General features: G+C 41.8%; 2 protein-coding genes and 1 non-coding gene across 3 annotated transcripts; all 3 read left to right on the forward strand.

Annotated features, from left to right (window-relative positions):
- The first annotated feature begins 1,171 nt into the window (after nucleotides 1–1,171).
- Nucleotides 1,172–20,410, forward strand: riok2 (RIO kinase 2 (yeast)). Its single transcript, XM_042334184.1, has 10 exons — nucleotides 1,172–1,330; nucleotides 6,260–6,398; nucleotides 6,658–6,774; nucleotides 10,704–10,879; nucleotides 12,702–12,790; nucleotides 13,883–14,074; nucleotides 14,875–14,967; nucleotides 15,495–15,983; nucleotides 16,713–16,809; nucleotides 19,245–20,410. The coding sequence occupies exons 1-10, from the start codon at nucleotides 1,265–1,267 to the stop codon at nucleotides 19,404–19,406; spliced, it is 1,620 nt and encodes a 539-aa protein (XP_042190118.1). The 5' UTR covers nucleotides 1,172–1,264; the 3' UTR covers nucleotides 19,407–20,410.
- Nucleotides 11,493–11,566, forward strand: trnam-cau. Its single transcript has one exon. It is a non-coding gene; the product is annotated as a tRNA-Met (tRNA).
- Nucleotides 20,411–32,596: 12,186 nt separating the features above from the next.
- On the forward strand, nucleotides 32,597–51,698 carry LOC103178392 (protein limb expression 1). Its single transcript, XM_007893107.2, has 6 exons — nucleotides 32,597–32,858; nucleotides 44,129–44,292; nucleotides 46,626–46,766; nucleotides 48,659–48,754; nucleotides 49,584–49,661; nucleotides 50,880–51,698. The coding sequence occupies exons 1-6, from the start codon at nucleotides 32,777–32,779 to the stop codon at nucleotides 51,180–51,182; spliced, it is 864 nt and encodes a 287-aa protein (XP_007891298.2). The 5' UTR covers nucleotides 32,597–32,776; the 3' UTR covers nucleotides 51,183–51,698.
- The last annotated feature ends 332 nt before the right edge of the window (nucleotides 51,699–52,030 follow it).

Genomic DNA, 52,030 nt, shown 5'->3' on the forward strand with positions numbered 1-52,030 from the left:
GACAGGGCTGGGCGGGCAGGGCAGGGCAAGGCTGGACGGGCAGGGCAAGGCTGGGCTGGACAGGGCAAGGCTGGACAGGGCTGGGCGGGCAGGGTAGGGCAAGGCTGGGCAGGGCTGGGCAAGGCTGGGCGTGGGCAGGGCAGGGCTGGCCTGGCAGTGCAGGGCAAGGCTGGGCGGGCAGGACTGGGCAGGGCAAGGCTGGCCTGGCAGGGCAAGGCTGGGCGGGCAGGACTGGGCAGGGCAAGGCTGGGCAGGGCAAGGCTGGGCGGGCAGGGCAAGGCTGCGCAGGCAGGACTGGGCAGGGCAAGGCTGGGCAGGGCAGGGCAAGGCTGGGCGGGCAGGGTAGGGCAAGGCTGGGCAGGGCAAGGCTGGGCGGGCAGGACTGGGCAGGGCAAGGCTGGGCGGGCAGGACTGGGCAGGGCAAGGCTGGGCTGGGCAGGCAGGGCAAGGCTGGGCGGGCAGGACTGGGCAGGGCAAGGCTGGGCTGGCAGTGCAGGGCAAGGCTGGGCGGGCAGGACTGGGCAGGGCAAGGCTGGGCAGGGCAGGGCAAGGCTGGGCGGGCAGGACTGGGCAGGGCAAGGCTGGGCTGGCAGTGCAGGGCAAGGCTGGGCGGGCAGGACTGGGCAGGGCAAGGCTGGGCGGGCAGGACTGGGCAGGGCAAGGCTGGGCGGGCAGGACTGGGCAGGGCAAGGCTGGGCGGGCAGGACTGGGCAGGGCAATGACCAGAGATTTGACGCACTTTGGTGTGTGTGTTCAAAATGCTTTGACGTCCTCATCCAACCGCCGAAAGAGAGGTACCGCGCAATACCCAGTGTTACACGTTTGTAGCCCAAAGTCCACCGAGTCCGAGCCCAAGTGTAGCCCAAAAGTGTGACGTTTTTGCCTACCAAGCGGGCGGCAGAGCGGCCTGGTCATGGTATTGTTTTTTTAGAAGAGGACGGCGAAGGGAGAGAAAAACACGTTTTAGCGTTGTTGAAAGAAAAACATAAAAAGGGGTGTCGCCCAAAGCCGTTTCTTTCTCGCGCAATGTTATCAACAGAAACGCGCCCAAAACGGGCGTGAACCCGCCCAATCTGACCACATGGGCGAGGGATGCGGAGGCGAGTGACGCGCACGCGCAGAATGGTGCAGTGTGGGGGGGGAGGAGCGTTGCCACGCGTGCGTAGTGACAGCGGGGACTGTGGGGGGGGGTACAGTCGCGTGAGCTGATCCGCGCGGGTTTGAACGGCCGGTGAGGTTCTGGGGACCAACGGCCGCCGGCGCCATGGGGAAGCTCAATGTGGTGATCCTGAGATACCTGACCAGAGAGGACTTCCGAGTGCTGACAGGGGTAGGTGTGTCTGCGGCCCGGGGGCCGGTCTCGCAGCCCTGCGGCCCGGGGGCCGGTCTCGCGGCCCTGCGGCCCGGGGGCCGGTCTCGCGGCCCTGCGGCCCGGGGGCCAGTCTCGCGGCCCTGCGGCCCGGGGCGTCTCGCGGCCCTGCGGCCCGGGGGCCGGTCTCGCGGCCCTGCGGCCCGGGGGCCAGTCTCGCGGCCCTGCGGCCCGGGGCCCACGCGTGTCCCACGCACTACAAACCGGCCAACTTAAAAGATAATTTCAGTTACACAAGCCTGACCCGAGGCCCAGTTTGAAGCAGATATTTTTTTAAAAAAAAACAGCTTTGCGAGCAAGGACTCTTCCCACTCAGCTCCCGTTGTCCCTGTAAGCCACAGCCCGGAGTCATTTGTAGGGTAGTCCGAGCTGGACAAGCAGTGGGAAAGCTTGCCAGGCCGTGATATCACTGGCAAGCTACAACAACAACAACAACAACAACACGATTACATGCCTACAGCGCTTTTCACGTCAGGAGGACATGCCAAGGCGCTGGACAGTCAGGACCCGAGCGGGGGGTCGGGATCAGGGAGGGGGGAAGGAGGTTGATCGAAAGCACGGTCGAAGAGGAGGGTCTTACGATGAGGCTTGAAGGAGGCAAGGGAGGGGGGGGCGAGGCGGAGGGACTGCGGGATGGAGTCCCAGAGGGTGGGGGCAGAGTGGCAGAAGTCGCCCCCGCCAATGGTGGGGTGGGCGACGTGAATCAGGCCGGAGCCCGCTGAGCGGAGGGAGCGGGCGGGATAATAATAACACTAATCCTTGCATTTGATGTAGTGCTTTACACGTCTTCTAGACGTCTTAAAGCGCTTCACAAAATATACTGCAAAGTGAATTTGTGGGCGAAATGCGGCAGCCAATTGGGCACAGCAGTGTCCCGCAAACAGTCGTGGATTGAAGTGATCAGTTTATTATTGTTTTATTTTCTTGAGGGATTATTATCAAGGCGTGTGGAGTAAGTAAACTTGCCCAAGGTTTCACCCTGCCGGGAATCAAACCCAGGTATCTCGCTTGTTAGGAGGACGCAGAGGTAGGGGGGAGTAAAGCCACGGCGGGTTTAGCAATGGGAAACAAACCCACATCATGATAATAATAATAAAAAATACATAATTTGGTCACTCAATCCACAACTGTTTGTGGGATACTGCTGTGCGAAATTGGCTGCCGCGTTTCGCCCACAAAATATACAGTCAATTCACTTTACAGTATATTTTGTGAATCCCTTTGAGACGTCTTGAAGACCTGATAAGGCACTGTATCAAATGTAAGTATTATTATTTTATGAATCAGATCAACAGCTAAACTGTAATGGTTTCTTGGGCCCAAATACATTCTAAATTTTATACGAATCATCTAACTTTTGATGCCGCTACCGCACTTACCAGCTGCATTGAATCACAGAAACAAAATCTTGACTTGGGCCAATAGAAAAGTGCCCAATATTGCACGGTAATTTGTGGCGGTTGATTGGTGCTATTGAGGTGCATTTTACTGCCAACCTACATTTTTTTCACTTTATTGATAAAAGCTAAAATTAGGAAATGACATAAAACTGGGTGGCCCATTTGGGGAGACGAGATACCATCGCAGGCCGGAAGGACCCAGAGATCCGCCAAAAGCAGACACTCAGGACTAGTGTCTTGACAGCGGTGCTACAGGAGCTCACTACCTCCTGCCTCTCAGTGCCCAGCAACTCAGAGAGAATTAGAGAGACACTCACAGACACAGAGAAAGACACACGCACTCAGAGACACACATTCTCAGAGAGTGAGAGAGACTCAGACACAGAAACGTACACACACACACACACAGAGGAGAGAGATACACATTCACAAAGAGACTCAAATACACACACGTATAGAAGAGACACAGACACACTCACAAACAGACACGCATACAGAGAAGAGGCACACACGGAGACAACAACAACAAATTACACTTGTATAGCACCCTTCACATCGGAAAAACGTCCCAGGGTGCTGGACAATTGGAATTTTGACCTGAGTTGGGGTCAGTAGGGTAGGGGGTGGGGATAGGAGGGTGGCCAAAGGCACGGTCGAAGAGGAAGGCCTACAGGCGGGACTAGAAGGAGGCAAGAGAGAGGGTTGAGGCGGAAGGATTGCGGTATAGAGTTCCAGAGTGTGGGGCAGAGATGCTTGACCCCCGACCGCCAATGGTGGAGCGGGAAGTGCGGGGGCCCTGAAGCAGGCCTGTGTACGTCAAGCAGACTGATATGGAGTTATGAGGTCGGAGAGCTAGGGGGGAGCAAGACCGTTGAGGGAATTGAACATAAGAATGAGAGTTTTGTACTCGATTCTCTGAGGAATGGGGATCCGGGCAAGAACGGAGGTTCCCGGAGTCTGATGTTGGAGAGGACACGAGCTGCAGAGTTCTGAATAATCTGCAGCTTGTGGAGGGAAGAATTGGGAGGTCCATTGAGCAGGCAGTTAGCGTAGTCAAGCTGGTACTACGAATATGGGGTTTGAAAGATAGCTGAGGATCAAAAAGAACACCAAGGTTTCGGATTGGCTCAGTGAGGTGAAGAGTGCAGCCCTGAATGGTGATAGTCTTAGCAGCTGAGGTGAGGAGGCGCTGCCAGGAGCCAAGCGGGAGGGCCTCTGTTTTGCCAACAATGAGCTGGAGGAAGTTGGCTCTCGTCCAGGACCTGATGTCAGACAGACAATTAGCGAGGACCTCAACGGTCCTGGAGTCGAGGGTGGAGACTGCAAGATAGAGTTGGGTGTCATCCACATACATGTGGAAATTGACCCCATGCCTGCGGATGACATCAATGAACAGGAGCATGTATAGAGTGAAGAGAAGGGGACCAAGGACAGAACCCTGAGGGATGCCACATGTGACAGTGTGGGGGCTAGAGGAGAAGCCGTTGGTGACCAAGAAGTGCAGACGGTGGGAAAGATAGGATTGGAACCAAGGAATAACAGAACCATTGAAATGGAGGTGAGAGGAAAGGCGGTGGAGAAGAATAGAGTTGTCAACAATATCGAAAGTGGTCGAGAGGGATGAGGAGACAAGAGACAGCCCTGGTCGGACAGAATGTCATTTGTCACTTTGACCGGGTCTGTCTGTGCTGCGAGCAGCATGAACCCCAGATTGGAAGGGTTAATGGAGGAAATGCTGGGAGAGGAAAGAGCAAAGCTGGGAAGCAACAATTCATTCCATGGCCTTTGATAGAAAAGGAAGGTTTGAAATGGGGTGGTAGTTGGAGAGCAGAGATGGGTCAAGGGAAGGTTTTTTGAGGGTCGGGGTGATGATGGCTGTCTATAGGGGGGTGGGTACGGTGCCAGTGGACAGGAAGACGTTAATGAGGTAGGGGGGCAAGGAGGTGGAGCTGGGAGGTGAGGAGAGGGGTAGGGATGGGGTCAAGGGACCAGGTGGTGGATTTCATACTGGAAATGACAGGTGAGCGGAGGGGGAGACAGGGTCAAAAGTGTGGAGGGAGGGGTGGGAAGTGGGGGGGGCGGTGTCGGTAGAGGGGGCAGAGCGGATCCCTTTGACTTTGGATTCGAGGAAGTCCATCATCTCACATTTGGCGTTGGAGGAGAGGATGGCAGAGGCATGGGAGGGTGGACGGAGGAATTGGTTTGTGGTATAACGGAGACACACTCACACAGAGACACAAATGCATACAGAGGAGACACACTCACAAACACATAGAGAGAGAGACAACCACAACAGCAGGGCCTCTGCGAGTGCAGTGAAGCTCATTTGCTGCTTGCGCCGCACTGCACATGAGAGTCTGGAACCGCTACGAACACAGGAAGAGCAAAGGAGGAAAGCAATAAATCAGTTGCAGGAGGTAGGCCAGAGGGGGAGGAATTCAGATGACTCCAGGGCAGCAGAGAGGGATTGCGGAGAGATTTGTTTTCCAGTGGCGGTAGGAGATGGAAGTGGGTTGAGCAGTGGTGGGGAGAGGGATTGAGGAGTTAAAGACGGATAGTCTGACTCATCAGCAGGACTTGGATCAGTAGACCAGTCACTGGGAGCAGAGAGTTTTCCAGCTCCTGTTAACCCTGCAGGTTAAAGCCCCAATGGGTAGTGTGGTTCTGGTTGGGAAAGCAGTGGTAAGCTACACAGGCTGTATTCTCCATGACAGATTAAGTGATGTTAGCTGGTGCATACCTCCAGGAACAGAGTGCAAATTTCAATGTTGGGTGGCATATGTGGAACTCTGCCTGGTTTGGATAGTCAGAATTGGGTTGATGGCTTTTTGCATGTGTCAGACATCCAGCTAACCAGAAAAACTACATGACAACTGTCGTTAGTGGATATTGAGCAGCAATATAAGAGATTTAAAATTGTTTACCATGGCACTGTTAGATAATTTTTTGAGGTTTTTGAAAGTAGGGAAGGAGTTAGCAAGGCTGAACCAGTCTGAAAGGTTTGCAACTAAGGATAGATCAAATAATAGATTCTGTATGTGTTGTAGTCAAACTCCAAATGGAAAACATTAATTTTGATCAAATAGAGAGCATAATATACCCTTAAAATTATGTGAAGAAAATATTTCTTCACTTGGTTTGTGAAAATGTGGAATTCACTGTCCCAGAATTAATTAGGTTGTTGAAAAGAGGTTTATGCATTCATTCATGCAAATGGATTTAAAAGTTCTAAATGTTATATGGAGCTGATTTATGAGCTTCATGACTTTTTCCTGTATTCTTGGGATGCAAAAAGTATTGATCCAGAATACATTGGAAACTAGGTCAATTTACAGCTTTTCTGTGGTTGTCTAATGAAGATTAAATGTAGTTAGTTTTTGATCACTAAAGTGACTTTTGTTAATCTTCTTGGTAGTTATGTTCCTATATTTTTAAATCTTGATTAAAATTTGCCATCTTCAATGTGTCTTTTTCACTTCCTAATCTCCAGGTTGAAATGGGAATGAAGAATCATGAAATTGTACCACCCAGCCTTATTGCTTCAATATCCAATCTTAAGCATGGTGGATGCAACAAAGTCCTACATGAATTGGTGAAACATAAGCTGTTAGCCTATGAACGAACAAAAAGTAAGTTTCAGATATGTGATCTGTTTTCATAAGAAAATAACACTTTTTTTGTACATGGGTCACATATACTAAGTTAGCATTTCATTAGAATGCAAATTGTAGACTATGTGCTTCAAACCCTTTTTATGACTAAGTGTTTAATAATAATGATCAATAGTTTGGATTCCTCAATAGAAGGTTGGCTAAAATAAAATAATTAAGCACATTTTGCTTTAAATCCTTATTATTTTGACTTATATAATGTGACTTCTTTTCAAAGCTGTCCAAGGTTATCGACTGACCTGTGCAGGATATGATTACCTAGCTCTGAAAACTCTTTCTTCTCGAAGCGTTATAAATTCTGTCGGAAACCAGATGGGGGTTGGCAAAGAATCTGGTAAGAAAACATCTTGCACAAGTGACACTTGATCATACAGGGAACTATTTTACACATGTTAGCCTTACAATTTTATTTTAAAAGTCACTAAATTGGGTGGGAGGGGAAGAGTTCCAACCTATTTTAATGTTTTTTGTACTTAAAAAGGTATAATAGACCATTAGTGCTCGGAAATGAAACATTTTCTTTTTGGGTATCTCGTCTCAGTACAAAGCACTCCCAAGACAGATCAGATTAGTACTGGTTAAGTAAGATATAACACAACAACAACTTGCATTTATATATAGCTCCTCATGCAGGCAGTACCAGACCTCATGACAGTGCCGGAGCACGGTGCCGAGCCAGGTGGAGTGGGGAGGTGGCCGCAGGCACGGTCAAAGAGGAAGGTCTGAAGAAGGGGAAGGAAGGGGTAAGGAGGAGGGATAGAGGAAGAGTGTTCCTGAGTTTCGGAGCGTACTGGCTGAAAGTGCGGCAACTGATAGTGGAATGGAGGGTGCGAGGGACGTACAGGAGGCCAGAGACAGTCGGTTGGAGGCAGCAGGTAGTGGGTTGGGGGGAAGCAAGTCGGAGAGGTAGGGAGATGCCAGAGCATGAGGGTATCTGAAAATGAGTGTCAGAATCTTGAAGTCGACCCATTTGGCGATGGAGCCAGTGGAGATTGGCTAGAACTGATGGGTGTTTAGTACGGGTGAGTATAAGAGCAGCGGAGTTTTGGATCAGGTTAAATACAAAGTAAAGTTTGCTATACTTAGCACTGTTAAATATGTATTAGTCCTAATTTCTAAAGAGCATCATTTTGTTCCAGTTTGATATTTTTATTTAATGGAAGAGCCATTACTATTTATTTAATGTAAGAGCCATTACTGGCCTCACTAGGAGATTGACAAGTTACTATAAAATTAAGGACCGTTTTGTGCTGTGGTCTCATATCCACTACAAACTGGAGACTGCAAAATTAGTTTTATTTAGAAGCCCTTTAACCAACAGAGACGCTGCATGTCATTGATTTTGTTTTAACTCGTAAAATTTGGGATAGCATTTTGAACTCTTGTGAGCTATAAAACAATAATAAATTGGTAACTTCAAAACCACGTCTGCCTCAAATCTGGCCTAACAGTCCACTGACAAATCTGTCTGGACCTCCTCAAAATCTACCGCTCCACTCTAGCCTTGGCCAAGTCGTCCCTCTACTCCAGGATAATCGTGGAGGCGAAGAACAACCCCAGGCTTCTGTTTTCTACCACATCCCGACTCCTCCATCCCCCCCGCCACCCCGCGCAGGTCATCCCCTCCAACCTTCACTGTGAGGAGATGCTGGATCTCCTTGAATCCAAAATCAAGGGAATCTGCTCCGCGGTCACTTCCCCTCCAACCTCCACCCACCCCCTCTCTCCCACACTCCGACTCCTACCCATCCTCCCCTACACACTTTCGTACCCGTTTCCCCACCCTCTGTCACCAAACTCATCCTATCCCTGAAACCCACCACCTGCTCCCTTGACCCCATCCCCACTCCACTCCTTCTCTCCCAGCTCCACCTCCTTGTCCCACATATCACAGACATCGTCAACCTGTCCCTCTCCTCTGGCTCTGTCCCCATTCCCTTAAAAACTGCCACCATCACTCCCACTTGAAAAAACCCTCCCTTCATGCGTCTCAGCTATCAAGCTACCGGCCCATCTCCAACCTCCCCTTCCTGTCCAAGGTCCTTGAAAGAGTTGTCGTCTCCCAGCTGCGCTCTTTCCTCTCCATTCATTATTCAAACCCTTTCAGTCGGGTTTCCGTGCTGCCCATAGCACAGAAACTGTCCTGGTCAAGGTCACCAATGACATCCTGACCATCTGCGACCAGGGCTCCCTCTGCCTCCTCGTCCTCCTCGACCTATCGGCAGCATTCGATACGGTCGACCACGCTATCCTCCTCCACCGCTTGTCCTCCCACCTCAACCTTCAAGGCCCTGTCCTTGAGTGGTTTAGGTCGTACCTCTCCACCGTCTTCACTTTGTTTCCACGAACGGCTTTTCCTCCAGCCCCCGCACTGTCTCGTGCGGTGTCCCTCAGGGCTCTGTCCTCGGTCCCCTCCTCTTCACCCTCTATATGCTCCCCCTGGTGACATCATCCGCAGACATGGGGTTAACTTCCACGGATGACCCCCAACTCTGCCTTTCCTCCTCTACCCTCAACTCCACGACCACCGATGTCCTGACAGCTGCCTGTCCGACATCGAGTCCTGGATGAGAGACAACTTTCTTCAGCTCAACGTGTGTAAAACTGAGGCCCTCCTGATTGGATCGCGTCAGCGCCTCCGCACCTCAGGCGCTGACACCATCAGCATCCAAGGCTGCACTCTCCACCTCTCAAAGCCAGTCAGGAACCTCGGCGTTCTGTTCGACCCTGAGCTGTCCTTTCTTCCTCATATCCGCACCACAACTGGCACCGCCTTCCATCACCTCCGGAACATCGCCAGACTACGGCACTACCTCACCCCTCACGCTGCTGAAACCCTGGTCCACGCCTTTATCACCTCAAGGCTGGACTATGGGAACTCTCTCCTCGCCGGCCTTCCCGCCACCTCCCTCCACAAGCTGCAGGTCATTCAGAACTCTGCAGCTCGTGTACTGTCCCGCACCAGGCTCCGGACCACATCACTCCCACCCTCGCTCGCCTCCACTGGCTCCCCATCCCCCAGAGGATCGAATTCAAGATCCTCATCCTCACCTACAAGGCCATTCACGGCCTCGCTCCCTCCTACCTCTCTGACCTACTTACCTGCCCGTACCCTCCGTTCCTCTGGCTCCGGTCTGCTCCACATCCCCCGCCCCAACCGCCCTACCATCGGTGGCCGGGCCTTCAGCCTCTCAGCCCCGAGGCTCTGGAACTCCATCCCCCAGTGCCTTCGCCGCTTCCTCCCTTTCCTCCTTCAAGGCCGGTCTCAAGACCTTTCTCTTTGACCGTGCCTTCAGCTCCCCTCTCGACGCTCTACCCCCTCCTCGCTCCCTCCCTTCCCTCACCCTGACCATTTCCCCCCTATTCGGGTCCTGACCCAACTGTACAGCGCCTTGGGATGTCCTCCCGACGTGAAAGGCGCTCTATAAATGGAATCTGTTGTTGTTGTTGTCTGTTTGTGGGACACTGCTGTGCGCAATTGGCTGCTGCATTTCGCCCACAAATATACAGTCTTCTAGACGTCCCAAATCGCTTCACAGAATATACTGTAAAGTGAATTGACTATATTTGTGGGAGATATGTGGCAGCCAATTGCTCACAGCAGTGTCCCACAAACAGTTGTGGATTGAGTGACCAAATTATTTTATTTTTTTCCTTGAGGGATTATTATCAGGCGTGTGGAGTAAGAAAACTTGCTCAAGGTTTCGCTCTGCCGGGCGAACCCAGGTCTCTCGCTTGCGAGGCGAGTGCTCTAACCACTGGACTCCACAATAGGAAGAATTGGGAAAATAAGATCACTGAGCCTGTCTTGACAATAACCTGATATGTTGTACAGTAAACCTCACATAAGTCGTATCGTTGGGGACCATACATTTAATATGACTTATGCGAAGTATGAATTATGTCAAACTTGCTTAGATTGTAAGCTCTTGGACTTGGGTATGACTTGGCGATTGTACGATTTATACAGGTTAGACTTGTGCTAGTTTTACTGTATCGTACTGTATTCTTGTTCTAATATGTGAATTATGAGTTGTACAACATTTGTTTAATTGTCTAGTATTGTCGAGGGTGGGATTGCCAGTCGTATTGATTGTATATTGAGAATCTAGTGATAACCAGGAACATTGGTAGAAGGGGCACTGAAAACTGGAAACAAATAGACTTCTGCAACCTTTAGTGCTCAGGCAGTGTACAGCTGAGGCCCACTGAAAATATAGAATGTGATCATTTACAAAAGTAACTATTCTATATTGATTACAGAAATTTACATAGTTGCAAGTGAAGATGAGGTACAGTATGCTTTGAAACTACATCGACTGGGACGTACTTCATTTCGGAACTTGAAGAACAAGCGTGACTACCACAAACACAGGCAAAAAATGTCATGGCTTTATCTCTCACGTCTTGCAGCAATGAAAGAATATGCCTACATGAAGGTATTTTACCCTTAAATGGTTTTAAATCTCATTCTCAAGTAAACTTAACTCTTTCTTAGCCAGTCTGATTCTTTGGAACACTGAATCTGCACTGGGGCTTGAAGTGAGTGGTGGCTGTTAAGAAGGATGAGATTCATGTTAGGTGTGGTAAAACCTTCTTGCTTGCCATTGTCCTCATTGCAACTAACCATAAAAGAACACTGCTTTATAATTATAAGACATTTATGAATATTCTGAATGGCATATAATAATTCTTGCATTTGATATAACACTTTTCATATAGGGAGTATATCTCAAAGCACTTCCCAGGATATCCTGTAAACTGCAGTGGCTGTATGTTTTATATGCGAACGCAACAAACAATGTGCACCCAACAATGTCCCACAAATAGCCATGAAATGAATGGCCAATTTTATATGCGGATTGTTGGCCAGAATCCTGGGAGAAACTCCCTTCTTTTTTTTAATAATATCGTGGGATCTTTAATGTCTAGCTGAACAGGTTCAATGTCTTATACAAAGGACAGCACCTCCAACAATGCAGTACACCCCCAGGACTGCACTGGACATTCAGTTGAGACTATATGAGTTCAAAGTCCTGAAATGGAGCTTGAAGCTCCTATAGCTTAGTGGTTAGAGCACTCGCCTCATAAGCAAGAGGACCTGGGTTTGATTCCCAGCAGGGCGAAATGTTGGGCAAGTTTCCTTACTCCACACGCCACTGTTCACCTAGCAGTAAGTAGTAACCCGGTTCTTAGTCATTTGGCAGATCGGTTTTCCAGGGATAATAATCCGTTCAAAAATAAATAAATAATTTGGTGACTCAATTCACGACTGTTTCTGGGACACTGCTGTGCGCAATTGGCTGCCGGGCTTTGCTTTGATACGTCTCAAAGACGTCAAATGCAAGGATTATTATTTTTAAAGGGTAGGACCCACAACCTTCTGACTCAGGCGAGAGTGCTCCTAACTGAGCTAGGAGATGCAAAATCTTAATCAGTATTATAACAGGACACAATAGCAGGATTGACTGACCATGAGTGATCGATTGTTCCAGTACTAGAAGAGAAAAACGGCCATTCAGTTCACTACCAATATCATTTAGTTTTCTGTGCCTATGCACAAAGTGGGAAGTATGTTGTTACTTGGAAGTTGGCCATTTTATTGCAGAAAGTGGCCTGTATATGAAAAGGGAGGTAGTCCACAAAGTAAATTCACACTTAGGTGAAGTGTTCTATAATGGGGCCACACTGTATTTATAAACAGTAATTTTTAAAAAAAATTAAATGACAATGGCAGAACATCTAAGGAACTTGCAACCATCTGCACAAGGTTTACTTTTGGAATCTTTTAAAAAAATACTCCTAGTGTTTCACTATAATTTAAGTTCTAGGTTATAGAATCAATAATGCCTTTTGACCTCTAAACACTGTTTTCATCTTCATACAGGATCAAAGTACCTTTATATCAAAATACATAACATCCAGCTAAAGAAAGAAAATGACCTAAAATAAAATTCATGTCCTTGCATTATATGTACTATACAATCACAGATTTTAAGGCAGATATTCATCCCAGGACCTTATGGACTTGTTGACTTTCACCATATGATTTGCTTGGTATCTGAATCCCTTGATTTTATTATTGACTTATCATACATTTAGATTTATCAAGATATTTATTCAGAAGTGTGTCTAAAAACAGCAAATATTTCGAAAGGAAATTGTTTAATCTGCAATAAAGGGTGATTTATGGCAGAATATTGTACTTCAGGAAAGTATTGATAAAATATATATTCTCAAACGATATTCTATCGTGTTAAGGCATTGTACGACCGAGGATTCCCTGTTCCCAAGCCAGTGGACTTCAACAGACATGCAGTAGTTATGGAGCTCATAAACGGCTTCCCCTTGTGAGTATCAACATTCTTTCTTTAGAGGAAACTAAGAACTTTGTGAAAGAATTCCTTTGAGAGGGAAGGAAGGTTAAATTGCCAGATGGGCATTGCCACTACAAAACAGAGCGAGTTCCACAATTGTCTCTTAAGAAAAAGTCTCTCTTTTAAATTATTAATGGTTAGTCCTTATTTATTCTCAAAGGCTATTTTGTGCAGTTCTCAAATTTTCATTTAAGACACTGAGTCATATACTGGGATGTTTGTACAGCTGGGTTCATGGAACCATTGTGCAGTTTTCAAAGGGTTTGTAAAGACCTTCACATCTGAACCCAAGAAAGTTGCTCAATGAGCATATTGCTTCATGTTTCTCAGCTGTTACACTGCTTTAAGTATGCTTACCAACCCACAGATTGCAAAGACTGACTAAAATCAGTGTTGATTTACAGCTGGAAGTTGTGGTTTTCCCTTTTTAATAATTATTTTTACTTATAATATATCAAAACAATGATTTGAACTTGTTAAAATACCAAGTTCAAATCATGGTTTTGATATATTATAATTTAACCTAACAAACTGCTTTGTTTGTTTTAAATATTAAGGTACAAGCTTGGAATAGCGCCTTTCATTTCTCACATGTATTAATGCAAGCATTTAATTTCATATACTCTTGTTTGTTATTTGCAATATCTCTTGTGTGAAGGCAAACTGTTAAACACATGTCCATATGGACAAACTATTCTCTAAAGCGTAAAGCACTAAATACTATTTATTCTGCTGAAGTAATTTGAAATCACTTGTAGCAATAAAGTAATTCTGAATGGGGAAAGATGCCTGTATTTCCCACTATGAAATTCCTTTGTAAGGATAGTTATCTGCAGCAGTATGAACTGATGTGCTCCACTTGTATTTCTATTGCAGCAGTTTTTTTAAAAAAAATAGCATTTCTAATACACGTATGCATTCAAATGATCTTTAATGCAGTTGTTTTGGGGGAAAAAAATCTTATAGCAAGAAACAGAAATTAAGAGAATGAGGAATTTCTTGTAAAGTCTATAGATGTGAAGAAGCCTGCAAATGTTTACATAGTTTCATTTTCTTTTTGGTTAGATGCCAAGTGCACCAACTTGACAATCCTGCAGCAACATACAGTGAGCTCATGGAGCTTATTGTGAAGCTTGCTAATCACGGTTTAATTCACGGTGACTTCAATGAATTCAATTTGATGTTGGATGATAAGGACCGTGTCACAATGATTGACTTCCCACAGATGGTATCTACATCTCACCTAAATGCTGAATGGTAAGTTTCACCAAAAGTGAAATTAGTAGTGTGTTTTTTTTACTGTTTAAGATAGAGCATTTTGTTTTCTTACAATCTTAGAACAGCGCCCATAATTTCTCAATCATATTAATGCAAGTTCAGTGGAATCGCTTTTGCCGGATGCCGGTTAAACCCAGATGTCATAAATTGAACAAAACACTCGGCCATGATTCATTTGTATTCCTACCTGTTTTAAATATGCCAGTTGATTTGGATGAAAATTCAGTTACTCTGGGCAAAATGGCGTACTGCTCGCCACTGAATGTATACTCACTCGGGTCTTCTGTGTGTCCAGCGGCTACATTCAGCCACAAGGGGCTCCTCGATGTAAATGGGAGGAATCAAATTACGATTGGCAGCTGACTCCAGCAATTCAAACGTGACTGGAGTTGGTCTGTCAATCAGTGAGGAGGGGGTGGAGCAGAATGAAGAGAGAACAGGAGGAGTCAAATCACGATTCATTGAGTTTAACTTTGACTCCCAGGTTAAAATGCTTGGTGTCCCGTTTGGTTAGTTACCATTACTTCAAATGAAACAGCATTATTACATATTATATGGTAGCGCCACAGCTCCTTTGCTGGGCAGGAATTGTATTACTGCTAACCTTGGACACCTCTTAATGATTAATCACTTGACACTTAACCTTTTATGTGTAGATGTATGTGTTCCTTTGAGTTCATAATCGGGGTGGGGTTGAATAAATTGAAATTATGTGTGGTTGTATTTCGTTGAGGATGTATACAATTATTGGTCTTTTTTTTATTTTTCTAATCTTGCAGGTATTTTGACAGAGACGTAAAATGTATCCGAGATTTTTTCATTAAACGCTTTCACTACGAGAGTGAACTTTTCCCAACATTCAAGGATGTCAGGTTAGTAGCACCTGAATAAATCAAACCTGTTTGCAATTAAATATTAAACATTTATGATATTTTTAACATGGAGCATTGTGTGTAGTATTATCTATTCTTTACAAGTTAGGGGCATATGTTCAAAATTCCAATTTGAGCTCACACCACTGATGCAGGTTTCCAGTATTCACACCCCTTTACTTAAAATATTTTGCAATGTCCTTTAAAAGTAAAACGTCAATGGGGCTACATCAAGAGTATCCGAGTTGTAGCTGCATTAAATTATATATAAATGTAATTGACAACTGGGTCTTGTATAATTTAGGGTTCCAAAGGCAGCCCTGTGTAATTTTATCTTTCACGCTCTTTTTGTTTTAGAGATGTGGGGTGGGCAGAGAGAGTACAGGAGCACTGCAGCTCAATGGGCCTGATTAAAAATTCCTTTGTGTGGTTTGTCTTTTCACAGTAGAAATACCAAATTTGTTTTCTTAAAGTTGAAGTTGAGTATGTTCCTTTGGTGTATGAATTATTTTTCACAACTTATACAGGAGAGAATCCACTCTGGATGTGGAGATAGAAGTTAGTGGTTACACCAAAGAACTACAGGAAGACGATGAATTGCTCCATTCTGCAGGTCCTGAAGAGGAATATGACGAAAGTGGACCTTCAGAAGAGGAATTGGATGGTGATGATCCTACATTTTCAAATAAAAATGCTGGGAAGCAAGATTTGCTTTCTGAAGATGATGCTGATTCTGCAGCAGAGTGTAGCATCACTAAAAAAATGAACGAGAAGCTCAATGAGAACAAGGAAATAGAAAATATTGATCTGAGTGAACTGAAAGAAAACATAGAGGAGATTGAAAGAAAGTGTGCTCAAGCAGTTAATGCTGTTGATGAACTCCCTGGAGAAGAAAAACTTAAATACAATACTCAGACAATGGATCAAGCAGGTCATCATGCTGAAGCAGCAGAAGATAATGAATGCCCAGACCTAGTTGAACTCTCCACTCAGAACAAGGATTTCAAACCTTTCAGGTATTCTACAATATTCAAGCTAACACATGTCTCGGCTCTTTTTAAACTGGTGGATTAGTAACCCTAATCCTTTCCTCCATCATCAACTGCTTCCTTTGCCAACCTTCCCATGCTCCTTTCATTGTGATATCGTGCCTTATAATAATATTCATAATAATAATCCCTGTATTTAATATAGAGCTTTTCGCATCTTCTAGACGTCTCAAAGCGCTTCACAGAATATGCTGTAAAGTGAATTGACCGTATAGTTGTGGCCAAAATGCAGCAGCCAATTGCGCACAGCAGTGTCCTACAAATAGTCGTGAATTGAAAATGACCAATTTATTATTGTTTTGGGTTTAGGAGGGATTATTATTAGGCGTGTGGAGTAAGGAAACTTGCCCAAGGTTTCGCCCTGCCTGGAATTGAACTCGCTTGCAAGGCGAGTGCTCTAACCACTGAGTTACAGGACTCCACTAATCTGTATAATATTGATACGGTTGATTTACTCAAAATTATAGCCATTATGTTAAAATGTCTCAAAAGCCCTTCACAGGGTTTACTATAGTGTAGTGAACTCGGCAGCCAATTTCACAGTGTTCCACAAAAGAAGTGGGATAACCAATTTTATAACCAATTTTATCTTGAGGATTGTTAGCCATGACAAAATAAAGGTAATTATTTTTGATGTTGCAATAAAAATAGTGTACTACTTTCTGCTGTACTATAAATCCTTTCTTTGTTGTGTAGGGATGAACTCAGCTTGATGCACATTAATGAGCATAGACAGAGGACTACAAGTTTGAGCTCTGTGGGCAGCATTGTGAGCACTTCAACCATCCCTCCTGTAAGTTGGTATTCAAAGATTTCTCAGACAATTTGTGTGGCTTTCTATATGATACAGATTAGTGGGACTAGAAGGCAACATTTCTGTTTTGAGTTTGGTTATGATTTGTTATAAATTGTTGTCAGATTTGTTTTCAAACATGTTGTATAATTTACTATTCTGCTCACATTTCTGGAAATTTTTGGAGTATATCTTAAAAATGTGTCTCTCTTTCTTCCCCCATCCCAAGAATGCTTCCTAAAAGCTTTTGTTAGTCACCTATTGTATATGTCCAGTTGTACCATTTCCCCAATACTCTTAACCTTTTATCCAGCTGGGTCGTGATGACTCGCTGCATAAGGATTTTACAGCCATGATCTCTTTAGAATATCCTGGGATACCAATTTTAATACTGCTATTTCTAGATGTTTTCTTGTAGATGATATTGTCATTAATTCACAGTATCTGATTGGAGAAAAGAGAAAGCAGTACTTTTTCAGACCTATGCCACACACAACAATGAAAATTTGTTTTTATCTTGATCCAGAAATAATGAGAGAGTGCCACCTTGTGGCAGATCCAGTGAATAATAACTCAAGCATAGAAATGGACAGGATCGGAAAACAGTATGGTGTCTTAGAGGACCAGTCCCAACGTATTAAAAGAATAATTTATCATATACCACTCTCTCATACTTAATTTAATTTTTTAGCGATTATAAATCTAATTCCTCTTGAATTTGCTGAGATAATCTGCCCTTGTTTTTTCACATATGTCTGAGCAATACATTGTCTGAGTAACAACATAATCAGCAAAATGTGTTTTTGTGGCATCGCTTTGATGGTCAAACTTGCAATGCATGTCATATGTTTTGGTCCACCTGATTTAAATATTTGAAGCCATCGGTTGTACTTTGGGTGCACCATGTAAAAAGTGTGGGCTTCTTATTCAAAATTTCTGTCATGTTTCATCTCTACCCACCATAAAATTTAAAGGACTGTTGTATCTGAAAATGCACATATATATAACAGATGCCTTGCATTTTATTAGCGGTTTATATCTTCTGTATACCTCTAGAGTTATGGCTGTCTGTGGTGTAGACTGTGTATGTGACTCCAGGGTACATTTTGTACTGGGGAAAAAAAATTAAGTGTGTTCACCAGAATGTGCATACTAATTTATAAACCTTATAATTTAGTGTGAGTGCTTCACAAGTAACATAGTCAAAATTCTGATGGTATGTGCATTGTACTGAAGGCTAGTTTTGATATCAATAATGTTCTACAAACTGCTTTAAATTTTAGCAAGCCTTTCATGTGTCATTATCTAGAAATCTGTAACCTGATCTCTTTGATCACTTCAAAATCCGTTATAGGTCATGGACAAAGTAGGCAGGTGTCAATGTTAAAAGCAAGGTCGGTGTCATGTGCAACAATAAAGTGTTCTCATCCTTCTAAATGGAAGACAGCCCATTGACAGAAATGTGAAACCAGTCATTATCATAAAGAAAATAAGGATTAAATGTACACTTTAACACCTTCCACTGTCTAGATTAATGATTCCCAGTTATACATAGCAGTTGAGGGCGTAGTTCATTGCATTTATCTGTTTTGGCTGCAGTTGATATCACTTTGAGTGCTGAAGTTAGAAATGGGTCCCAGTAAAGAAGTGTGCACACTTACTTTTAACACTCTATACTTAAATGTTAATTTGATCAGGTTATGATATGACCTGTGTCATTTGGCTGATTGGAAATTGTATGAAATGTGTCATTTTACTCAAATCTTTTCAAGTACATGTGTATCATCCTTTTAAAAAGCTTTATGAGGGGAGTTTGGGAGGAAATGTCTGCCACTACTTTTTTTTTAAATGCTACTACACTGCCTCTTTTTCTTTTTTCTAGTGAAGCCTAAACAGAGACAAAGCTCATTTGTCTCAGTGTAGCATTGTTGATTATTTCTAATATTTTCCGTGTTTAAAAAAGCTCATGAGCAGTTAATGGAAAGTCATAATGATTTTAGTTTTAAATTTCAATTGATATGGTTGATTTACTTAAAATTATAGCCATTAATTCCCTGTAAAATAGTAGGTTAAGTTAACAAAGTTCATGCTTTATAACTAGAGCAATTTGAATGGATGCATATCCGTATTCTCTTGGGTGGGCAAACATAAAAGAAACTGTTACAAATGCAGGTATGTAGAAAGTAGCTTTGAAGAACATAAATTGCAAGGAATGTTGCTATGCAATTGCAGAAAAATAAAGACAGGCCTCAAGAAAAGTGACTAACTCATGCCATTTTTACAAAACTGAACTACAGGATAGAATATTGAAACGTTTGTATTTATGCTTGATTAAAGATGAATACAGTTAATGTTTCTATATGTTACTTATGGTATAACCCATCACTGTTAATTTGCTTGAATTAGATTTCACTAAGTTTGGCTTTTTATTTTAGGAAGTGATTAAACAGAAGATTAAGCAACAAATGAGCAAACAGCAGAAAGCAGCCAACAGGCGACGTGTACAGAAGGGCGAAGCCAACATATATACTAAACAACGACGAGATAACATGCAAAATATCAAATGGAGTGTTGAAGCACAAAGTTTCTGGGGTTAGAAGGAAACTCTGGAAATCTGAAATCTAAGAAACTTAATTTTTAAAGAGCTGTAATGAAATTGTATTTTGGCAACATTTTGAAATGTGCATTTGAATTAATGGCTATTTGTATGCCAGACTGTTTATCTTCACCAATACATTTCTATATTTGGTCTAAACATTGCAAAACATTTTCTTAATTTGTCTGAAAACTTTTTTTGCTTCTTCTAAAGGAAAATAGTTTCTGAAGTTTTCTAGACATTATTTTCATCAGAGTAGAATCTATCCAGAAATAACTCTGCAGAATAAGCCAGTGATTGATCTGTCTTGGTTAGACCAGGATTAATGGTTAGTAACTGAAAGGCATGACCATTAACATGTGGATCATTCAGATCAAGGTTGCAAAACAAATTGCTTGGGATATGGAAAAAAATGCTAAAATAACAAAATTGTAATTATGGACTTGGAATAAAGAGAAGTATAGGCAACGGGTGAAAATATTCTTTTGGGATGGGGGGGCTAAATAAAACTCAGTTAGGTCAGTCCTTTTTAAGACAGGTGAGCCATTGCACTCGTCAGTCAAGTCATAGGACAATCAGAGGTGAGGATGCCCTGACCAGCAGCCCACTGGATTGGAAGTAGGCAGGTATCAACGTCAAGTTGGGAAGAGGGGCAAGATGGGGCCTGCGGATGCTGTGGGTTAGGGCTCCTCAGAGGACTGGGAATGGTCCTCCTTGGGGCTCAGCTTTCTCCCACCAACTCTTAAAGAGGTGATTTTGGAGGAGATGGGCTGAGCCCCCTCTAGCCTAGTCATCTGGCGCCGATGTAGAAAAGAGATTCCATTTAAGCACCGATAATCCCAGCAGTGCAAGTTTTACCAGCTTTCCTGTGGCACACCACAGTAATCTAAATACCATTCTTACTATAGGTTTACTGCAGGTGGCAATTTAATCAATGTTATTGGAGTCGGATCATGAGAAGAAATTCTTTAAAAAAAAATCAATAAAATTGTGTGAGGCAAGAAATATCACCTTCATTATTTGAAATTATATACATGCTATAAAAACTTTTTACTAACTTACACTTCCTCTTACAGTTTCCTACTCCTTTCACCTCAATCCTTTCACCTTGCCCCCTCTTTGCCCACTTTCAGATCACATCTGAAGACCTTCCTCTTCGACTGTGCTTAAGGTCAATCCCCCTCCCTGGTTCTGTGTCAAGCTCCATCAGTTTTAAGTGCGACAAGGCACTAACCCAGTGTGAAGGTGCTATATAAATCCTAGTTGTTTAAATGTACATTGAATAAAGCAAATTAATTTATTACATGCAATTTAATTCAAATTAGTGTTGTGACATTTATCGGTTTATTTAAGCAATGGCTTAAAAATAAGCCTATCTGAATTTAAAGACTTGGTTTATACTAAATCAAAGTGAATATTGTGTTGTAAAATCCTTAAATTAATATGGAAAAAGACATGCTGCGAGGGCCAGCACACCTACTCCCAGGAGGCTTTTCCATTCAGATATTTCTTCAATTAGGAGTGAACTGGAACTGAAATTTCAGATTTTAAAGCAACATTATATAATACAATTTACTTTTATATAGCACCTTTCACATTGGGAGGATGTCACAAAGTGCTTTATACTGCTAATTGTGCACGCGAAGCTGGGATTGAAGAGGGGAGAAATGACTGCTCAGTCAGTCAAAGACATATATCTATAAATTTTCCTGGATGGCAGAAATGAAGCTTGGGAGCAAGATTGATTCTCCACCCTTTCCACTGCTACATGTTGGAGGAAAACCCTAAAATAAAAGCCTATTCAAAAGATGCGGCAAAAATAAATTTTAAGAAACTCAGAAATCCGAGATTTATATGTCATTCTGACACAGTTCGTAGCTCTCTCACCTTTTGAGTCCAAACAATGTATGTTCAAGCCCCAAAGCAGGACATGGAATAAATATGGTTTATGCTGACAATGCATTGCAGTGCATTAATAATGCAGGAGTATCCTGCATTGTCAGAGGTGTTGTCCTTAAGATCAGATGTTAAACTGAGTTTGTGTCTACTTGTCCAAGTAGATTTAAAGATGCTATTACACTATTCAAAAAGAAAAGCGAGTTTTTCCTGGTATCCTGGCAAACAAATTCCCCAAATAAAATTAGTCACTCACTCCATGGTTAGTTTTGAGAGTTTGCACAAATTCGCCATTGAGTTTGCCCACAAAATACATATAGCCACGTCACTTTACAGTGAAGTGCTTTTGAGATGTGATGAGGTGCTATATCAAATGCAAGGGTTGTATTATTGTCTGTTAAAGATATTCTTCAGGTAACAATGTATAATAGTGTTCAGGCATTTTAAAAGGTTAGTCTCATAATTCCAGCAACGTAGCTGACAGCAACATGCTTCACTATCATTTGTTTGGCTTTGCTCCCGAAAGCCATTTGGAGAAGAAAGGATTCCTCTTTCCTAAAGTCAACATTGTATTAGAAGTATATACAACAGAGCATAAAAATAAATTGAACATCTCTGAGGCTATCTCATTGTGCCAATTCTAATGAATCTTTGTTTCTATGAAGTGTAATTATTTTGCAATATTTCATAAAGACACCAAAGTTCAACTAGCCATAGAGCTATTTAAAATGGGGATCTGTAAACTCTGTTCTATCCTGCAAGAGCCAATGCTTAAAATGACATATTGCTGCATTCTGATGCAGGAGAATAGTGGCAATAAATGTGCCTGCAACAGGCAAATTATCTGTACCAGACCACATCATTCAATGTTATCACTCAAGAAACTAAGGTCTTTTAAAGGTTGATGGAACAGTGTTTCCATTGAAGATGTGACATTTTACACAGAAACACACACACAAGAGACTGAAGGATGAGAAGAGGTGGGTTAATCATCAAAGGGGGGCAAGGTTTTTGGACCTAATGGGCTTTTTCTATTTGTATCACCCAATTAATTCTTAGAACTTTGCACTGAATGCTGAAGAGGTCAGTTCAGTTTGGTACAAATATAAATGCTGTGGTCTTAAAGATGAGCATGTCTTTGTACTAGGCTTCTCTAAGCATTTCATCCAGCAAAACCATAATGTAACATGGTGCTGCAGGATCTGGAAAGACAGGCCAGGTAATTTTAAATCTGTGGATTTAAAAATCTGTGGAAGAACTTGTAATTTTAGAGCATCTTATGTTAAAATATCTCAAAGGATTTCAAATTAATTACTGTCTAGCGTAGTGACTGTTTTTCACATTTGTGCCAGCAAGCAATCGAGACATGACCAATTAATCTAGCGGGGTTTCTAGCTGGAATACAAGGAGAAAAACGCTTTCTTTTTTAAAATTGGTCATATAATGTTTAACTTCTACTTGAATAGGCAGATGGGACCTAGGTTTAATATCTCATTTGAATGCCAATGTAATGTTTTCCTTCCTATTGCACTTGAGTGGCAATGGAATGGCAGACCCAATTTGTGGCTTGAGCCCACATGAAAAAATAGATTAAGGATTAAATTGAAAATCTAGAGAAGGAACAACATGTTTCCTAAATAACTTTTAAGGATTCCAACTTGATCAGTTGGCGACTGCCCAACCAGAGCTAGAGTACTGAGATCTATGTGATGACAGGTTCAAATGCACTGTCAGCCAACTTGATGACTTGTAACCAATTTTGAATAAAACCATTGTAATGAAGTTGGTGGGTATTCCCCATTGCAGCTATTAACTGGAACATTTTTCGCTCCATTGTTCCAAAGTTGACGGTTCTCATGATTGTTATTTCTTTAATCCTGGGCGATTTATCTGTGACTTTTATGTGTCAGGTCACAGACCATTGTCATTTATTCCTCAATGGGTAAAAGCTCTCCTTTCATAGGAAATAAATTAAAATGGAACTGAGTTGTTCAGTTATTTTTCAGCATGGTTAATTTTAAACCAAAGATTTCATTCAGCACTATGCATAACTCCCACTTGGCTAACAGGCTGACTGTAATCAGACCAGTAGCTTAGGTGGTGTGTGGCTAGGCCAGAGGGGGCTCCCTCCCTCCCATCTATCTACAGTTCACCTCTTTAAGGGCCCTCAGGCCAATCCTCTGAGCAGCCCAACCAAGTCATCCATTGGCCCCCCTCTTGCTCCTCTCCCAATATGTTCGTTGGGCCCATCTAACTCCGGTCCAGTGGGCTACTTGTCAGGGCGTCCTCATCTCCGATTAGTAGATGGACCTGACAGTCAAATCAACGGCTCACCAAGGGTGAATATTTTTACCTGCCGCCTGTGCTTGCTGATGAGAAAATTTATAGCTGCCAGTGGACTAAAGCTAGTAAAATTCTATTAACCGTAACTCACTACTAAATAGAATTTGCATAATGGTGCATGAAGCCAATAAAATATGACAACAGCAAAACCTGTTTGCTGTGTTCTCCCCACTGCTGTGCCAACTTATTGCTGACACAGATGTTCAGCAGTCTGCAGTGCTTGAAGGATTAGGACAGGGAAATCCATAATAGTGAAGTTTGCCCAGGGAATGCAATATTATTATACTATAATTCAGTTTTGGCATTCAGCAAGCCTTAGCTGGTTACTACTCTGAAGAGAATGGTGGTGCCCTGGCAATGTTACTATACCACTATTTCCCAAAGCTTAATAGACACTGTTCCTCAGTACAATCACTTCTATCTCTGATGGGGTGGTGGTCTCCCCATTAAATTGCATTTATGCAAGTTTCATTTTTCTATTAATTTACGTTGACTGGTTGACAAAATAAGATGACAAAGCTGGATAAAAAAGATGACAGAATAAAGGTGTAATGTTAAGCCTGCATAAATCATCAGTTAGGCCACCGGTGGAATATTGTTTTCAATTTTGGACAACCAGCTAAAGGCCATAGAGAAAGTGCAGAGGGATTCACAGGGATGTTCCCAAGGATGAGAGGTTTTACTTATGTAGAGGAATTGGGAGTATTTTGAACAGGTTGAGAGGAGACTTGAGAGAACTTTTTTTAAACTATGAGGGGTTTTGATAATGTTCCCAGAAAAAATATTTCCATTGTTTGCTGATTTGGTATTTACCTAAAGAACAAAGGCAGAGATGAGAATTTTTAAAAATATACAGAACATTGTTAGGACATGGAACGGTGCTTGAGGCAAAATTCACATGAGAATTTAAGGGAGATTTGGATAAATATTTGAAATAGAGATATATAAAATGCTATGGGTGAGGGTGGGGGGGTGGAGAAGAAGGAAATGGTACAAAGTAGAGAGCTTTATTCAAAATGCGCACCAGTGTCCCACAAGCAGCCATGAAGTGAATGATCAATTTTATTTGGGTGGATAATTACATAAGTATGTATCTTCATTTTTGATAATCCTTGTTATATTAAAATAAACTGATTTGCTATTGTTCTACACTGAACCCAACCTCCACGAGATGCATCTCTCTGTACAACATAGAGTGCCCAACCGCCTCTTACCCACAAAATACAGCCATTGAATTGACTTAACAACAACAACTTCCACTTATACAGGGTGAATCAGAAGTCCTTACTCATAAATTTTTTAGTTATTAATTATGTTTTTTTAAGACAACATTGGTAGAGAGTGTGCAGCTATCATAGGAGATGTCTTTCATCATGTTCGTGGAAGTTTTTGTCACCAGGTTGATCTGGGTAAACGTCTACATGGCATGTAGTTTGAACATCTCATGTTCATTATGGGAAAGCACATTTGATTTACACTGTGTTTACCACCATTCATGTAAGATAGAGTTTCAAAGCATAGGGTGCATTGAGGTGAATGAGGGAAAATTAAGGTTGGTGAACACATCAAAGAGATATATTTTTCAGAGATTTTTGAAAGCAGGTGAAAAGGAAATGAGATTTTAGAAGAGCGATCCTGAAGGTAGAACTGTAATGGAAGAAGGATCAGCCACCAATGATGGAAAGGAAGTAAGGACCGAGCAATGGATGAGAAATGGTGGAATCGAGGATACAGGCAGGAGAATAAGGTTTTCATCCTCCTATAGAGAAGAAAATCAGCTTGTGATAATAATAATCCTTGCATTTGATATGGCACCTTATCATGTCTTCGAGATATTTCAAAGCACTTCACAGAATACTGTTCACTATAAAGTGAATTGACTATATTTTGTGGGCAAAATGCAGCAGCCAATTGCACACTGCATTGTCCCACAAAGAGTTGTGGATTGGGTAACCAATTTATTTTAACATTTTTTGAAGGAATTATCATCTCCGGAAAAGCGATCCGCCAATCAACTAACAACCGGGTTCTTAATCACTGCTAAGTAAACAGAGGCGTGTGGAGTAAGGAAACTTGCCCGACGTTTCGCCCTGCCAAGAAATGAACCCAAGTCTCGCTTGCGAGGTGAGTGCTCTGATCACTGAGCTACAGGACTCCCAAGTCCTGCGTCACAGTCACTTGACCTGTGGTGGAAAGTGCATGAGTGGATTTCAGTCTGTTGTGATTCCCTGCCATCCCCTCTCCCTACCCGCTCCCAACACACAGACATGTTTGCACAATCTGTTGAAACTCACGCCTCCGGATTCCCATTTGAACAATGACCACTTTGACCACTGAGGCAATGTACCACCAGAGGGCGACAGGGGGCTGTGGAACTATATCCAATAAGAACCAATGACCTAAAGGTGGAGAAAATGGATGAAAAATATAACCCCACTCTCCCAATCTACCCCCTCTTGGTTGTTGGTCAATTGTGGGTCGCTTTCCGGGGTAATAATTCCTTAAAAAAAAAATTGGCCCCTTAATCCACCACTGTTTGTGGAACACTGCTGTGCACGATTGGCTGCCGTGTTTTGCCCACAAAATATACAGTCAATTAACTTTACAGTATATACTGGGAAGCGCTTTGAGACATCTCAACGATGTGATAAGGCACTATATCAAATGCAAGAATCATTATTATTATTTGATTGAGGTTGAACTTTTACCCGCTTGTTAATGTCTGACAGTAACTCACAAAAAATAGATAATATTTCATGCAAACCAGATTAGAGGATATACTTAGGGGGGAAAAAAGAGTAGGTGTTCTGGATGAATGTGTGTTTTATCTCAGAGAACCGTGTATATCGGGTTCCTTAGCTATACATTAAAATTAAAATGTAGTCATAAATTACTGCTTTAAAACAAAGTTTGTATTTCCTTTTGTTTATCAAAAGTAGCTACACAGTTTGAATTTGAAAGATTTGAAAAATTGGAATTGCTAACTATGATAGTCATTTGCAGTTATTGCCAGAATGGTTTGTTGCAATTTACAAAAGCCGACAGAATACAAAAAACTCACTGGAGAACAAAAAGGCCCAATGTCGTGCACACAATCATGATGTCTAGAGAATATATACCAACTGAGCAAAGGGATCAAATATATTTGAAGTGTTTCCCATTCAAAAATCCAATGGAAGATCTTTGTCCACTTTCTTCCTTCTCAAGCTATTTCGCCCACAAAATATACGGTCAATTCACTTTACAGTATTTAAGGGAAGTGCTTTGAGACGTCTCAAAGACATGATAAAGTGATATATCAAATGCAAGGATTCTCAGCCCAGACTTTAATATATTAATCTTTGAGGAAGTACTGTATGTTTGCTGGAACATTTATGGTATAGGCAAAGGCAACCAAAAACCTCAGATGAATTCTTAAAATACCCCATCACCAAGATTCCAGCCATATCTCATGTCATCAACAGGTCATGAATGAGTTTATGCAGTGACTGCTCTGGATGTACCAAATTTACATTTCAAGGCCAGTCTTTTAAACATGCTACACTTTTAACAGGATGTGTGCGTCAGGAAACTGAAAGATTGTGTCAAGAAAGTTCCTGATATCTCCCAACACTGTCTTACTTCATATCAAATCTTTGTGATTGATGAATAATATTTTTTAAGCTTTTGAACATTAGTTTGTACAAGATGATGATTGCTTATGATGTGATAGCTGCCCTGAGTTTATAAAGCATCTGATGACAAAATTTACAAGCTATTTGCCAATTTTATGTTTTATTGTAAATATTTTCAAAGAATTACTTACAACCAATTGCTGCCTTGAAATGTTTATTTAAATCTGTTCCAGTTCTAAGAAAATGCAGTGGGTTTTACACTAGGAGAGACATTAAAGCAGTTCATCTCGGAAAGCACTAATCTAACTGTAAGCGTTTGCATCACTGGCTTTAAATAAAGTACTTCAACGGGCTGTATATCCAGAAACTCCTGGGGCCTAATTTGCTATATTTTAACAGGATATTTTTAATGAGGAATCCCATTAGAATTCCTGTCAACCTATGGAAACTGACCCAGAATTAGATTGCTTTCTCCCGTGGGTTAGAGTGGTGTAGGCTTGGTTGCTGGAAGGATTTCTTATTTATACGACTCAGATTCCTTAGTAAGAAATCCCAATAAGCAATACTGCAAATTAAATTCTCCCCCCTCCGCTGCCCCCCAATAATTAAACATTGTATGTATTAAAGAAGTCTCAGTAAGCCTGCATATGCTCTTGAGACCCTGAGGACCTGGTTTACTGCAGTCCACTGCTGCTGGAGGATAAAAGACAAGTTACCTGACTATACATGTAATGTCTTTCAATGGGACATGATCCAGGTCTTTTAAATGCTGAGAGGCATGGACAATGTTAGCAGATGTAAGCAGATCATTCAACATGGACTGTGGGAGCAGACACCAAAGGTCATAAATGAAACATTAACAATCCTCCCACCGAATAACTGATAAATGGAGCAGTCTCCTAGTAAAAGTAATTATTGCCAGGTCAATTACTGCCTTTAGAACAGAGCTGGGTAAATATCTGGTTAGGATTGGGAGCAAAGACTCTTAAGAATAAGTATGGACAGAGGCGATTGAATTTTCACAACATTGAAGGAGAAGTTCGGATAAAGAAAGCCTTTAGTCTCTTTTGATCTCATGCGTCCAGAATATAAACCCTACTGTTTTTCTGTTATAGCATCAAGTTATTTATAAAATGCATCCAGTGTCCTAGACTCAACCGTCTTTCCTGGTAGCAAGTTCCAGCTGTTGATTTCTCTCCATCTAGTTAAATACTTCCTGATGTCTGTTCTAAAATCAACTTTCACAGCCCTGAACCTCTGCTCTCTTTTGCTGATGTCTTGGCATATCTCAAAGTATTAATCTGTGTTTACTTGTTCTGTCCCAATTACCATTTTATGTACAATCTCAGCAAACAAACTTTAACTCTCTTGAGCCTTTTATGTTAAGTTTTCTTAGAGATATTCAGCTGCTCTGACTCCTGCCAGAGATGCAGACCCCTTTGAATATTGATCTTGCAGAGATAGAATTCAATATCCGCCCACCCCGAGACCTCAGTACAATATCGCCCGAGACAATCCCCACGTTAAAACTCAGTATTCTCTTTTGCTGCTCTCCAGAATGTTAGATTAAAGCAGGTCTGGCACTTGAAATTTTCAAGATGGTACCAAATGTTAGTAAAATGTTTTGAAATGACCCATGTCAATACAGGTAAGTAAGGAGGGGAATACTGAACCTGGCAATGATTATCAAATGGTGACAAATTTGCAGAATCTTATAATTCATTTTAACCTTCTGACTCAGAGGTTCATAGTGCTACCAATTGAGCCAGGCCGCCACCTTATTCCATATCTTGTTAGATGGGCATGCATTATTAGCCACATAAGTAGCTGTGACAGTGCATAAAGTGTCATTTAATCTTAATTTGACTGGTACGTCAGTGATCTGTTCCACATATATATACTTCTGTACCGCTGTCAATGTATGTTTTCTCTACTGCTATTTGTAGGTGTGGGGAAGGAGTTTTTGAGGTGGGGGCAGTTTATTTGTAACCATCACCAAATACCTGGTGGTATAACCACATGTTTTCTTTAATAAGAGAAAAAACATGTATCCATCTTTCCAGGAGGTCTAGAGAAGTTCATGCACTGACTGAAAGCATCCTTAGCTTCATGAATACCTAACTGTTTAGGACTTTGAAAGTCAAAGCCAAGGTTATTCATGAAAAAAAACAGGCTCATAATGCTCATGGGGAAATACCAATAAAATGGTCCTTATTTGTCAGTCATTGTGGTGCTCTGCAGCAAATAAAACATTTAACTTGAGCAATAGGGCATGATCTTTTGAGAAAGAAAAGCTGTTTGCATTCCTGGAACACAAGTAATATATAGTATTTCTGATCTACAATACAGTTGATCCAATCATCTATTATTAAAACTGCAAACACACTGAATAATGTTTTTATTACATATTTAATTATTTGCAAGATATTGCATAAATAGCACAGAAAATGATCATGCTTTTAACACCATGAAGATCAAAGTGCATTTCTGAACATTTATAAAATCATACAAGACTACCATTGCTTTTAGCTTATTCAAGAACAACTTACACTTATACATTTCCTTTCATGGAGGATGAATGTCTCGATGTACAGGGTATTCACAAAGTCCTCAAACCCCCTTGTTACAAAACAGCGATATGAGACTATGGAGGAGTTGAAACAAGCTGTCAGAGATGTATTTCGCCTTGCCACTCATCACTCCATCATGTTACAGAAGATGTTGCACCAAACATGGCGATGCATCATTCTCTGCCATAAAAATGATGGTGCTCAAACCAATCCTCTGGATGTCAGGGTGTCTAAATACAGTTAAACACTTCCACTGAATATAATTAAGTACATTACTGTAGAAACATAGAAACAGAGTAAGCTATTCAGCTCCTCGAGCCTGTTTTGCCATTCTATAAGATCATGGCTGATCTGTACCTCACGTCCAGTTACCCACCCTTGCCCCATATAATAATCATAATAATAATAATCCTTGCATTTGATATAGCGCTTTTAACGTCTTCTCGACATCTCAAAGCGCTTCACAGAATATGCTGTAAAGTGAATTGATCGTATATTTGTGGGCGAAACGCAGTAGCCAATTGCGCACAGCAATGTCCCACAACAGTCGTGGATTGAAAATTACCAATTTATTATTGTTTTTGTTTTGGAGGGATTATTATTAGGCGTGTGGAGTAAGGAAACTTGCCCAAGGTTTTGCCCTGCCTGGAATTGAACCCAGGTGTCTCGCTTGCAAGGCGAGTCCTCTAACCACTGAGCTACAGGACTCCACAAAATTCCCATAATATCCATGTATCCCTTAATATCCTGACTTAATACTTTTAAATATAATTATCATCATTCTTCCACATGTTCACTTGTTGGTCAATCCACTATGTTAAGAAAATGGGCATAACAGGTCTTTGTGGATAACCTGTACTTCACAAAAGATGATATGGATCACTGGTTAGGGAGGAAAGGAAGAGAAATCTGAGAGTGTTAACCAAAGGCATGGCCAAATAGATGAGTTTATAAGATGGATATGAAGGCAGACGGAGATCGTGCAAGATGCAACCAGATCCAGGGAGCAGGAACATAGTGGCAGCTGAAGTCACTGAAGTGCTGGAAGAACAGATTCCATGCTATGATAAGGTGTTACTTTTGAAGTTTCCACATTTTTTGTAATATTAAAATCTGCCCATCCATTTATGAGAGAAACCACAGTACGTTTTGAAAAAAGCTATGGAATGTATTCAGCACTCAAGAGGTTAAATGCTATGAATGAATGTAGAAATTCTAGATCATCAGAAGGGTGAGTGCATTTCCTTATATAATAATCTATATAATAAGAATCTTTGCATCTGACATGGAGCCTTTCATGTTGGAAGGATATGTCTCAAAGTGTTTCACAGAATTTACTGTAAAGTGTAGTCACTGTATATTTGTAGGCAAACTTAGGAGCCAATTTGTGCACAATAATGTTCCCAAAGCAACCATAAAGTGAACAGTCACTTTTATCTGTAGTGTTGTTGACCAGGAATCAGGAGAAACTCCCTTCTCTTTTTAAACAGTGCCATGGGATCTTTAATGTCCACCTGAACAGACAGACAGGACTTCTCAGTCTAAAGTACAAACAACACCTCCAACAATGCAGTACTACCCCAGTGCTGCACTGAAGTTTCACCCTGGATTGTGAGCTCCAGACATAAGGCCTGAACCCACAACCTTCTGAGCCAGAGGCAAGAATGCTATCAACTGAACCAAGGCTGACACCTGATCTCACTTTGTACAGCTCAATTACATGGATAGAAAGTATTCAAAGAGATATTTATTTTGGACTCAGATCTAGCTTGCAACACTTAACCTAGACCTAACAACAGCTTACAATTACAGTATATTGTTTCTTGTAGGAAACATGTGGGAAAATGTCTTGAAGGACATTCCAGCTTTCAAGCAAGGTGGAAGACAATAATGCTTGTATTTGATATAGCGCTTTTCACATCTTCTAGACTTCTCAAAGCGCTTCACAGAATATATGTAAAGTGAATTGACTGTATATTTGTGGGCGAAATTCAGCAGCCAATTGCACACAGCAGTGTCCCACAGACAGTCGTGATTGAGTGACCAAATTATTATCGTTTTTTTGAGGGATTATTATCCCCGGAAAAGCGATCCGCCAATCGACTAACAACCGGGTTCCTACTTACTGTTAGGTAAACAGAGGCGTGTGGCATAAGGAAACTTATCAATCTTTTGCCCTGATGGGAGGGAGGTGGGAGTAAGGAACCCAAAAGGCTTCACATTGATCTGAAATTAAACTGAAATGTTGTCTCCACGTTGGAATGTCATTCAGATCAGCAGTCATTTTTCTGACAAGAAAACAGCTCGTCAAAGGAAGACTTTTTCTTTGGTAAAAGTAGAAGTATTCACAATCAAGTCATTAACTGATTGCCGAATAAAAAATTCCCTACACTTTTTTTTGTTGAAAAATAACAGAGATCAAACCAAATTTTATTCGTATTTACATGAAACCCTTTTCTTTTCCTCCCTCCAGCCACATAGAGTTCTGGGGCTAAGTTTCATGTTGGTGATAATAACCAGTCAGCTCCAAGGTGTTCACCTCCCACTCAGAACCGAACAGACATATAATCTGTGCTTCAAGACACAGAAATACCAATGTCTTTGACTGCTGGGTCAGGCAAAGAATCCCTCTCACATGATTAGGTGATTGTGGCCTGTCAGCGGGCTGGTGGGGTGGGGGGTGTCAAATAGGATGAAAAAGTAGAAATGAAGCCCGTCAGTGAGGCTTAGAGCTAATTAGCTCACCATACTACAAAGGTGGGCAGGCCAGGGATATAGACCCCAGGGAGCTTTTCAGACTACTCAATGTCTGATTGGCAGTTATATACAAGAAGCCTTAGTCGTCCACACTGCATCATTGGACTTCCACATCAGCTCAGTGCAGAACTGAATTCATTCAGGCATGAGGGAACTGCCTGTACATAATCTGGGGAAGACAAACACACAAGATGGATAATAGACTGGAGTCTCTGCAAGATTTAGTCTCCTTACTGTTGCCTGACAAAAACCCTGCATTCGTCTTTAAAGATTGTGAGTAAACTTTGCTGTACATTTGAAACAAAAAGATATGTAAAGCTTTTGCTCTATATTTATGAGTCAATAGCAGCTACTAAATCACTCTTGCAAGTTAGTATGTTCACATTGTACTTTATCAAGAAGATCTTGGTACAAATCATTGCAAATTTCAAGGGTAATAATATGCTGCATTTAACAGAGTAAACTCTAAATATATTGAATTGTATGATAGGAAAAACTGTGATTTTTTTTTGCTAAATCTTGCTATGTTACTTGTAGCATTTTAAAATGCATCAGCCTTTGCACAAAGAAATAATGCCCAAGCTTAGGACAACATTTCAAACTGTTCTATCAGAGTTTTTTTTCAAATAAATTGTATTGCACCTTGTGGGGGAGCATGCTTTAAGTTAAAAGGTATTGTAGTTGCACAAAGGCTATTATTCAAATTTTAGTTCAGACTTCAATTAGATTTCAAAATGAACTGCACAGTTTATGTTGAGGCTGAATTGCAAATGATTTATTATGAGAAATATATAAGCAAATATATACGGTGGAAAAAAAGATCATTATTGTTATTCATGCTTTGTAATAGGAGCTTTGCATTGCTCAAAGTTTGCAGTGTACTGCTCAAGCTGCATAAAAGTCATGCTAATAACAGTGATACAGCACATTGGATACATATTGAGTCAGAACTGAAGGCTAATAGATAAATTAAGTTTGTGGTATTTGACTGTGACTGATTCTTATATTGCACTCCACGAACTTCAAAACTGTAGCACTTGCAATTTACTGCTTGCTGACAGAACTTGCCTAACTGCAACTCCATTGAAAATTGGGATTATGAGTTGCAGATGATGCTAGAGTGTTCAATAGCACACCTTTAATAAACAAAGTTAGTTGAGCTTTGCCAACTCAGCTTTTTGTGTTCAAGTACACACTCACCATTGATCACCTCCATGCCTAAAGTCCACTGGATGAAAATAAAGTTGGAGACTGAAAGGCTAAAACACAGTCGATTATTCCATCTTTATTCTTTAAAAGAGAAACAAAGGGTTACAACAATTATGCCTTCTCTGCCTTTTGAAACTCCAGCTATATTAACATTTGCTGGATCTTACACATGAATGGAAGGATCTACTAACAGCTGTAATATCCAGCAGAGAAAGGTACAGCTCTGTGTCTGCTACATATTTTCCCATGTTACTTTGTTTGGTTGCTTGAAAAGATTTAAGATAACATACCCTGAATGTATTTTGCTAAAAAGACTATGATTTTGATTCAGGCCATTCCCAAATTGAGTGAAGATATTTGATAATCTCCTGGTACCTATTTAAATAAGTACCAAAGCTAAACTTTCAGTTAACCAAAAAAGAGGGTTAGAAAGGATTTAAAAGCATTCAATGGAAACATTTATTTGCCGCTTTGGTTTCCATTCTCTGCTTGGTCTCGAAATTATTCAGACAGAGATGTTTGTGCCAGAGGAATTATCTGCAGCAACAACCGATTTTTTAACTTTAGAAAAAATGGCGAGGTGGTTTCTTTTTTTAATGGTTCCTCATGATAACGTCAGATATATTCAACCAACTTCTGCTTGTTTACACAACTTTTTTTCAAGAATTAAAGTGCATGCTGATACTCCAGTTACAGTACTGACGGTGTGATGCATTGCCAGAGGTGGAGTCCCGTAGCTTATTGGTTAGAGCATTCGCCTCGCAAGCGAGAGACCTGGGTTCGATTCTAGGCAGGGCAAAGCCTTGGGCACTTACTCCATGTGCCTAATAATAATCCCTCAAGAAAAAACACAATAATAAATTTGTCACTTCAATCCACGACTGTTTGTGAAACACTGCTGTGCACAATTGACTGCTGCGTTTCGCCCACAAACATACAGTCAGTTCACTTTACAGTATATTGTGTGAAGCGTTTTGAGACGTCTGGAAGACGTGATAAGGTGCTATATCAAATGCAATGATTATTATTCATTATATTATTATCTTTTAGATTTTAAACAAAGGTCTCAAAGTACCTCTTCACGTGTTCATTAAGATCTCATAGACTCAAAGTTGGTCATTTAATTCATGTGTGTTTATGGGACATTGCTATATGCAAATTGGCTGCCGCATTTGCCTAAGGAATACACAGTCACTGTACTTTACAGTAAATCGTGATTATTGTTAGTCTTTCTTACTGAACATATAATTATACTTACTGATATATCTTGATGCCTTTCTAACCCTCCCATGAATCTACAGTGACTGCCTAGTTTTGTGAGAAAGTTCCAACTCTGGAATAAGCAGATTGATTTTTGTTCTTAAATTTTATTTTTTCACACTATCTATATATTTCATGTTGATTTATCCCAAAATCTATATTCCAATTTTTAGAATTTATTACTGCATTACTAATTTCCAAGAATTTTAACTGAACAATGCTTACTAACAGCTACACTCCAACTGGATCTACGGTATTTTGAATTGCTGATTGAATGACAAAGTTCCAGATAAGCAAAGGGGAATGTTGTTTGCATTTGATCTCTTGAGAGCTCTTAAACTCAGTGCAGTTCCACCAGCAAAAGAGCTACTGTCTCTTTGGAAAAATCACACATTATTAGAACAAAGACTTGGTGTATCTTTGAAAGTGACAACCATCTCCTTTTCTTTTGCTCTATAACTAATACCCAATGATTCTGCTGAGCAGTGTGACTTTTATCATTCACAGAACACTCAAGGGTTCAAATGTGGACCTGACAATGGGAAACATGTGCAGCGCCACATACTTATGTTTCCACAGATCAAGCTTCAAGCCTGATATTCATAAATATTGCTTCTTCCAACTGCCAAAGTCCAGTCTTTGATCTGACACGCTCTAACTGTTGCGCTTACTTCAGCACGCATTCTGAAAGTAATACTATATTGCAATGTAACATTTTTAATGTTAAGCTCCTTTTGTTCTCACAAAAGGTAAACTTCAGTACAAAGAAAATGTAACCTGAAGCAATGAGTGACAAACCAATGAGTAAGTTAGGCACCAATTTGAAAATGGAATTAGCTGTCTGTTTTGCATTATATAACGTTAATAATACTGTAAAAGAAGAAATGTTTTTCTGTTTCATACATTTATCTAATTTTACTCAATATCCAATATACAAAACCATTTGCTTACATGCTCAGTGTTTAAAATTGATTCATATTTTCCATTCGGCCCAACCTTGTCTATGATAGAATTTATATGCCACATGAGTCTGTTGATTTGATCTGATAAGGGTGCAAGATTGCAAACCCTTGACTGTCCAGCGTTTTAGGACGTCCTCCTGATGTGAAAGGTGCTAAATAGATATAATCTGTTGTTGTTGATATTCTATTGCCAAGCAACTCAGCTCAATTCTAAGAGAACCTGCTCCCCTGCCAGTTTTCTGGTGCCCAGAACTCAACACAGTACTCCAGCTGAGGCCTAACCAGTGTTTTAAAGGTTCATCATAACTTCCCAACTTTTGTATTCTATGCCCCTCTTTATAAAGTCTAGTATCCCGTATGCTTTTTTAACAGCTTTATCTACCTGTCCTGCCACCTTCAAAGATTTACTTATATGAACCCCCAGGTCTCTCTGTTCCTTCTCTCTCTTTAAGATTGTACCATCAGCTTATAGTACCTCTCCTCAGTCTTCCTCCCAACGTACATCACTTTGCATTTTTCCACATTAAACTTCATCTGCCACGTTTTGCCCATTTTACCAGTCTGTCTATGTCCATTTGCAGTCTGCTACTATCCTCCTCACTGTTTACTACTTTTCCTAGTTTAATATCTTCTGCAAATTTGGAAATTGTACTCCCTATACACAAGTCCAGGTCATTTATAGAGATCAAAAACAGCAGTGGTCCCAATACTGATCCCTGGGGGACACCACTGCACACTTCTCTTAGAAAAACAACCGTTCACCACTACTCTGTGCTTTCTGTCTCCCAGCCAGTCCTGTATCCATGTAGCCACTATCCCTTTAATACCGTGGGCTTCTATTTTGCTTACAAGTCTCTTATGTGGGACTTTATCAAATACCTTTTGAAAATCCATATAAACTACATCAACTGCACTACCTTCATCCACCCTCTCCGTTACTTTATCAAAAAACTCTATCAGGTTTGTTAGACATGATTTGCCTTTAACAAATCCATGTTGATATCCTTTATTAATCAATATTTTTCTAAGTGAAAATTTATTTTGTCCTGGATTATCATCTCTAGAAGTTTGCCCACTACTGACATTAGGCTGACTGGCCTGTAGTTCCTGCCCCTTTTTGTACAGGGAAGTAACATTTGCAATCCTCCAGTCCTCTGGCACCGCCCCGGTGTCCAAGGAGGTTTGAAAAATTGTGGCCTGAGCCTTCGCTATTTCCACCCTTACTTCCCTCAGTAACCTAGGATGCATCCTGTCCGGTGACTTATCTACCTTGAGAACTGACAAGTTTTTAGTACCTTCTCTTGGTTTATTCTTATCTTATACAATTTCTCTACTCTCTCCTCCTAAACTGTGGTATTGGGTGCATCCTTTTATTTTCTGACACAGATGAAAATTCTCATTCAGTACGCCAGCCCCCATATGAAGATTTCCTCTTTGGTCCCTAATTCGACCCACCCTACCTTTGACTAACATTTTATTCTTTATATGCTTATAAAATACCTTAGGATTCCCTTCTATGTTACCTACTAATCTTTTCTCATACAATCTCTTTGCCCCTCTTATTTTCTTTTTCAGTTCTTCTCTGTACTTTCTATAATCTATTTGATTATCTTCTGTATTTGGACCTGACATTTATCATAAGCCTCCTTTTCTGTTTTATTTTGATCCCAATATCCTTATTCATCCAGGGAGGTTTGGATGCCCTACCTTTCCCCTTTGTGGGAATGTATTTGTTCTGAACCCGAACTATCTCCTCCTTGAAGGCTTCCCATTGCTCGTTAGCTGTTTTACCTGCCAATCTTTCTTTCCAGTCCACCTTGGCAAGGTCGCTTTTTAATTCACTGAAATTAGCCCTCTTCCAGTTGAGTATCTTCACCTTTTATCGTTCCTTGTCCCTTTCCATAAGCACTCTAAACCTAATGATGTTGTGATCATTGTTGTCCAGATGCTCTCCTACTGAAACCTGCTCCACTTGCCCGACTTCATTCCCTAGAACTAGATCCAGCATTGCTTCCTTCCTCATTGGGCTGGAAACATATTGATCCAGAAAGTTATCCTGCACATATTTCAGGAATCCTTTCCCCTTCTTGCCCTTTACACTGTTATTTTTCAGATTTGCTTGTCTATCTCCTTCCCACTATTTGATGGACTACAGTAATCACCTGACAGAGTAACAGCTCTGTGCTCCTTAACCTTAACCCTCTAGCACATCGTCCCTTTCCAGGGCCGTAACCATGTCTTTAATCAATATTGCCAACCCCCCACTCCTTTTTTTCCTTCCCTATCCCTACTGAATACATTGTAGCCAGGAATATTCAGCTCCCATTCCTGCCCTTGTTTGAGCCAGGTCTCCATTATTGCCACTACATCATTACCCCATGTGGTAACTGTGGAGAGATTTTTTATCATAATATAATATTTTTGCATTTGATATCGTACAGTATCAGGTTGAAATGTCTCAAAGTGCATCACAGAATTTACTAACCAGTGAAAGTTACTGTGTATTTATATGGAAACGCGACAGCCAATTTGCGCACATCATCATCCCACAAACTGCCAATCAAGTGAATGACTAATTATATCTGATAGGAATTCTGTAAAATTGACACTAGATGTGCATCATTTTGGCCAAGGCACTGGGAGAATTTTCAAGCGCTTTGAGACATCCTCCTGATGTAAAAGAAGCTATACAAATGTAAATTGAATAAAGATTCCTGTTAAAATTCTGCTTGATTATTGAACACAGGAGATCCTCTTAGAATGGAGTTCCCATGGAAGAATTTTTCCATTTGCATGACTCATCTTTCTTATTAAGGAATGAAGAAATATGACATGCTAGGCCCCAATATTATTCGTAATTTGAGATGAGATTTATTGTAGCACAATGAATCCTGTGTGCTTCGTAACATCAATTCCTACCTGTGTATATTACTCTTGCTACACTGTAAACCTGAGGTGAGACTAAGCAGTTCTCTGGTATATAGAGGAAGGTTATGAAAATGCACTATACTCCAGATCCTCTGACACTGGTAATAAATTATTAGGAATCAAATTTATGTTGGTAGTTTTTGGAAATAATTGCTCCAAAATGTGAAGACATAAATAATGTTTGAATAGACTTGATCTTCAACACTGCTGTTTAAATGGCGAGTTTTTCCAATCATTAAACAGTCAACAAGCACCTTAACAGCTCTCTATTTTAAACTGTAGTACGTGATTATTATATATGCAAAAATTGATGTTGTGACAGATACCCTGGTTTGATTATAATCCTTGTTTTTATAATATATGTTTAATGTAATGTATCCCAAAGGCTTGCTCCTCGCTTTTCATTCCAGTGCAGTAAAGTTAAAATGCCTTTATAACTGTCTGTATATTTGGATAATAGAAATACTTTTGATAGATGCCGTGTTCATCTAGGTAAAGGATGCAAGTCCTGGGGTATAAAATGCTTTCACCATCAAGTTCTACTAGATCGGGTATAGCACTATCCTTTAGATGAAATGTTAGACCTGCCTGTCTGTTTAGATACACGTTTACACAGATACACAGATTCAATGCCAGAACTTGAGAAGGAAATTTCACCTAAAGACCTGGCCGACATTGAAATTGGTCATTCACTTAATTGCCGTTTATGGATCATTGCTGTGCCAAATTGCCCCATGTTTACCTACAAGCAACACAACAACAACAACAAGATTCCATTTATAAAGCGCCTTTCACGTCAGGAGGACGTCCCAAGGCGCTGCACAGTTGGGTCATGACCCGAGCAGGGGGGAAATGGTCAGGGTGAGGGGAGGGAAGGGAGGGAGCGAGGAGGGGGAAGAGAGTCGAGAGGGGAGCTGAAGGCTCGGTCAAAGAGAAAGGTTTTGAGACCGGCCTTGAAGGAGAAAAGGGAGGAGGCGGCGAAGGCACTGGGGGATAGAGTTCCAGAGCCTCGGGGCTGAGAGGCTGAAAGCCCGACCACCGATTGTAGGGCGATTGGGGCGGGGGACGTGGAGCAGACCGGAGCCAGAGGAACGGAGGTTACGGGCAGGTACCCTCACATTAAATTATTACACAGTCACATTAAATTATGTCCTGTGAAGCGCTATGATTCAGCCCCTTGATGTGAATTGTGTTCTATCAAATGTAATTATTTATTATTTATTTATTGAGAGTGGTAGAATATAAGATCTTCTAAAAGGTATTGCTGAAACGGTACTTATTCTCCAACGCTGAGCTGCTCCTTACTACACCAGCAGTAATTTTCCCACTTCCCACACCAGTCATCTTTTTGGCCTTTCTAAGCAATTTTGTGCCATGATTGTTAGCACTTCCGTGTCTAATAGGAGTGATGGGGGCTCGTGTGAGTAATAAACACTAGCGTGGACTAGTTAGGCAAAATAGGCTGTTTCTGTGCCTTTTGTGTTTTGAGTTGAGTTTGTTGATTCGGTCCATTAGAAACCGAATTGATGAACTGATTTCATGCAGGACACACACAACCAGCAGAAAAGGGAGTCTTTCATCCTGGGATGGATGTTAGCTTGAGTCCCAGAGGTTAAAATCCCTTAAAATCCTCCTCCTCTACCGGCCCCCTAAAACCTCTCCCACCTTCATCTCTGACATTTCAACACTCCTCACATCTCTTTGCCTCTCCTCTGATCGCCTCATCATCCTGGGCGACTTTAACCTACACTTCACCCCCTCCTGCTCCATCTCCACAGACTTCTCTTCCCTGCTCTCCTCACTCAACCTTTCCCTACACATAAACTCCCCCACTCACAGTCACGGCCACCCACTCGATTTGGTGATCACCCGGGGCCTCAGTGTCTCGGATGTCACTATTACCGACAAGGCCATCTCCGACCACTACTTCATCTCCTTCACCACCTCCACCCCCCTCCCCACCTCCACCAGACCCACCACCATCTTCTACCGCCCTTGGAAGAAGTTACCCCCACAATCCCTAACCGATGCCTTGGAGTCCTCTGAACTCCTCTCCCTCTGGCCTTCAACCCTCACCGACCCCTCTTCTCCTCTCTCCCTCCTCCACAATATCCTCTCCTCCACACTCGATACTCTTGCCCCCATCACTTCCCGCACTGTCTCCTACTCCCGCTCCTCCCCCTGGTACACCACCCACCTCCGCTCACTGAAATGCCAGGTGCGGGCTGCTGAGCGCACCTTTGTCAAATCCGGCTTAACGGTCCACCGACAAATCTGGCTGGACCTCCTCAAAATTTACCGCTCCACTCTAGCCTCGGCCAAGTCGTCCTTCTACTCCAGGATAATCCTGGAGGCGAAGAACAACCCCAGGCTACTGTTTTCCACCACATCCCGACTCCTCCGTCCCCCCCGCCACCCCGCGCAGGTCATCTCCTCCAACCTTCACTGCGAGGAGATGCTGGATTTCCTTGAATCCAAGATCAAGGGAATCCGCTCCGCGGTCACTTCCCCTCCAACTTCCACCCACCACCCACCCCTTCCCTCCCACACTCCGACTCCTACCCATCCTCCCCTACACACCTTCGTACCCGTTTCCCCACCCTCTGTCACTGAACTCATCCTATCCCTAAAACCAACCACCTGCTCCCTTGACCCCATCCCCACTCCACTCCTTATCTCCCAGCTCCATTTTCTTGCCCCACACATCACTGACATCATAAACCTGTCCCTCTCCTCTGGCTCTGTCCCCATTCCATTAAAAACTGCCATCATCACGCCCACCCTGAAAAAACCCTCCCTTGATGCGTCGCAGCTATCAAGCTACCGGCCCATCTCCAACCTCCCCTTTCTCTCCAAGGTCTTGGAAAGAGTTGTCGCCTCCCAACTGCGCTCTTTCCTCTCCACCCATTCTCTTTTTGAACCCCTTCAGTCAGGTTTCCGTGCTGCTCATAGCACAGAAACTGCCCTGGTCAAGGTCACCAATGATATCCTGACCATCTGTGACCAGGGCTCCCTCTGTCTCCTCGTCCTCCTCGACCTATCGGCAGCATTCGATACGGTCGACCACGCTATCCTACTCCACCGCTTGTCCTCCCACCTCAACCTTCAAGGCACTGTCCTTGAATGGTTTAGCTCTTACCTTTCCCACCGTCTTCACTTCGTCTCAACGAATGGCTTCTCCTCCACCCCCCGTACTGTCTCATGTGGTGTCCCTCAGGGCTCTGTCCTCGGTCCCCTCCTCTTCACCCTCTATATGCTCCCCCTCGGTGACATCATCCGCAAACATGGGGTTAACTTCCACATGTATGCGGATGACACCCAACTCTACCTTTCCTCCTCTACTCTCAACTCCACGACCACCGATGTCCTGACAGCCTGCCTGTCCGACATCGAGTCCTGGACGAGAGACAACTTTCTTCAGCTCAACGTGCGAAAAACCGAGGCCCTCCTGATTGGCTCACGTCAGCGCCTCCGCACCTCAGGCGCTGACACCATCAGCATCCAAGGCTGCACTCTCCACCTCTCAAAGCCAGTCAGGAACCTCGGCGTTTTGTTCGACCCTGAGCTGTCCTTTCTCCCTCACATCCGCACCACAACTGGCACCGCCTTCCATCACCTCCGGAATATCGCCAGATTACGGCACTACCTCACCCCTCACGCTGCTGAAACCCTGGTTCACGCCTTTGTCACCTCAAGGCTGGACTATGGGAACTCTCTCCTCGCCGGCCTTCCCGGCACCTCCCTCCACAAGCTGCAGGTCATTCAGAACTCTGCAGCTCGTGTACTGTCCCGCACCAGGCTTCGGGACCACATCACTCCCACCCTCGCTCGCCTCCACTGGCTCCCCATCCCCCAGAGGATTGATTTCAAGATCCTCATCCTCACCTACAAGGCCATTCACGGCCTTGCTCCCTCCTACCTCTCCAACCTACTATCCCCCTACCTACCTGCCCGTACCCTCCGTTCCTCTGGCTCCGGTCTGCTCCACGTCCCCCGCCCCAACCGCCCTACTATCGGTGGTCGGGCCTTCAGCCTCTCAGCCCCGAGGCTCTGGAACTCCATCCCCCAGTGCCTTCGCCTTGCTTCCTCCCTTTCCTCCTTCAAGGCCGGTCTCAAAACCTTTCTCTTTGACCGTGCCTTCAGCTCCCCTCTCGACTCTCTTCCTCCTCCTCGCTCCCTCCCTTCCCTCCCCTCACCCTGACCATTTCCCCCCTCCTCTCTCCCTCCCTTCCCTCCCCTCACCCTGACCATTTCCCCCCTGCTCGGGTCATGACCCAACTGTGCAGCGCCTTGGGACGTCCTCCTGACGTGAAAGGCGCTCTATAAATGGAATCTTGTTGTTGTTGTTGTTGTTAAAAGTCAATGTTCCAATCTATTGAGATCCCCAGGCCCCAGGATATACATTCTGCACAAACGTTGGAGCTGTGCAATTGGAAAATGAACCAATTGCCATTTTGAGCCATTCTGTGTGACAAATGGTGACACAAACCTTGCACTGGAATTAGATTTATCTACAAGGATATTCAATTACTTAACACCTGGAGTGGAGGTATATGGATGGGGTGGTAAGTTTTAAGAAGGAATGCGATTTTTGATGGCAAATGCTTTAGGCTGTGTGAAAAATAGAGAAATGCAGTGGTTATATTGTATTTGAAAATGGGACCAGCTAGATAAACTGCAATAACTTGACTGGTACAGTGCAACCTTATTCCTACATCTCCAAAAATTCACTGGTTAACTTGAGCCAACCTGCTACTGAAAACAACAGCAGGGTGCCACTTAGCAACAAATTAAAATTCAGGAATCAAGTCAGTCATGTTGAAATGTAATCATGGCCTTGGTTAAAACTAACACTAAGGTCATAAAATGTCTGCACCGCATTTAGTACCTGGATTTGCAGTCACTAAGCAACCAGTCCTGCAGGAACCTCTGTAAAATGTGATGATGTTAAAATTAATGAATAATCTACATTCAAATCAATGAATAACATATTTATTTCCTCCTGCTTGATGTAAGATATACCTGTATAAATGTTATGAGGACAATAGCTATGTAGGGAGAGTGAGCAGGAAAGTGGGATTACATTAGGTGATTGTGCAGAGGAGAATTGATGGTCCCATTTCTGCCCTATAGCAGTCTGTAATTTGCTGACTCTGAAGGTGTCTTTATATCATTTTCAAACAGTGAACATGGTGGAAACACTGCAGAAATTTTGGGAAAAGAAGAAGAGACAAGGAGCTGCCTTAAAGAATGGCAGTCTGGTAGTGTACGAGTGTGTGCCCTCAGCCAATGCTCCATATGTGTGTTACGTCACTCTGCCAGGAGGCAGCTGCTTTGGCAGCTTCCAGGTAATATACATTTGTTTTTCATTCAACCCTCCCTGCATCTTATAGCTTCACTCTTTGTATTTTAACAAGGCTCTTTCAGTTTTGGGATCAGCCTGGTTCTCGCAGTAATAAACAAAGCAAACAGGATGCTGGGCCACATTGCTAAATCAGTTTAGATGGATCCCCAGACATCATACCCAGGCTATACAGATTTCTGGTCTGGCTGCACCTAGAGTACTACACACAGTTTGGTCACGGTGATAGAAGGGGGCTGTCCAGATCCTAGAAGCACTGCAGAGGAGACCAACAAGGACGATCCCCACTGATAGAGGAATGAGCTACATGCAATAATTAAACAAGCTGGGGCACTTCAGTCTTGAAAGAAGTCATCTCAGAGAGGACCTATAGAGGTGTACAACATTTGAATGGAACTGATCTTTCAGTTTTGATATCTTCTTTATACTTTGAGACATTCATTAATGTGACAGCATTGTATAAATGCAAGTTGTTGTTGTAGATCTACCAAGCTCAATTTGCTTCTCTACTGTAATAGACCCTATTTACACTATGCTTAATACTGAGCTGCCACCTCAACTCTTATTAGTTCCTGATTACCCGACATTATTGGTTTATCATGATAATAAATATTACCATTCCTTGCCAGACCTTTAACTAACCAGACTCAGTTCCTGTGATGCAAATGTGAAAATGTCCATTGCTTCAGCAAAGCTGTTCTAGAATTGAACAAATCAAATGTTTCTTCCAGAAATACATAGACCCTGTTGCAAAAGTTACTGAAGAGGGGCTTAGTTGTGCAAAAGTTTAAAAAGAAATTCTATGGTGTTACTGAAACTCAGTTACTTACAGGAAAAATAATCTGATCAAATTTAAGATTCATAAAAACAATGGTGATTAAACATCTGGGTGAAAATTATGATGTTTCATAACAGATTCATTCTGATAGTTATTAGATTGAATCTATTCTCTGAGACACCGTCCGGCATGGAGGGCGCTATATAAATCCAAGTTGTTCTTGTTTTGAAATAAAGCAGTTCTCATCCGTATCAAAAGATGAATGCTATATGTTCGATTCCTTCGTAGTATTTCTTTCATGTTGCTCCTTACAACAGTGCAATTCATTGCTTTGTGACTTATTACAATACTGATGCTCTCTTCACACTGTTTTATTCACAAAGCATAACCTTTTCATCCCACATTCATATTGTTATGTTTTCAAAGAAAACTTACAGCCAATGTCACAGATGACTTGTCATCTTTCAATGAAGGCTTTTATCTCAGTTGTTTGAATTGAATTTCATCCACTGTGGAACAGTTTCAACCAAAAGACCATTTAGCATTGGTCTGAGTCCAAACAAAGCACTGTTTGTGTGTGTGTGAGAGAGAGACTTCATATCATTTTTTAGGGCAATTATTTCCTATATATTAAATCAATACTGTAGCTTATTTATATGGCTAAACATAGTTATTATAGTTTGGTGGAAAAATAAGTCACTAGTTAAAACAAAGCACGATCCGTAAAGGACATGAAGCATCCCAATGTTTTGATTTAAATCCTTATGACATGATTAGTCAGATGTGACTTTCACATGGATTATCATGAAGCACTGTAGTTGAAGCAATTTGTAATCTGATATCACTGCCCCCACTCATAGATTTACCTCCATGGTACCTGGATTGGCAGAGACCTGGTAACATGTAAGTAGTCAAAACAAGTAGCATGTTCGAAGATAACAACAACAACAAAATTACATTTGTAAAACACCTTTCAGAAGGACGTACCAAGGCGCAGAACAGTCAGGGATCAGGACCCGAGCATGGGGGCAGAGTTGGGATACGGGAGGGCAGAGGGGCAGAAGATATTCTCGTATTGTTCATCACTACACATTATAGTAATATCCTGTGAAGCACTTTAACTGCAAGGATTATTATTATTGGCTAGAATCTGAGAGCTGAACAAGTGGCTAACCATTTAGCCAGAGAGTGACATGAGGCACTGGGAGACGAGTTAAAATCAGGTCAGGGAAATAAATATCAGGCCTGAAATTCCCTCTAGTCTTACCCTGTAAGACCATTTTGCTTTAAAATTGAAGCCTTGTGGAAATGTTTTAAATTCAGTCTTAATTTAGAAGTCGGCTTCCCACAGTTCTCAAAACTGCTTCCAGATGAATACTTGGAATGTAATACGTTTTCGCATTCTACTCTATCTTAAATTTTAAAACAACCCAGTCTTACTCCTATTTCTAAATATAAGTCAGTCAGTATTTATATTCTTTTCTCAGTTTGTATATCTTCCTATTAGTTTTGTTAACTTCTGTTGCCATTCCCCGTTGCAGCATTGCTCAACAAAGGCAGAAGCCAGACGAGTGGCTGCCAGAGTCGCTCTGGTGAACTCTGTCTTCAACGAACAGCCCTGCCGTACCATCACAGTGGAATTCATCAGAAAGAGTGTTCAGGAAGCAATTGCCTCATTCAGCGTAAGTATCTATAAAACCATGTTGATACGGTGTCTGTATATTTTGGATTCATATCTGTTGTGTGAGTTGAGTGGAACCAGCATTTTTACTGTGCGGTCAGTTCTTGAATTTTACAACCGCAACAAATTACACATGTACATTTATACAGCTAGCACCATCGACAGCCCTGGTTTAATCACAGGATTATAAGATTAGTTTGGATGAAGAAGGCCTTGGCCCAACTGATCTCATAATTTCAGAATATCCACCCTACTGTCCTCCCATCACAGCATCAAGCTGTTTTTGTTATTTTAAATGCGTCCAGTGTTCTTCTTTTATTCTTGGAATAAAAAACATTTTGCAAGATGCTGATTACATTTGTAATTAGCAGGAAGATTAAAGGATAGAATCCGGGCTGAGTACTTCAGTCAAGCTGTCTAGTCTGCAATCTGCAAGCTGATGAAGTGCAATGTATTGTACATCCATGTCCTTGGTGTCTGGCATTCAGCCACAAAGGTTTATGTTGGAATTTCAGTTACTGTCTTGCTTACCTAACCTGACCTAGGGTCTGTGATTAAATCCAATGGTGATAAGCTTTGGTTGGATGTCTGGCGGAGTTGTTTTGAGTCCTTTCCTGGTCAAAAACAATGTGAAGGGAGATGTTTATTGTAAGATACGATGATGAAACTAAGCTGTTATCAGGTTGACTGCATTCCCAGGGACCTGGACCATTTGCTGAGACCAACAAACTCAGCACAGACCAGCAAACCACCAAACTCCTGGTCTGTAAACTGCAACACTGTCCATTACACTATCAGGGTTTTCAGAAATTCCCTTTATTCCTTAGCTTCATTTGAACCAGCTAAAACCGCATAGCTCACTATTGAGAGGACTGTGTAGCAAATACTCCAAATGGGACATAGATTTTCAAATACAGTAGATATCTGTAAGATTATATACATTGAAACAGGACGCATGAAACATCAACTGAGATTTGAAAACCAAAAAGGATTCTGAGGTGATTGTTGACTATTCACTGAAAGCATCTTGGGGAACTCCTCAAGGACATTTAGCTTTTTGGCAGTTGTGCTATCTCTGGGTCTCTTACTGAAAACCAAGTGGACTTGGCACCATCTAGAGCTGATTTAGTTCACTGGCCAACAAGAGTTACAATAATAAAAGCAAGCAGAAGGGAAGGATAAAGTATAATTTGTAAAAAGTGACTATTTTGATTTTTGTAAAGTAATTTAAAGTCAATGTAATAGCACTTAAAAGTATTCAGTAGAGGCAGCCCCAGTGTTGTGATGGGGGGTGGACCACATATTCCAGACTGATTGGCTGCACTGCTTCCCACTTCATAGAATCATAGAATTATACAGCACAGGAGGCCATCATGTCTGTGTCAGCTCTTTGAAAAGAGCTTCCAATTCAATCCTATTCCCCTGCTCTCTCCCCATACTCTGCAAACTTGTCCTCTCCAAATAATTATCTACGTCTCTCTTAAAAGTTGTTAAAAGTTGCCTTGGGATGTTCTCCTGACGTGTAAGATGCTATACAAATGTAATTTTGTTGTTGTTGTTATCGAATCAGCTTCAAACAACATTTCAGGCTATGCATTCAAGATCCGAACACTTGTTGGAAGTTTTTAGGGAAAGTGTAAGCCTCTCTCAGAACGGAAGATCATAAGATTAGTTTGGATGAAGAAGCTTTTCAGCCCATTCAATCTCATTCTTCCAGTACACCCCATCCCTCCATCATTGTATCTAGAACAAATACAAATTGTAAACTATGATTAGCTCTTTCAAAGTTTGATTCCTGCAATTTCGGGTATTATCCTTGTGAACAGCCCCCAGACCAAGTACACAAAGTAAAAGCCTTTTGTTTGTAACTCTACTTCTCCTCATTTGTATAAGGGCAGCGGGAATAAATCAGATGACCCTGGGACAAGCATTGCGGCCTATCAGTATATGCTGGAGGCAAATAAAGGCAAAACCATGTTGGAATTTCAGGTACTGTGAAACAATTGTTATTTATTACTTACCATTCACTTTATTTTCTTTATCTTCTCCTTAAAATCTCCCTTGACCTGTATCACTGGCAGGAAGGGCAAGCATTCTGAGATAAATGCTGATAGGTGCTCTCCACTTGTTGGTGAAACAACAACCGGGGGTGATGGGGAGAGGGGAGATGCATAAATGTAAGATTGGTAATTATATTTCTGGATCCAAAGGGGAGTTTAGGGGAACTTATTTATGTGAGAATGTAGAGAATGGGTGGTAAGAATGTGGAATTTACTGCCAGAAGCTATGATTGAAGCAAGACACATAAATGTATTTAAGGGAAGACTTGATGCAGACATAAGGGAGAAGGGAATGGAGGGATATAGGAAAGGGAAATGAGGCTTGTGTGCAGTATTAAACTATGGCACAAACTAGTTGGGCTGAATGGAACTTAGTTACATTCATTTCCAGCATGAGAGAAAGGCAATTTCTGAACTTTTGCTCTTGACTGCAAGACTCATGGTCACAAGCTCTCTCCCTAGGTTTCTGTCTGCATTTTTCACAAACGCAAAGCAAGAAGCGGGTCTGAGCTTGACATAATGAAATGATACCTGACTGTTTAATATGTGATGTCACGCGTTGCTTTATATATGAACCAGCTAATACTAGTAGCATTTTTCAACCTGTTTCTAATTTTCTTTAGCTTCTTTGCAAATACTGTACATTAATAATCAGGAATAATATCAAAACATTATGTCATTTGTCAGTTTAATTCAGCCTTAGTCCTGCAATGGAGGGTTGATAAACTTAGCATCTCTCTCTCTATCGTAACCTGCAGGAACTGATGACAGTCTTTCAGCTGCTGCACTGGAATGGAAGTCTGAAAGTTCTAAGAGAGAGAAAGTGTTCCCGTCAGGTAATATAATAGTTAATAACACACAATATGAAATAAGTGGCAAAGAATAACTAAACACCACACCATCCCGGGTGTAACATGCATCAGCTGATCTGGTTCTCAGACATATAAATGGAAAGGAACCAGATTCAATGCATGGCCTCGCCTGATCTCAGTGAGATTCAACCTGGATACTAAAAATAGCCTCAGTGTCAGAAGCCAGAATTGCAATTCAATGACCGCTTAAGGAAAGTAAATACGTATGGGTAATGCCAGGTACCTGCAGATGCTTGTCACACCCAATACCAGATGTACAGGCATATGAGTCTCGCATCCAGTTCCACGTATACAACAGCAGGAGCAAAAACTTGCATTTATTTAGCGTCCTTCATGTGGAATTTGAGTCTCTGAGCACTTTATAGTGAAAACGTATATGTGTCAGATTCAGTTTGTTCAGGAGTATCATTCCACAGTTACTGGCCACCTGGTACCTGGCTCAGGTAATCATTCTCCATTCCTGACTCCAGCCACACTCCACCCACTCAATGTCAATGAGCTATTTAGCTATGGGATTATCACAACTGAGCCTATTCCTGTCCAGATAGCCGCACCGTGTACTTTCCACACATGGGTAGCAATCAGAAGTGCAAACCCAGGCTGTTGTTCCCTTTCTGGCTCAGGGCACTAAGGCCAATTATTCATGTCCAGATTCTAATCTCGCTGAGATTAGTTAACTCAGTACCTGCCAAGAATTACGTCAAATGATGTATGTACACACTGAGCCTTGAAGCAAGGCCAATTGTATTCATCATTCCAAATATAGTGAAATTGTACTGAGATGTCACAATTGTAAGATCAGTATCTGATGGGTGTCATCCATCTGACACTGATGGGTGTAGCCTGATGGGTGTCAGACTATCTAATGCCACCAGTGGAACAACATTCAATAAACCAAGAACAATTTGCATTTATATATTGCCCTTCAAGTGGGGAGCGATTTGGAGGGCTGAACAATGGGTATATATAACAATGATACCAAGCTGAGGAGAAAATAACAACAACAATATTACATTTATAGAGCGCCTTTCACATCGGGAGGATGTCCCAGAGCGTTGTAAAATAAGCAGTAAGAAATATAATAGTTGGTTTTAAAACACTAAATTTATAAGATTTTAACTGATGTTCATTATTTTTAATGCTGTACATTACTTTTAATGAGTGTTCGACTCCTATTCACAGGAAGTCATTTTGTATTATTCTCAATGCCCTTTGGATGACTGTATGAGAAGTCAAATGGCACTGGATTGGATTTCGAAGGAGAAGAAAACACCAGGAATTGTTTTGCTGGAGTTACAAGCTTCCCTCCAAGAGCTGGAGAGAGCCAGGGAAGCTGGACGTGAACTCCGATTCCCCAAGGAAAAGAAAGAAATTCTGACACTGGCTCTCAGTCAGATTGAGACAGGATCTACGAGTACTGAATGGAGCACGTGTGATCCTAAGTGGTTAGGATTATGTACAAATTTAGCAAACTCGAAACATTGATTCAGGTCAAGAATGTAATAAAGATGCAAGTGGAGCAACCTAGTAAAAAAAAACTCTGTCTGACAGCAAAATGAGAACACAAGCCTCCACCTGGAACAGGTTTAGAGACAATTATCTCAACTGGTGTGGCAGGAAGCTTGTGATTGCCACAGCAACCTCTTGTAATATGTACAAGGTAGTGCTGTGAATAATTTAGGAATGCTATACAGAGAAACCTTGTAACAGTGTCACATGTTCCAATCATGCTTGTTTATATCACAGTGCTTGTATTATATAACCATTTTCTGGACAAGCCTGGTTCAGCTGGTTTCCATTCACAAATTTTACACATTTTACAAATGAAACAAAGCCTGCCTTCACATGTACAACTTAAGCTTCATAAACACAAAAAAGTGAACTTAAAATACTCTGCTGAAACCAGAACCTCTACAAAATGGGAGTTCAATTAAATGGTGCATGGCAATCCTGTGATTGAGTCAGATATGCGTTTATACTCTGCATCACTTGAATCACAGATGCATGCATTTACTCAGATGCCATTGACTGTATTATAATTAATACAAAGCAGTTGGTTCAAATTGAATATTTTAACTTAATCTGTCCTTGAATGGGCTACTATGACCTGTATTTATGATAATATAATAATCGTTATATTTGATATAGTGCCTATAATAACAGCATCTCAAAGCATTTCACAAATAATGGTTGTTGAGTGGGTGGTTAGGTTCAATATTTGGAGGCAAACATGGCAGCCATTTTGTTCAAAGTCCTAAGAACAGCCATGAAGTGAATGATCAATTTATCTGTAAGATTGCTGGCTAGGACACTGGGAGAAACCCTATTCTCTT

Source organism: Callorhinchus milii, unplaced genomic scaffold (genome assembly GCF_018977255.1).
Source record: "Callorhinchus milii isolate IMCB2004 unplaced genomic scaffold, IMCB_Cmil_1.0 Scaffold1, whole genome shotgun sequence".
Taxonomy (NCBI): Eukaryota; Metazoa; Chordata; class Chondrichthyes; order Chimaeriformes; family Callorhinchidae; genus Callorhinchus; species Callorhinchus milii.

Excerpts from the sequence above, each read along its gene's own strand:
- riok2 (XM_042334184.1), top strand. The coding sequence starts at position 1,265 with ATGGGGAAGCTCAATGTGGTGATCCTGAGATACCTGACCAGAGAGGAC. Across the intron at positions 12,791-13,882 it reads CTCATAAACGGCTTCCCCTT|ATGCCAAGTGCACCAACTTG; the intron begins GTGAGTATCAAC and ends CTTTTTGGTTAG. Across the intron at positions 14,968-15,494 it reads CCAACATTCAAGGATGTCAG|GAGAGAATCCACTCTGGATG; the intron begins GTTAGTAGCACC and ends CAACTTATACAG.
- LOC103178392 (XM_007893107.2), top strand. The coding sequence starts at position 32,777 with ATGGATAATAGACTGGAGTCTCTGCAAGATTTAGTCTCCTTACTGTTG. Across the intron at positions 44,293-46,625 it reads GCTGCTTTGGCAGCTTCCAG|CATTGCTCAACAAAGGCAGA; the intron begins GTAATATACATT and ends TCCCCGTTGCAG. Across the intron at positions 46,767-48,658 it reads AAGCAATTGCCTCATTCAGC|GGCAGCGGGAATAAATCAGA; the intron begins GTAAGTATCTAT and ends CATTTGTATAAG.